At 42.6% G+C, this 60,948-nt stretch overlaps 1 protein-coding gene across 2 annotated transcripts; it reads right to left on the bottom strand.

The window, feature by feature from the left end:
* Positions 1 to 317: 317 nt before the first annotated feature.
* Positions 318 to 56,650, bottom strand: plekhg5a (pleckstrin homology domain containing, family G (with RhoGef domain) member 5a). Of its 2 annotated transcripts, none has more exons than XM_066671216.1 (20): positions 55,892 to 56,650; positions 44,884 to 44,963; positions 25,052 to 25,193; positions 24,703 to 24,805; positions 24,311 to 24,371; positions 24,074 to 24,165; positions 23,518 to 23,654; positions 22,816 to 22,976; positions 14,893 to 15,084; positions 13,261 to 13,422; positions 9,790 to 9,885; positions 9,392 to 9,592; positions 8,810 to 8,920; positions 8,035 to 8,184; positions 7,690 to 7,827; positions 7,464 to 7,583; positions 5,910 to 6,158; positions 4,999 to 5,129; positions 3,835 to 4,872; positions 318 to 1,544 (listed from the first exon to the last, which is right to left on the bottom strand). In XM_066671216.1, the coding sequence occupies exons 1-20, from the start codon at positions 55,944 to 55,946 to the stop codon at positions 1,535 to 1,537; spliced, it is 3,429 nt and encodes a 1,142-aa protein (XP_066527313.1). In that variant the 5' UTR covers positions 55,947 to 56,650; the 3' UTR covers positions 318 to 1,534. The 2 variants fall into 2 exon arrangements, with proteins under 2 accessions (XP_066527313.1, XP_066527314.1); XM_066671217.1 differs by having other exon boundaries at positions 24,703 to 24,802.
* Positions 56,651 to 60,948: the final 4,298 nt, after the last annotated feature.

The raw sequence follows: 60,948 nt of genomic DNA, 5'->3' as shown, positions 1-60,948 counted from the left end.
TATCTTACAGCACTGTACTGAAATCAAGGGGAAGGGAGATGGTGTTCTACCCTCCTCTAAAAGTTACATAGTGCAGTTTCCGCAGTGCTGAGCACAGAATAGGAATAACCGATTTCATATTCTCCATATTACAGCTCAGTGGAGCATCACAGTGATTTTAAAGGTAATTACATAGTGTTCCTTTATTATATACAGTGCTGTGTTCTCTGTAGGAAGTGTCCACTTGTTTTTATTTACATCTTTCATTGAGTGGTGCCCAAACTTGCATTCGACATGATTCTGGTTCAAAGAACACAGTACGACTTTTGGCATCTTAATCATTTTATTCAGAAGACACTGCAGCAGGAGGCAGAGGGACATGGATTCAGCCCTTTTCAGAACGTTTTCAAAACGTGAACACTGCTACCATTCGATACTTCAAGCAATAACGAAAAAACAGAGTTAACAACAGGGAGTTTTTATATAAAACAATGAAGCCTCAATAAATATTAAATTTATAGTACATTGGACAAAAAATAAACCCAAAGATGTTGATAAATGCAGCTTCAGATCAAAAGGTGGGCCACAAAAATATATTTTGAATATCTTATGTTTTTATTACCAATCATTTCATGTATTTTCCCCTGGTGTGTACTTTCCTTACGTCTGAAATGGCTTTTGTTTATTTGATAAAGATTTTGGATGATTATTCTCTTATTCTTAGGGTGAATAAGCTTTTAAGATGATTAGACTCCCACAGGGGGCAGTATAACACAAGAACTTCAACATATTAACCCCATCATTTGATCTTGTGTGATTTTTTTCAAGTGCTCTGGAGTCGGAAGGAAAGAAGAAAAAGCTTTGTCCTCACAGATCAAACCTGTGCACTCTGGCCCTGTCCTCACTGATCAAACCTGTGCACAGGCCTCCGTTACCTGCTCGTACTTCTGCAGCTCACAATGGAACAGAAGTTTTCACCGAGGTACAAATCTCAACAAAACCACATTCTTTAAGTAAATTAAGTGATTACAGCAAGCTACACAATGCAGTTTCGTCATGAAAACTCACACTAACGGCTGTTTTTTTAATGAATTATTTATTAATCTTTGGATGTAAAGCCGTGAAACAGAAAACACAATACTGTCATCTTAAAGGCTGTGAGGGATTGCTTGATTCTGAGGGTACAGCAGGCTGCAAACCGCATCGGGACACAAAGTATTCGCCTTAGCCCTTCAATAGTATTAGTGCTACAAAATAAGACGTATTGTTTTCCTCTTTTCCGATGCGTGGTCAATTCTTTTCCGTGAAGAGGCCTTATCTTTAGAAAAAAACTGTGTCTGTGCAAAAGTCTTTGGAAGTACGTTATCATTGATGTGTCAAGTTAGAGTCAATGGACTTTCAGTGATGCATTGCTGAGAATATTCCGCTGAGATAATTAAGCCTTTATCCTCTTGGAACGCTGTGGAGATTCTTGCTGTTGACGAAGAAGATGTCACTTTAACTGTACAGACCACCAATAGACCAGCTATGGCATTTCCTTAAGATCCCGTGGACACTACACCTCACTAGAAAAGAGCAGAAAAATATGGATTAGCACACCATGCTAAAGAAGAAGCACAGCACTCAAAATAAAAAGCACACCACGCTAAAGAAGAAACACACCATGCTAAATACTTACTTGTATTGAAGGAAACTGGATTTTAAAACCACTATTGAATCTTTAAAGGTTTATTCACACTGATTATACCTTCAGTGACAATAATGTAATTGTACCATAGAGTTACTGACTGAGCCATGTTTGGATGATACCAGGATAAAGCATAAAGCTACTGTAACGAAGACCCACGAGGAATTGAGTCCATATTCAAGCCATTCATGGCAGTGAAAGAACACACACAAACACATACACACACACACACACACATACATACACCCACACACACACATACATACACCCACACACACATACACACACACACACACACAAATACACACATACACACACACACACACACACATTCATACACCCACACACAAATACACACACACATACACTCACAAACACATACATACACCCACACACAAATACACCCACACACACACACACAAACACATACGTACACCCCCCCCCCCCCCCCCCCCCCCACACACACACACACACACACAAACAGACACAGACACAGAGGGGTGAGCAGCTGTTTTGACTGCAGTGCCAGGGGAGCAGTTTGTGGTTAGGTGCCTTGCTCTTTTCCCTTTTCCCTGTCCTCTACACGCCCCCTGGCTTTGGCCAGTGGAATCACCCACGTTTAACCAGCGTATCCCACTGGTCTGATTACATAAACGTTGTGTGGAAAAGTGGTTTTAAGAACAATCCTATAGCTGCATTGTGTCTGGTTTTTTTCAACCATTCGTCACAAGACTGCTCTGATACAAACACCTCTACACTGATACAATTTACACAGTGTTCAAGTTTAAATCAACAGCGTATCATCACTGCTTCCTACAGCTGACAACAACAGACTAAAAATACCACAGAGAACCAGTCGTTCTTTCTAATGGTCTACAAAGACCACACTGCGCTCCTCAGTGCTCCCGGGTGGAGACTCAGATCGTCAGATAAAAGACGGGCGAGACAAAGGCACGTTGAAATGCCAGCTTCCCACCGGCAGCTACACAATAGAGCGCCTACCTCAGGCCTCGCTGTTAGTAAAGGCTTAGGTCAATGTGTCTCGCTCGGACAGGCGTTGTGTAAAAATAGAAAACAATCTGTGATTTAGGCAAAACTCACAAAAACACTTTGAAATGATGAAAGGCCGTAATACAACAATCACAGTGCGACTGAGTTACTACTGTGGTGTTAACACGATTGTATAGGAACTCAGCTGAAGATTAAAAAGTAATAAGGTACAGAACTATGAAAATTTTAGGCGCTTGAGAAAATAATAATTAAAAAGTTATTTACCTTCACTAAGAGTTTTCTGCTTAAACAAATACGTTTTAAAATAAAAACAAATAACTTTATTACAGTAAGTGGTGATATTGTGTGTGTGTGTGAGAGAGAGAGAGAGAGAGTATGAGAGTGTGTGAGAGAGAGTGTGTGAATGTCAGAGTGTGAGAGTGTGTGAAAGAGAGAGTGAGAGACAGAGAGAGTGAGAGAGTGTGAGAGACAGAGAGAGCACGAGAGAGTGTGTGAGAGAGTGAGACAGAGAGAGAGAGAGAGAGAGAGAGAGAGAGAGAGAGAGAGAGAGACAGAGAGTGAGACAGAGAGAGAGAGTGAGTGAGTGAGTGCCGGTTTAACCCCTTCCAAACCTCTCCTCAGGGCAGTCTGGGATTATATGGAGGTTATTATCTAACACACAGTTTTAGTGGTAAACAAATACGTCATTGTGTTAAATGAAATGCGCAGTGGATTTAACAACTCCATACGATCAAGGAGCACATCTTTGCTCTTCACTCGCTCACAACACAGACTACCTTTTGGAATAAAACAAGTTCTTTTACATCACTGTATCTATGTTTCTGTGTTTATTGTAGTTATAATTGTATTATTATTATTAGTATTGTTATTATTGTAGGATTTGTAATATCATTATTCAAATTGAAATGATTATACAGTACTGTTAGAAGTACATGTGTTTAAATAATTAATTATGTTTCAATATATAAATATACATTTCAAATGAAGTACCATTTTATACAGTTCAGATTTTAACTATGAATCTTCACTATGTACGTCCATCACGACTTGAAAGAGGCAGAGGATTGCCACTGGATTTGAAACCAGTATGTGTTCCATTTCTAGTTAATTATCATAACACCAACAGATAATTAATAGATAACTGATAGGAAACTTACGAAGCCGTGAGTGTGGAGTTAAGCACCATTGTGGTGCGTATCCTTTGCAACTGAGCCCTGGTCAGCTTCCTGTGCTGGTGAGGCAGCTGGAATACCAGGTCATGCTTTTCCTCCACAGCAGCAGGGGGCAATGTTCTCTCGCTCTGGTCATGACCATCAGGAGCGCTGAGGGCCCTGTGCACAAGCCGGGTTTCCGCTCGCCTGAGTGTGTTCGTGACTTTGCCTGATAAAGCGGCAGGGCTCTGGTTTGGCTGATCCTCTTCTACCTGAAGGTGCTCGTTGCTGCTCAGCCCTTGTTTGGAGAGCTGCGACAGGCTTTTGCTGACGCTGCGGTCACTCCTGTTGTTCAAGGTTGGTCCCGAGTGTGGCAGGGCAGCGAACAGCTGGAGTAGATCATCCTCAGATCGAGACCTGAGGGCAAAGTGCTGTAAGTAGTCGGGGCGAGGCTGGACAGGAGAACGGCGCTGCAACGTCAGCCGGCAGCTTCCTGAAACCTGAGGGCTGTTCATCAAGTTTTTGGTCTCGTCTGCGTCCTCCGCCGGTTCCTCTTGGAGGTTGGAACGATCGTCCCAAAGGCTCGACTCGTTCACCGTTACCTGAGAGCCGTTCCAGGCCGTCGAGTCCTCGTCGTCTGCTTCGTCGTCGTCATCATCTGCATCATCGTCTTCCTCAAATGCCTCCTCTTCCTCGCCGGTGTCGGTCTCCTCTCCTTCACTCTGCTCCACTGCTCCTCCTTTCAACTCCAGTTCCGCAATCAGAGACTGAGGAGAAAGGGTTCCGTAGGCGCTGTCTATAGACAGAGAGCGGCTCTCCGGGTCGAGCTCAAGGGCGACGAGTTCACCCAGCCTTTCCAGAGCTTGGTTGTCGTTGGTGGAAAGTGAGTCTCTTGGACTTGATGAATCAGAGTGAAGCGAGCCTCCAAGAGACACCGGCTCTGACTCTAGGGGCAAAGAGTCTCTGACCTCCTCTTGCTCATCCATCGCGACTACGGAGAGGGTCTCAGTGGAGCCGTCGGAATGGCTCGCCGACAGGGAGTCGCTGTGGAGAACACAAAGAAAACCTGTTAGATTTGTGATGCTCAAATATGGCCCAATTATGAATGAAGGGGTTACTTTATAAAACATATTTAAGAGTGGTATTTTCTAGACAGGTTTTAATCTTTACCTCTTGCCTAGTGCTTCCTTGTGCTGCAGCGAAGGTGAACTGGATGTGGACATGCTGCTCTCCGTCTCGTCCCCCTCTTCTTCGTCTCTCTCACCCTTCCGTGATTCAGAGCGAAGCCTCTCAAGTTGATTCTTTAAAAATAAATAAACAAATAAATCTTGCATCTTACAGTTGAAAACTCACAGTGATCAAAAACTTCAATGTTTTGTTTCTTGACACCACACTATTATTAAAGATAAAAACAAAGTGAATACACTCTGAGATTATTATTATTCACTTCTAGTATTTTCAGCTTTCATTAAAACAATATATGGGTGAGGGGTGTATGGGTCTTTGAAAATATGTGAATTTCCTCCGGGTGACTGTCTGTGAGGAGTGTGGTGTGTTCTCCCTGTGTCTGCGTGGGTTTCCTCCGGGTGACTGTCTGTGAGGAGTGTGGTGTGTTCTCCCTGTGTCTGTGTGGGTTTCCTCCAGGTGACTGTCTGTGAGGAGTGTGGTGTGTTCTCCCTGTGTCTGCGTGGATTTCCTCCGGGTGTCTGTCTGTGAGGAGTGTGGTGTGTTCTCCCTGTGTCTGTGTGGGTTTCCTCCGGGTGACTGTCTGTGAGGAGTGTGGTGTGTTCTCCCCTGTGTCTGCGTGGATTTCCTCCGGGTGACTGTCTGTGAGGAGTGTGATGTGTTCTCCCTGTGTCTGCGTGGGTTTCCTCTGGGTGACTGTCTGTGAGAAGTGTGGTGTGTTCTCCCTGTGTCTGCGTGGGTTTCCACCGGGTGACTGTCTGTGAGGAGTGTGGGGTGTTCCCTCTGTGTCTGCTTTAAATCTTATTTGTATATGTCATGTATCCCCCCCAGGCCTGGTGTTTTAGTGACTCATTATGCACACATTACAGAACTGAGGTTGTGTGATGAGTAACTACCTGCGCATTGTAAATGGCTTCCACCCAGCTGCGGCCCTGTGTCGCGCTGTTAGCCTGAAAACAATAGGATGCCACAGCAGTGCGGAACTCGTTGAGGTAGATGAGAAGGAAGGCTCCTGGATCCTTCAGCTCCCTGCAGACCACATTCTGAATGACTAGCGGTTGCCGAATCACCTTCACCTTCTCTATGCGTTTAACCGGCTTGGTGATCAACAACACGTCCGTGAACAGGAAGCAGTACACATCCGTCTGGGAGAGGAAGATAAAGAAAAAGAAATAATGAGGGAGCTCCTAAAAAAATAGAGTCAGTAACTATGTGAAGGTGATGTTTAAAGTGTTTCACCTTAATTAATTATTATTAGTTTCCCATTTGAAGCCAGTTTTTATGTCTGCAGCTAGAACAAACTCTGCAACTGTGACATTTGTTTAATGAGAGCTGCAAAACTGTAATGTTATTAGGTGAATAAAGACGGGTTTATGGGTGGTGCACTCTCCCAGCCTTAAATGTTATGTCCCAGTTTCAAAATTCAGACTTTGTTAACATTATTTGGATAGTCCACATGACACTCTACAACCTGTCAGTCAACAGTCCCCAGATAGTGATGAATGTTTGGCCCAAATGTGGCTCATATCTGCAGTTCTCTTATGGCTTACATTTGGCCTTAAATGACACTCTTGTTTCAGGATGAGCCTGGCTGCCTCAACTCAGCTACATGTCCATATTTTATGGGCCAGAGGCCAGAATTGTTTTGGACTAAACCTGAGCCATTTGGCCCGAGTCTGACCACTCCTCACAGACAGTCACCCGGAGGAAACCCACACAGACACAGGGAGAACACACCACACTCCTCACAGACAGTCACCCGGAGGAAACCCAACAGACACAGGGAGAACACACCACACTCCTCACCCGGAGCGGGAATCGAACCCACAACCTCCAGGCCCCTGGAGCTGTGTGACTGCGACAACACCTGCTGCACCACCGTGCCACCTATTTATTAATATATTTATTACATTTCTGTTGTAACGTCAACTTCCTATACATAAGTGGTACACAGTGTCACACCTGATCATTTACTGCATTTACTCTTGTTGCTGATTTCACTTGTTGCTGTCCAATGAAACACTCTATCTCAATGTTTAGTTTGCTACATTATTTGAACACGGCAGCTGTCCTTCAAAGTTACAGGTAAAACTCTGACAGCACTTAACAGGTTTAGAGTCTATAGATTATCTCCTCCGTGTCTTAACGGCAGACAGAAAGGTTAAATGGCCAAGTTAGGGTTAGCAACAGCGTGTCTACTATCATCTACAACTTCAGACCGGACTCTCCACGTTAAGTGTAACCTAATCATGTATTGTTAAGCATCAGTTGAGAAGCTGGTTCATGGCTGCGAGCTGACAGGTGGCTGACAGTCTGCAGATTGTTGACTGTTTGGAGTGTGTCTACAAGCAGACCACCCACGTAAAGTGTTACCTGGACTTTTACTGAAGAAATTCTCATTGAAAAGTGCCACATGAGATGATTACATTGGTGTAATCAGGAGTACTCACCCTGCTCTCCTTTCCTTCCTTCATTCTCAGCGCTCCTTCCAGATAAAGTTGCCGTGTCTCCTCTGGTGAAGCCCCCATCACCGGAGCAGTCAGATCAAACTGGTTGTACTCTTTGAGGATCTATGTTTTGCAGAACAACAGGAGTGGTGATTAACTTTTGAACAATCAAGACGTTCAAGGGTTAAACAGGTGCTGGGGTCAATTGTTGAACTTCGAATCATCTCACCTTTTCTACCTCTTCACTAGCACCCTCAACAGCTTCGTAGGCCTCAACGCGGCTCGCGATCGCTGCCAATTTCTGTTTCTCTTCTCGCTGCTTCATCTGAGAGTCCACACTGTTGATAAAACCTTCCACTTCAGCAACCTAAAGTTAAACACACCACCAGCTTTAATCCTAACATCAAACTCAAGAAAATATAATACCATCAGACAAACACTGCAACTTTTTTACACGACATAGGCCATTTAATGTAGTTTTAAGGACAGATACTGGACATAAATTACTGAATAATAAACAATTAATAAATTCACTGCAATCTTAAGCATTAATCATGCCATTCACATTCTTTACCATTCTAGTGATGGCCTCTCGCGCTGCCTGGTCATCAGTCTTCTTCAGCACACTCTTCAGAAGTAGCGGGTACTTGGTAAGTCTCTGGTGAGGTTTCACTAGCATGTCCGTAAGCTTTAGTCTGCTACATTGCTTATGGGTTTCTGCCCACTGTAAAAGAAGAGACATCAGATGTGCTTTCAGACACTCAATCTCTCAAAAACTGTCTCTCGAAAAAGCTTCCAAATAGACTTCTTTTTCATGGGAGGAGCAACGCAAAAAGCTTCTACAATCACAGGGTGTTTGGCCCACAACAGTGAATATATAAACCACCTTAATGTAACTGTATTTATTGTTTTGTTCTGTTCTCATTCTGTGCAGCTGTGGTGTGTTCTCCCTGTGTCTGCGTGGGTTTCCTCCAGGTAACTGTGAGGAGTGTGGTGTGTTCTCTCTGTGTCTGCGTGGGTCTCCTCCAGGTGACTGTCTGTGAGAAGTGTGGTGTGTTCTCCCTGTGTCTGCGTGGGTCTCCTCCAGGTGCTCCGGTTTCCTCCCACAGCCCAAAAACACACATTGGTAGGTGACTCAAAAAGTGTCCGTAGGTGTGAGTGTGTAAGAGAATGTGTATGTGTTGTGTATGTGTAATCTTGAGTGAGCAAATAAATAATTAGCATTTGTTATGAGCTAAAATATTTTGGATTTGAAACCTCTGTTAATCTTATTTACAGAGTTAAATCATCATAGTCTTTATGCCGCACGTCGAAGAGAATGTTAGCAGTGCTAATGAAGAGACACTCACAGTCACGTAGATCCTGAAGAGTTCATTGTCCTTCAGTAAAGTGCGCATGTACTCCATACAGCTCTCCTCCTCCATGCAGTAACGGATATAGGGTTTGAATCTATAACTAAACTAAATGTAAACACACACCAAAGCATTGTTAGCTTTACAGCATTCGTCTTGTGAGACATGAGTTCTGCATGTTTAAATACTGTCTAACCTTGTTAAAGCATAAACACTAATATGATTTTGGGCCCCTCTTAGTGGCTATAAAATCCTCGACTCTTCTGTGAAGGCTTCTCACAAGATTTCAAAGTGTATACTAACCCTTTTCCTTCAAAAGCACTCTGGTCCTTGAACTGGTTCTGTTCAGGATTCTCATTTCCAGCAGTGTTGATGGAAACAAGGATACACTACCAACTAACTAACTCTGACATCCCTCAGTACAATGACATTACCCAGCTCCCCACATAAAACAGATCCCATCCGAGTAGGGCTTAAAGTTATTGGGGTATTTAGTGGGTTAATGCAGCGCATACTTTACAGCAATAAACTCCTTTACGTCAGTATGCGTAATGTGTCTGCGCTCACGTGTGCACCCACAGTGGTGAAGCCTTGATGTAGGTCCACAGGGTTGAGCCGGCTGCGGTTCTGTCTGGCTCGCTCAAGCGCAGGCATCAAGACCTCGGTCCACAGTGTAGTGTGCAGCAGTACAATTTCCTGAATGTTTCCAAAAAGACGAGCAGGCTCAACTTCACTCAGTAGCCCACTCTCTTGAAGATTCAACAGCCCACAGAGGAACAGCTGCACAGAAACACAACAGACAAGCAGTCATCAAAATGGTGGCTGTGTCCATAATTGCTAGAATTACTGCTGTGACTAAAGTTCAAATCATTAACTGAGCGGCTGAATTAATTATTAATCTGAGGCTGCTACTGCAGTTTAATGTGTAGCGTGACCTAATATTCCGCAGTCAGCATTTTCTCCATAGTTCAGCTTACGTCAGTGATGACATGCAGTTTCTTAATGTAGTCTGACTCCGTCTGCAGCAGCTCCCAAATGGCTTCCTGCTGGTGACACTGTCGTTTGGGTAACACCTGCAGGGGAAAAATAAATTAATATAAATTCTGACTGCATGAGGACTTACGCTCTGTTTAAACATGATTTTCTGAGGGTTTACTGTGTCAGAGAGGGCAAGCTGCTAGGGTTGAACATGCTGCTCATTGTTATTATATTCAGCAAAGACATGTGACTGCTGTCTGCTGATCCTCATCAATACTGTAGCCTTTCCAATTCCTGTCTGAATACACTTAAAAACTTTTTCCAAATGCTCTTTAAAGGATAAATATACTACAAGAAATAACTACGTTGTTATTTTATTATTATATTAGTGCCATAAAAATGGTCTTAAAGTGAAAATAATATCTTTTATTGCCACATCCAATTAATGTCACATTTTAAGTCATCCTCAGTAGATGAGCTAATATTCTATAACTGTTGTATGTCTCTACATTTGTGTGTGTGTGTGTATGTTTTCTTTGATAAAATTATTTCAAATAGCATCAAAAATAACAATTGAATAATAATTAACATGCATTTACATTTCATGATACAACATACAATGAAATGTTTCTTCTGTATTTAACCCATCCATGGCAGTGAACACACACACGCACACGCTAGTGCACTAGGGGCAGTGAACACACACATGCTAGCACACTAGGAGCAGTAAACATACACACGTGCTAGTGCACTAGGGGCAGTAAACACACATGCTAGTGCACTAGGGGCAGTAAACACACAGGCTAGTGCACTAGGGGCAGTTAACACACACACACGCTAGTGCACTAGGGGCAGTTAACACACACACACTAGTGCACTAGGGGCAGTGAACACACACACACTAGTGCACTAGGGGCAGTAAACACACACGCTAGTGCACTAGGGGCAGTAAACACACACACGCACGCTAGTGCACTAGGGGCAATAAACACACACACACACACACACACACACACGCTAGTGCACTAGAAGCAGTAAACACACACACACACGCTAGTGCACTAGGGGCAGTTAAAAAAAAAAAACACACACAGAAGTGCACTGGGGCAGTAAACACACACACACGCTAGTGCACTAGGGGCAGTTAAAAAAACACACACACATGCTAGTGCACTAGGGGCAGTAAACACATACACGCTAGTGCACTAGGGGCAGTAAACACACACGCTAGTGCACTAGGGGCAGTAAACACGCACTAGTGCACTAGGGGCAGTAAACACACACACGCGCTAGTGCACTAGGGGCAGTAAACACACACATGCGCTAGTGCACTAGGGGCAGTTAAAAAAACACACACACATGCTAGTGCACTAGCATTCTGTATTTAACCCATCCATGGCAGTGAACACACACACGCTAGTGCACTAGGGGCAGTGAACACACACATGCTAGCACACTAGGGGCAGTAAACATACACACGTGCTAGTGCACTAGGGGCAGTAAACACACATGCTAGTGCACTAGGGGCAGTTAACACACACACACGCTAGTGCACTAGGGGCAGTTAACACACACACACTAGTGCACTAGGGGCAGTGAACACACACGCTAGTGCACTAGGGGCAGTAAACACACACACGCACGCTAGTGCACTAGGGGCAATAAACACACACACACACACGCTAGTGCACTAGAAGCAGTAAACACACACACACGCTTGTGCACTAGGGGCAGTTAAAAAAAAAACACACACAGAAGTGCACTGGGGCAGTAAACACACACGCACGCTAGTGCACTAGGGGCAGTTAAAAAACACACACATGCTAGTGCACTAGGGGCAGTAAACACATACGCGCTAGTGCACTAGGGGCAGTAAACACACACGCTAGTGCACTAGGGGCAGTAAACACGCACTAGTGCACTAGGGGCAGTAAACACACACACACGCTAGTGCACTAAGGGCAGTAAACACACACACGCGCTAGTGCACTAGGGGCAGTAAACACACACATGCGCTAGTGCACTAGGGGCAGTTAAAAAAACACACACACATGCTAGTGCACTAGGGGCAGTAAACACATACGCGCTAGTGCACTAGGGGCAGTAAACACACACGCTAGTGCACTAGGGGCAGTAAACACGCACTAGTGCACTAGGGGCAGTAAACACACACACACGCTAGTGCACTAAGGGCAGTAAACACACACACGCGCTAGTGCACTAGGGGCAGTAAACACACACATGCGCTAGTGCACTAGGGGCAGTTAAAAAAAACACACACACATGCTAGTGCACTAGGGGCAGTAAACACATACGCGCTAGTGCACTAGGGGCAGTAAACACACACGCTAGTGCACTAGGGGCAGTAAACACACACGCGCTAGTGCACTAGGGGCAGTAAACACACACGCGCTAGTGCACTAGGGGCAGTAAACACACACATGCGCTAGTGCACTAGGGGCAGTGAACACACACATGCGCTAGTGCACTAGGGGCAGTTAAAAAAAACACACACACACAAGTGCACTGGGGCAGTAAACACACACACACGCTAGTGCACTAGAAGCAGTAAACACACGCTAGTGCACTAGAAGCAGTAAACACACGCTAGTGCACTAGGGGCAGTTAAAAAACACACACGCTAATGCACTAGGGGCAGTAAACACACACACACACTAGTGCATTGGGCAGTGAACACACACACTAGTGCACTAGGGGCAGTAAACACACACACACGCTAGTGCATTGGGCAGTGAACACACACGCTAGTGCACTAGGGGCAATAAACACACACACACACACGCTAGTGCACTAGGGGCAGTGAACACACACACACAACCCCATACATACACACACACACACGCTAATGCACTAGGGGCAGTGAACACACACACACACACACACACTCACACGCTAGTGCACTAGGGGCAATGAACACACCCCCAGGTTACAGACCATTTTCCCAGAATGTTTATATAGATTCTTATCACACAGCTGTGGATGTCCACCAAGCCCTAATTACTGTAGGTTTCTGTGTAGGGTGTAGGCAACTAACAGGAGCATTAAAACAAATCCATCTCTGTGATACAGCTGGAGCCAAACGTGTGAACAGCCCAATAAAGCAGTAACCATCAACCCTTACACTGGTTAGGCTCAATTTCTAAGAGAAACCTAAATGAGAATCTATTATTCATCGCAGGCCGTAATGTCAGAAACGCCTGACTGTGGATGTCCATGTCCTTCCCCACAGTTATTCCAGTAAACGTCATGTTTCTGAACACGAAAAAGAGAAGCCATATCTTCTCTAATTGGAGGGTTATAAATTTCCTTTTTATCTTGGTTTCTGTCAGTGTCAGCCACAGCACAAACAACACTCCATTTTGTCTGTGGTCCCAATGTTGTGCAAAGTTCAGTGTAGAACAAAGAGCGCCGCTTGTTGAACATTACCTTGTCTATTTGTGTGTGTTTACCTCAGGGTTCTCCAATAACTCTTTCCAACTCTCTTCTAGCTCCAGATTGGGCTCCTCCTCCCAAGAATCTCTGTGAAAGGACAGCTGCTGAGGCAGCTTGGGTAGTCCGAACACTGTGTAGGAGTGAAGTTTACTCTGTAACTGCTCTACACGATCACACTCCTGAAAAGAAAGAGATGGGTGAAAATGAGAGACAGTGAAATACCCATCCGATCCCCATTTTTAACCTGATCTCTCTCTATCTGCAACACCAATTACCATAAAAAACCAAATCTCCCTGCACTTGTAATGAAATAAATTTGCAAAATTTAAATATGGATAATACATGCAATTAACCATTACTTATTTAATACTAGGGGCAGCACAGTGGCGCAGCAGGTAGTGTCGCAGTCACACAGCTCCTGTCTGTGACTGTCTGTGAGGAGTGTGGTGTGTTCTCCCTGTGTCTGCGTGGGTTTCCTCCGGGTGACTGTCTGTGAGGAGCGTGGTGTGTTCTCCCTGTGTCTGCGTGGGTTTCCTCCGGGTGACTGTCTGTGAGGAGTGTGGTGTGTTCTCCCTGTGTCTGCGTGGGTTTCCTCCGGGTGACTGTCTGTGAGGAGTGTGGTGTGTTCTCCCTGTGTCTGCGTGGGTTTCCTCCGGGTGACTGTCTGTGAGGAGTGTGGTGTGTTCTCCCTGTGTCTGCGTGGGTTTCCTCCGGGTGAGTGTCTGTGAGGAGTGTGGTGTGTTCTCCCTGTGTCTGCATGGGTTTCCTCCGGGTGCTCCGGTTTCCTCCCACAGTCCAAAAACACACGTTGGTAGGTGGATTAGCGACACAAATGTGTCCGTAGGTGCGAATGTGTGTGCGTGTTGCCCTGTGAAGGACTGGCGCCCCCTCCAGGGTGTATCCCGCCTTGCGCCCAGTGATTCCAGGTAGGCTCTGGACCCACCGCAACCCTGAACTGGATAAGGGTTACAGACAATGAATGAATGAATATTTAATACTAACAAATTAATTGTAAGCACTTACTAATGTGTAAAATAAAATGTATTTATATAAAGCCTTTATAAGTTTCCTTAAATAGGTTATTACCTGTTTATTTACTAATGTTTACTAATTTCCTAAATATTAACGCATTGTACTATTTCAGTTGCAAGCAGACCTCAGGGCTCAGGGCACAATGACCCTAGAATATAAACAGGTTAAACATTCCACACTGATGTAATAATAAGGTGGCTATTGCTAGTAAATGAACTCATTTGTGGTACGTGTGCATGGTATGATTAATATATACTCTAATATTACTATATATTTCTAAGCATTAACAAACACTTCCTGAGGGTAAATGTAGGTTGTTCTTTATAAAGTTTTCCCACAAACAGAATGGGTATGTTCTGCTTTAGTTAAAAAATCAACAAGTCTTCTCTTCTTCTCTGTGGCCCGTGCACACCACAGAATGAAGGCTTCAAATCAAGAACCGGTGTATTTTTTAAGACGGGTCCAACCACGATGCTTTTTTTGACTTTTGAGTCCAGCAGACTAATGCTGGCATGACTCAGTAAACCATCGCACTCTGTACTCTGATGTTTACAGAATAAAGCCGAATACAGAATAAAGAGAGTGTTTTGGAAACTGCACATGTAAGATACACACACCTTGCCCATAGAGCCATTGCCCAAGCCAGAGCTGAAAAGGCCACTGAAGCGGATGGCTGCCCGGTTCTTCCAGCGGTCAGTCCCCGTCACAGAGTTTGGGAGGGAACCACTTAGCTGGGAGATGGTGTCTGAAGGAGGGATAGTGGCATCGCCCAAGAACTCCGTCATGTTCTTTCGCCGACGCGCTTGACTCTGAGGTAGAGAGAGAGAGAGAGAGAGAGAGAGAGAGAGAGAGAGTAATTGAACTCAAGTGCAGAAAATTGAGTGCCTGCAAATAAGCCGCTAATGTAAACAATCATACACAAAATACCTTTACAAATACAATATTTCTGACAGTATTCACTCAACTGGGTGCTTCTGCTTGAGGTGGTGAAACATATTAGTTGTTTTTCCATGTTTTGCTTTTACAGACTTCTTTCATTTATTAAAAGTTAATGTGGTTTGTTGTAGATCTCTACATGGCTGAAGATGCTCCTCTTTTTGGAACAAACTCTTCGACAGCAGAGGGTTTCCTGCGGGTGACTGTGTGTGAGGAGTGTGGTGTGTTCTCCCTGTGTCTGCGTGGGTTTCCTCCGGGTGACTGTCTGTGAGGAGTGTGGTGTCTTCTCCCTGTGTCTGCGTGGGTTTCCTCCAGGTGACTGTCTGTGAGGAGTGTGGTGTGTTCTCCCTATGTCTATTTCCTCCAGGTGACTCTCTGTGAGGAGTGTGATCTGTTCTCCCTGTGTCTGTGTGGGTTTCCTCCATGTGACTGTCTGTGAGGAGTGTGATCTGTTCTCCCTGTGTCTGTGTGGGTTTCCTCCAGGTGACTGTCTGTGAGGAGTGTGGTGTGTTCTCCCTATGTCTATTTCCTCCAGGTGACTCTCTGTGAGGAGTGTGATCTGTTCTCCCTGTGTCTGTGTGGGTTTCCTCCATGTGACTGTCTGTGAGGAGTGTGATCTGTTCTCCCTGTGTCTGTGTGGGTTTCCTCCGGGTGACTGTCTGTGAGGAGTGTGATGTGTTCTCCCTGTGTCCGCGTGTGTTTCCTCCGGGTGACTGTCTGTGAGGAGTGTACTTTTAAAGTACATTTAAAGTACTAAGGCTGGGCTCTGGCATTTTAAGTGCTCCAAACCCCGAATTAGACATCAACTTGACAGGTAGGAAACGCTAAGACAATACCCCTGACATTTGTAAATAAACAAAGCTGCCTTCATGAGCACGTTTCCCCTCAGACCTGACAAACACACCGCAAATGAACCTTCTGAAGCCCCAAAATCATTCTGCCGTCAGTAACATCATATTTGTTTTACCCTGCACTTTTACATTGGTTTGGAAAAAGAGGCTGTGACTTCAAGGCTAAGGGCAAGCGGAGAGCGTGAACCCTCTGCACCAGCAGTCCAGGAGGAACCTGTGAGTCACAACAGGAAACAAGGCAAGGCAGCGTTCAGAAAACACGGGAAAGGCTTTTCCCTCCTTGCGACAATGGAGAAAAGTTCAGGAAGGCATGAGCACACCGAGGGAAAGTTTCGTGAAGTCCCTAGGGTCTGATGACTTAAGTGTTTGGGATAATGTGTTTTTAGATTTTTGTGTGTGTGTGTGTGTGTGTGTGTGTGTGTGTGTGTGTGTGAGTGAAAAACACAATGGGTTAAAAATAACAGACCTTTTCTTCACCAAACAGGCCTTTAGCTGTGTACTTTGGAATGAGTTTTAATGGTGACTAAGTGTACTGAACACTTGACAAACAGCCTGTTTATGATCACAATCAGGACGTTTAAAAGCGACATTCAGACGATCTGTGGGTGAATATCTCTGCTGTGTTTTTGTGTGATGTTTTTAAACCAAATCCGAGGCCCCTTAGCTTCTAACTGAACTGGGCGTGTGAAAGTCAAATCAGCTTCTGGAATTAAAACCACATTCTAGAGATGTTTACACTGCAGTATACAATCAATCAATGTGCTTCTACACAAATGAGTGTCAAAATTAGCCCTGTGAATGACACTTTAGAAGCACGAGTGACAGCAGCGATAACAGCTCGTGTCTTCACTGTGTTATCACCTGTGGGGTACACTCCATAATCTCATTATCCGTGACTGTATTATAGACGACACAATAAAAGTGTATACATAATTATGTACATATATTCAGCTCTATACATAGAAAATTAGCCAGAAGCTCACCGTCGATGTTAGAGGCATTTCCAAAAATGCTGTTCACCATTGCACTACATCAGAAGAGAATCAGGCCCATAGTCAAACCCCTGAAAAGACAAAATTCCAGCAATCGCCGCCTCCTTTAAATCATTCAGTCATCTGCTGCCTCACCGAGCTGTCACACCGTTCCCAACACGCGAATGGAACCAGATACTCAAATCCACATCTCTCTGCCAGTGTGTGTGTGAGAGAGAGACAGTGTGTGAACCTTAAGGTGGAGATCTGAAGCAGGAGCTTGGTGCTGCATTGCTGAAGAGGGCTGGCCGGCTGTCATGGAAACGGCAGGATCCTGCCCTCCTATTGTTGGAACAGGAAGAGAGGGGACAGGAGCGGGGACAGGAAAAGACGGAGGTGGAGCTCTGCTCACTTTAACACCTTAAGCCTCTGCCCCCAAATCAGCTCTTAATTTTCCCTTCCTGAAAGCAAACGTTACAAAGAAATGACTTGAACTGACCAGAGTACAGTGTTTGGCATCCACTCACGTAGGAGGAAGACCCTGTGATGAGAGTCTGCTCGTATCCTGAAGAGACTCGATGAGGGCAGTGGTACTTTCTCTTGATCGCACCAGGAAAATCCCAGTGGCCGACAAATTAAAGGAGCCAAAGCCCTATGTGAACGCTGAATACACTACTAAATATACCATTTTTTACTATTTACAGACATTACTTCAGTTCAGTTTTTATATTATTACTTTTTTAAAATCTAAAATAATAATATAACAATAATAATTTATGTGCTAAATCGTGCTGGTTATAGTTCTTATAGTTCTATTGTTTTCTAGATTCTGTATCAACATTATAATAAATATCTAATACTCAGTACACAGCTTTGTAGGTTTTTAAGGTGTAAAGCAGGAAGAAATTCACTCAGAGCTAAAGCCAATTTACAGCTGAAGTTTAGGGCCACTGCATTTAAGAAGGGAAAAAAGATTCTGATAAGATTAAAATCAGAATAATTCTGAGATTAAAGTCAGAATATCTAGCTGCAGATAATGGGGCAGTTGAGGGACAGAAAGTTATCGTATAGGCTTCATTAATAAAAAAAAATACTCTGTCCTCTGGCGCATCAGCTCCTGAGTGTTGTTAGTATTTAACGCTGACACAGTTGCGCAGTCGGGGTCTGGCTCCTTATCCCAGGTAGGGGGCAAGAAACAAACACACTACCTTTTGTTCCTTTCGCTTTTCCCCAACTGTGTGTGGGTTAATGCATCACCTCAGAGTTCTAAACTCAGGCACAGATACTGCTTTAATAGAAAATGGGCAAACACAACCATAAACGGCAGCCATATTTACATTGTAAAATCTCTCTTGCTCAATTGTACGCCATATGGTTAGTCTTACGAACGTTCAGAAATAGGGCTAGCGTACACCTACAGGTCAGTAATGTACGGAAACTAATGTTGAAAAGAAAGATGATCAAAAATATGGAGACACAATAGAAACAGAAAGCTTGGTTTCTAAAGTTCAGCCGTTAATAGTTGAACATTAACGTGGGACAAAGCACTAATGTGTCGTACAGTACGATAACGAGAGGCTGCTCAGGCCATTTCCCAGCAATGGAAACCACAACCTATAACTTAAACCTTGGTCTGACACAACTCTGATGAGGATGCCTTGTTATGTGCATTTTTTACGGTAATAGACAGTTTATGCAGATTCTGAGTTCATAACTGGAGTTTCCTCTTTAAGATATGAAAGGACTGCAGTAATAAGAATCACCACTTCATGTCCAGGAAGTACACTGCACCTGCAACTGGCTGCTGCACTCATAGCCCCAACAAGGAACACATTTCCAGTGACGTTACTCTTAAGTTTATAAGCTTCATCGTCTTAACGTTTTTTCCACATAGGCTATGGTAGGTTTTGTAGGTCTGAGAAAGTACAGGGTTCCCTTTATCAGACATCAGAAAAGGCACGAGTACCTTGTTTCCTTGTTTAGTCTGTCCCTGTTGGTCCGAAGGGGAGCTGGTAGGGGAAGGAGAGCCTACAGACTTGGCGCTGGAAGGAGAGGTCATCCCGGTCTCGAAGCGTTGAACGCGGGCAGCCACGAGCCCCAGCGTCTGAGGCCTGAAGGTCTGTGACGTCTTTGTTCCTACTGTGAACTCCCCCAGAGGGCTATAGTAGGTCAGCATCCCCTCTGGCTTCTCTGGATAGGCTGAAAGGCTCGGCACATGCCAAGTTTTCTGTCGGAAATTCGGCATTTCCACGACACAGAAAAGTGATTTTGCACATACAAAAAACACGAGTAAATGAGCTTAAGGAAAAGTCCTCCTGTTAAAGACCATAGACACGGCAATGTCCAGGAAAGACAGAGGACTTAAGGGTTGTATTCCAGCGACCAAGCCGTCCTGGTAGCGTGTGATTACTTTGGTTGCCTCTACATTACAGTGCTGTAGAAATAAAGAAGCTTCAATCTTCCGCCGACAATTTTCTCAGTGGAAACAATGTATATCCACCTCAGCTGCGACTGCAATGGCAGGGTGAAAAACGATAGTAATTCAGTCTGCAAAGAACTTCTGAGCACTCCTCGTCGTTCTTCTCAACACCATCCGTGTCTCTCTTCCATCTCTTTGCAATCCTCCTCCACCCTTTGTCCTTTGACCTCTGTTCTAGCTTCTGGCACGCCTCCAACCCGCCCTGCTGCTCAGATCACCTGTTACCAGAGCGAATCCCAGCACTGCCCCATTGTTCTCACACTCTCTGGCACAGTGCATCTCTCCTAGCTTGGCTCTACATGCAGATTTATGGCAGCTTACATAAGCTCTTCCGTGTGCAGCATGGCAAGCAAACTTCTGACCTCCTTACTTTCACTGGTAAATCAACCAAAGCACTGACCTTACAACCTTACCCCAAAACAGTCAACACAGCACACACTTAACACAGCGGCGCCGACTGGAACTCCCGCTACTGATGAATTCATCGTCTCACACACGACAAACATCTTCATGGCAAAGAAACACAGGTGGCTGTTTTACTTTCTATAAAAGCCCACCCTCTGGGAAAGGATTGGAGTACAGTAGGACCAGGATGTAGAGCACTAGTCTCTGACTGAAGACGCTGATGTAGCAGATTGTACTTTTAGTGGGGTCATGAGGAAGTAAGAATATAAAAGTGTTTAACCTTTGAACACCTACAGTGCGTTCTCTGTAAATCAGCCACAGATCAGAAGAAAGTTCAAAATGATAAACATCCAGTAGATGTCTGATAACTATTAGTCATTTTTTAAATTTTTTTTTTGGAAATATTTAAATGATTATTAAAATAAAAAACAAATCAAGAAACATTATAAGGACATTATCTGGAGTTTGCCACCCACTAACTTTGAGTTTCATGGAGGTCATTGTTAAGCAGCTTCTTCAACCAAATAAACTTTCTTGATTTATGGGTTAAATTGTACATGAGAAACCAAGCAGAAGCCTGTGCCGAGTACTGGTTATTTTTGGGCATTATTTATCATTCACACAATTTAAAAAGGCTCTTTATGTTACATGTGGAAATAATGAATCATTGTAAATTCAAATTCAAACAATCTGTGGTAACTGTTGAGAATTAGTCTGAAAATGGCATGGGCGGCATCGTGGCGCAGCAGGAAGTTGGGCCTGGAGGTTGTGGGTTCGATTCCCACTCCGGGTGACTGTCTGTGAGGAGTGTGGTGTGTTCTCCCTGTGTCTGTGTGGGTTTCCTCCGGGTGACTGTCTGTGAGGAGTGTGATGTGTTCTCCATGTGTCTGCGTGGGTTTCCTCTGGGTGACTGTCTGTGAGGAGTGTGGTGTGTTCTCCCTGTGTCTGCATGGGTTTCCTCTGGGTGACTGTCTGTGAGGAGTTGGTGTGTTCTCCATGTGTCTGCGTGGGTTTCCTCCGGGTGACGGTCTGTGAGGAGTTGGTGTGTTTTCTCTGTGTCTACGTGGGTTTCTTCTGGGTGACTGTCTGTGAGGAGTGTGGTGTGTTCTCCCTGTGTCTGCGTGGGTTTCCTCTGGGTGATTGTCTGTGAGGAGTGTGGTGTGTTCTCCCTGTGTCTGCGTGGGTTTCCTCTGGGTGACTGTCTGTGAGGAGTGTGGTGTGTTCTCCCTGTGTCTGCATGGGTTTCCTCTGGGTGACTGTCTGTGAGGAGTGTGGTGTGTTCTCCCTGTGTCTGCATGGGTTTCCTCTGGGTGACTGTCTGTGAGGAGTTGGTGTGTTCTCCCTGTGTCACACTACCTTTTGTTCCATTTGCTTTTCCCCAACTGTGTGTGGGTTAATGCATCACCTCAGAGTTCTAAACTCAGGAACAGATACTGCTTTAATAGTAAATGGGCAAAACAACCATAAACGGAAGCCACATTTACATTGTAAAGTCTCTCTTGCTCAATTGTACTCTATATAGTTAGTGTGAATCATGTGACTTCCTCAATTTTGTTTTACCAACGTCCAGAAATAGGGCGAACGTACACCTACACCATTGGTTTCTAAAGTTCAGCCGTTAATAGTTGAACATTAACGTGGGACAAAGCACTAATGTGTCGTACAGTACGATAACGAGAGGCTGCTCAGGTAATTTTCCAGCAATGGAAACCACAACCTATAACTTAAACCTTGGTCTGACGCAACTCTGGTGAGGATGCCTTGTTACGTGCATATTCTACGGTAATAGATAATTTATCAACTGTAGACTCTGAGTTCATAACTGGAGTTTCCTCTTTAACATATGAAAGGACTGCAGTAATAAGAATTACTACTTCATGTCCAGGAAGTACACTCCCTGTGAACTCCCCTGTTCTCCCTGTGTCTGTGTGGGTTTCCTCCGGGTGACTGTCTGTGAGGAGTGTGGTGTGTGTTGTGTGTGTTGCCCTGTGAAGAACTGGCGCCCCCTCCAGGGTGTATTCCCGCCTTGCGCCCAATGATTCCAGGTAGGCTCTGGACCCACCGTGACCGGTTACAGATGAATGAATGAAAATGGCATGTGAGTAGAATGCATTTCTATGAAATTTCATGAGTTTCATGAAGAAAAAGAGCTGTAAAAGATTGTGCACTGGTTTGTTCTGTTCTTGGGGAGAATGTTGTGTCCAGAAGTAAATGTAAGTTGTGGTTTAGATGATTTGATGACCGTGATTTTGATGTTAAATTGTGAATGTATTTATAGTTAATTTTTTAATACTATAACAACACTGTGTTATAATTAAAACTACAGAAATGTACCGTTTTAACTTCAGTCCCATTAAAATGACAAAACAGCTGGAGAATGTTTGACATGTGGAAACCTAAAAGAACAAAAATCACGGTGAAGTACCTTTTAGCCGTGTTCAAAAGAATAGTTCAACCTTTGGGGCTCAACCTATAACCACTGCTTACGCTAAACTACCCTTGAATAACTTGGTTTTGAGGATGTAAGATTTAGCAGATGGTGACCTCCTCCGTTCGCTCTGACGGCATCTGCTTGGCAGCAATTATTTCCATGGAAGTTCCTGCTCCATCATATTTCTGAGGTCCTGGCAAAGCCAGAAGGACAGGATTTGTCAACACATGCAGTGAAATCCAATCCAAACCACAGACATTCATGGATCTTTCGGATTTTGAGGTTATGGCACTGGGGACGTTCTGTAAAGTCTTTAGGATCCTGCATATCACTCGTACCAGGAATGACAAAGCCCTGAGGGTTTCCGGTGCTGGTTTTGTCTTGTAAAAGATGGCCCTCGTGTAGAGAACAGATGACAGAAAAAGAGGGGGGGAAATGACAGTGGGGGGGGGGGGGGTACAACTTACCAAATTTACAAGAAGATCTGCTGCCTCTCGTCGTCCCAGAGACCCATGCTCAACACGGTCGGAGGAAGCACTGCGAGAGCTCGAAGGCCTCATGATGGGAAGACTGAGAGAGCGAGGGTCCTTCACCACCCTGTCTACTCTCAGCTCTTCTCCAGGACGCGCTAAACACAAAGGAAGCAATGAACGTAACGCTTCGAGTGTGCATTTTAAAATATGTGACTTAGTTATAATGGCTTTGTCAGTCTTAACTTTATCTGTATAGCATTCCCCATATTATTAACCACCGCTGTGTTTCTAAACAGGATTACTCTAAATGTTAGACCTATCAGATATAAACGTTTAAATAAATAAATACAAACGGAAATGTCTACTAATATATTTAACTGATGATGTCATAGAGGCCTTTGTTGGTTTCTTGACAGAGTCATTGACAAATTAGTTGTCAGTGTTGTACTGAACACTCTGAGCTTTGTGTGTAATTGTCTCTTAAAGCTGTGTTTTTCTCGGCACTGAACAATGAATAACTTGTGCTCTGTGGTTTCTGACAGGAAATTAAATGACCCAATGGAGAAGAACAGAGGTGTAAAATTACATTCACATTCTACTGGTAAAAAAACAACAAAACAAATGTGTTCTGTGCTTTGAGTGTGGCCTCGTCTGTTTCCTATTGATGTGTCAGAGAGAAGCCTGATGCTCTTTTACCTCGTGCTCTGAGGTAGTGGCCACCAAAGCGGTAGGCCTCAAAGCCTAGGGAAAGAGGAGTGTTGGACTGATCCAGAAACAGGTCAACACGCGAGAGTTCAATCCCTTTCCTCTCGAACACAGTGCCCAGAACCTCCCTGCAACACACGGCAGAAATGACACTAGTTACACGCTTATATTCAGTTACATCTGCACTTACTGTTTAAGAGCTAAGAACAATTAAATGTTCAGTGTTTAAAGGCTAAGCAGCAGCTCTATGAAAGTGTCAAACAAATAAATACAGTGGAATTTGAGTTCCTAACTTGTGTTTATTGATAGTCAGAAAACATGTTATTTCTTACTAATTGAAGGAATAAGGTTTAAAAGACCGATGGCCCCCCCCCAACGATGTTCGGAACCTCTAATAGGCGTCTTGCCTATGTCCTTCACAGTGATAACATTACAGTGAGCCCCTGGGATTTACCTGATGACCTCCCCCCTTGTGTATTTCACTTTACTACTACAGTTCCACCTTTTTACACCAGTTTATTGTGTCTGCTGAACTCTGTAGACTCACCTTAATGTTTTCTTTTTCATAGCGGGGACTACTTCCATCCCTGTGTCCACACTCAAGTCAAACTTTAGAGTGAAGCACTCTTTAGTGGGGTCCTGCAGAGGGCGTCAGAGGGAGAACATTTTCAGCTTGATTTCTGAGTCAAAAGACTTTTAAGTTGAAATATCAAGGAATATGATGTATATCTTAATATAGTATTGCTTCTTATTCTCGACTGAAACGCCAATGTTCTTGACTCACGTCTGTGTATCGCCTTCTTGTTTTCTTCTTCACTAATTTAATAGGGCCACTCTTGTGATCCCTGTGAAACATGAAACAGCATTCAGACATTACAGCACAAACAGACTCTTTTAATATCGATCATTTATTTATTATTATCAACAGGATGGAGTTAAAGGGAAAGTTAATTAAACACGACTGATCAGACGAGACGAGACAAAATTATTGAGGGCTGCACCTTTAGTTTTTCAGTGAACCATCCCTTTAAGAGGAAAACGCTCTTAAACCCTTAAATATTCTCTGATGACGCCACTGGAAAATGCAGGGACATCCTCTGATTCTGCACCAGAGAAGCCCAGAAGACTGCTAAATGGAAGACAGGAAGCTGAAAGGAATAAAAAAGGAGAACTTACCCCAAATCATAGCCCCTCTCTTCCCCCTCCTCCAGGTCAGATGGGGGCCCGGTGCGGGGGGGACAGGAGCGAGTGGACACGTTGCGGGCCAGGATGGAACCTGCTGATGGTACAGGAAGAGAGACAGATCAAGCTTCCGGCTACAAATGTTGCTTTATCCACCACATAAGCCCCCTCCCTACACACACACACACACCTGACATTTTGTACAAGTCAGTATAATTCATTCACTAATTTTATCCGAGCAAAAACCTTACAGTTTTACTGGTGTCACTGAAGAACTGTTGACTGACGGACCTCAGAACAGAGCGGTCCTTTACCTCTCTCATGGTCAAGAGGTTTTTCATACCTTGTGGTTGTATGTCAAAGCGTGGATGCCTGTCAACGTGCATGTTGCCACCAGCAGTGGGGTGGCAGCGGGAGTCACATGACTGACAGAGGTGCAGCGGGCGGCCGTCTCTCAGTTCCTGACACAGAGGATGGTGACACACCTGAGACACAGGGATACACACATGCACGTCAACACACACTTATCACACATTCACCTGCATTTTAACGACATATTAATGAAATCCTGTCCGAAATACAATAATCAAAAAAGACTGCTTTCATATTCAGTTCAGTTGTTTGAGTTATAACTACTATAATCTTAATAGGAAACTTTTAAACGGACAAGGTGTGCACAGCTGAACACTGTGGCTGTCGTTCTTGGAGAACCCTCATCAAATCCATCTTTAAATCAGCAGCGCATTCTGTATTCAGAACCTCACCACGTTCAGAGAGGGTTAAGGTCCAACATAAACTCCAATCAAACAAAAGTGCTTCATCATTTAGTGGTAGAGCTGGTCTTTGAACATGACGTGGACTAAAATACAGTTCAGTGCTTAAAAATCCATAAGGAAGGACTGCAGTAACAGTCACAATCTACGAGTAAAACAATTCACACACTGTTCCCTTCAAAGTTCAGCTGAAATGTACCATCCACTGGTTTCACAGCTTCCGTCAGTGTGTTCCACTTCTCTTATCAAGGTTTTTGAACCCAGTGGGAGCAGGAACTGAAAGAGCGGAAGAGAGAGAGAGAGAGAGAGAGAGAGAGAGAGAGAGACAGATAGAGAAAGAAAACCCTTTTAAAGCATTTCCTTCTATTGTTCATTTGATGAGCTGTGCATCTGTGGCACCTGATGCTCTCTTATTTAAACCCTCTTACAGTAACAGCTGCAGATACGGTGTTAGCACTCATGCTAATGGCAGGCATTTTTTACATTTATGCCAGGGATTATTTATGGTTATGGCAGGGATTATTTACAGTTATGGGAGGCATTATTTACGGTTATGCCAGGAATTATTTACAGTTATGGGAGGCAGTATTTACAGTTATGGCAGGCATTATTTAAAAAATGAATAATTAAATATTACACAAACATCACAAGTGAATAAAAATCACAGATTTACCCAGATTTTTATTATTACTTCACTGTCGGAGAAAATTAAGACACAATATGTTTATTTACAAACCCCACTTCCAGAAAAGTTGGGACTTTGGTAAAATGCTATAAAAACAAAAATTCATAATGTTTTAATTGAACTGATTTTATCTTTATTAAACTGACAAAAGCACAAAGATTGCCAATATTTTATAACCATAAATAATATACTTGTAAATATAGTAAACATTTTCAATTTCGTGCCTGCAACACACTGAAAAAACTTGGGGAAAGGGGCGAAGTAAGTTTGTAAATCAATGTCACACAATTCTGAAGAATTACTTTAGATGCAGGTGAATGGCGATTTTTAGGTGAATGTAAAACCTATAAAAGGAACATTCACCAAAGGCCCAGTTGTTTATGCTACGTTTTCCACGTTAATGTCAAAGACGGACCGTCCAGAGAGGTGCAAATTATCAGCTCCAGGGGGTGCATCATGTATAAAGGTGACATGTATGAGACGTTTCCACTGATGGCAAACATTTGTGTTTGTACAGAGACTTATGCTGCCATCAACACAGCTTTTCTTGGAAAGTCCAAGGTTATTTCAGCAAGGAAATTCCAAGCCTCATTCTGTATGTGCTACACCAGCATGGCTTTGTAGATATAGACTGTGCTTCACCAGCCTCCTCCAGCCCAGATCTGTAATAACGATCATGCACTCGTCTCCTAAGATGTAAGAACAGGCATAAATTCCACTTGCCAAACGTGATATGTATTGATGCATAGTTCCCTAATGATTAAACAGTGCAAGTAAAAATTAAGGTTTAACACAGTTGCCTCTGTCCCGACTTTTTTTGGAGGTGCTGCAGGCTTCAACTTCTAATGTGTTTAGATCAGAATCTTTGTCCTTGAAAGAAAAGGATCAGATGGAGGAAAATACAATGGGATGACAAACAAAAATAGGATGAATCAGGATGGCAAAGTCACAACTGAAATCTAATGCAGTCATCAACCTGCTTCGGCTGAAAACGTCTTCTCCAGGATCTCACACACACACACACTCGCACACCTCCTTCAGGAGCCAAAGTAAATGTATCTGCTGGACTCAACCCAAATGACGGTGCGACTGACTGGAGGCTTTGGGGGAGAAAAATAGCCCCTCACACAAGAAAAAAAGCAAAGGCTAGACAGCCCCAACAAACAATAGGAGAAAAGCAACTTGGAAAAAATGAGTGAATACCAGAGAGATTAGCTCATCCTCGCTGCCAAAAAAGAACATAGCAGGAAAAATAATCAGAATGATTGATTAATGGGTCTAACAGAGTAAACAGAATCTAAAATGTGGCCAATGGATATGATCCATTACTTTCAGCCAGAGCACATGTAGGACATCAGGAAAAAGACCAAAAAACAAAAGCCAATAAAGGAGCAGTCAAACCGTTACTCATTCGCACCTGTCGGTTTTACTTTGTCTTTTCCCTGAGTGAGAATTTGTGTTGTTTTACGTAAAGCTCAGTTTGACTTCAGATCTCTCTCTTCATTGAAAGGAAACTGACTGATTTCACAAATGAGATACACTTATTTTTAATGGCTATCTATTAGCGAACGGTTACATTCCTCCTCGAGGTGAATCAGACTGATCACGTTATTTTGCCTCAGATGGGTAGCAATGAACCCATAAGCGTTTCTAAATCACACAAGGCATTATTCAGTTGTGTATTTGACTGTGTGCTTCTAAAACCATACACGAGGCAGAACGTTTGATGACGATGCACCAGCTGCAAAACTCTCAACACCACACACAGAGTATGTTTCTCTATTATTCATTTTTGGTCTGGTTTTTCCACAAAATAAAAGTACAGTGTGTTTGAAATGAGTTATTTGTACCATATTTTGTGGTGGAAAAACCAGAGTGGTACAAAAAAAGCTGCTATAGCCTCATTTTCTTTGATAAAAAGTGTGAACAGACTGAGGTACAGTGGTGTTTTCTAATTGAATGTACAGGGTATGTTCTGACAGTAAATAGACATTAATAATCAGACGATGCTGACCAACCAACATCTACTTATATCAGTTTCTTCAGAGTCCTGGTTTCAGAAGCGTCTGTAAAACAAACATTTTCGATTCTTTGTAGTGTATGTCACTGATCAACACTAACTGTGGTTGTTAATTGCTTAGTGTCCTGGAAGTAGTAAAAATTCCACACTCGGAAAAAAGGAAATCTGCGGTACTTGTAAAATCTGATCAGAATTTATAAATACAAAACAAAGGGTGTTGATGTGGAGAATTGTAACTAGGTTACGGCAAGCAGAGGGACATGGAAATAACCGGGGTTCCTACCGAGTGTCACTGAGGTCAGACGTGAGAGTGGCCCATTGACTTAAAGTTATCTAAAAGGCCTAGTGAAGATTCAATTACTTCCACTGCCATAAATTCAGGTTAATCACTTCTTAGACACTCCACACAAACACAAATGGCCCAATAACCTATTAAAGTCTCCGCAGTGACAGATCTCGAGGAAGAGAGAGTGTTCAGAAAATTGTATCCTTCAAATTTAGGCTATCGCTATTGGAGATAATAACAACAACAACAGACTAAATTCATCCTCATCATTTGATGATATTCCAAGAACCTCGGATCCAGGGAAGTCAAGAGACACCAGGATAATGACCACAGAGGATGAAGTGTGGAGTGTAACTTAGAGGAGATTGAACCTGAAGTTCTGGACATTTGTATCAGTATCTAATAATAATTATTAAAAATAAGCATCACCATCCAGTGACGTGTTGATTATTTGACAAGTAACTGTCCCAAAAAGTGGTTTGTGATTAGCTTCTGCCTTCATTTACACTTCACTTCTGTCCAAGAGCGAGAAGAGAACGGGACAAAACAAAATAAACAAAAAAACCCACATCTATAAATGTGTCAGTCACCCTCTCCTCACATTTGAAAGACCAGAATATACACACAGCTGCTAGAAGAGATTTAAATGTCTGCTGAATTGTGAAAAAAGATACAGCAGAGTTCACTGAGGTTCTTCTGCAGTGAAGTAAAGCTCATAACCCTGAGACAGAGTGAGAAAGGAAGAGGGAATGAGACCAAAGAAGCAAAGCAAACTCTCTCATGTCTGTGGAAGAGAAGAGCATCTCAGCACAGCTTTTAGAACTGCATTCTGAACACGTCTGAGGTACACATCACAGTCAGGTCACTCACCTGCTGCCGCAGACACGACGGGGAGTGTGAGCGCTGGTTCTGATAAAGGACTTGTCTCTCTGCTGTCCATGTAAGTGCCATATACAGAATGGAGATGTGTTTGAGGACAGTTCAACTCCCTGAATAGTCTCCCCACTCTCTCTCTCCCTTTCTCTCTCTCTCACACACACCCCCGCCGTTGCTCTCTGGCTCCCTCCCTCCCTCCCTTCCTCTTCCCTTGTTTCCTTTCTTTTTAACAGCAGGCTGCTTCAGGATGTGTGCGCGCATGTTTGGGTGTTTGATTTCAAAATTTTTTTTAAGACAAAAACTGTCCCATTTTGGTGTGTATCAGAGAAAACAGATAAATCTACACAGGACTCAGCTTTGGGAGTGGAACCACTGTTAAAATGTCTATAGGCACCCAGTCAAGTGATGCACAAGGGGAACAAAGGTTAGTCCGTCTGCTCCCAGCACATGAAGGAACTACCGCAGCACGACTTGTGATTTACTGTGTACTCAGTCAAGGCCAGCATTAGAGTTTTCAGCACTTTGTGCTACAGTTTAATGTTCCACTTTTGGAAAATATCGACAACTGCATTCTATATATAGACCTCATAAACCCGCAGTTTTGGAGAAATATAATCCTCAGGATTGGACCCATGTCTAAATTAATCAGATCCATGTGCAGGCCCTTCTCACTTGCGGTTATTAAACTTTATTCACATCACCTCCCAGGGACTTTTATTGTGTGGCTGGGACCTGGAGGTTTTGGGTTTCCTCCGGGTGACTATCTGTGAGGAGTGTGTTGTGTTCTCTCTGTGTCTGCGTGGGTTTCCTCCGGGTTACTGTCTGTGAGGAGTGTGGTGTGTTCTCCCTGTGTCTGCGTGGGTTTCCTCCGGGTGACTGTCTGTGAGGAGTGTGGTATGATGTGGGCAGTGGATCATTCTCAGCGCTCAGAGTATTAAGAACACAGATTATAAATGTATTTAAATATAAATAAACAAACAAACCTAAAAATGAAGTATTAACACACTAGGTTCATGACTGCTGTCATTGTCATTAAACCGTCTCAAGCTGTGCTCCTCAGTCCTGCTCCTGGAGCACCACTGCCCTGAAGTATTTTAGAGAATCCCTCGCTTCACAGAGCTGAGGCACCTCATAAACTAATGACCAATCCCTTTCTGAGCCGAACTGTGCTTTTTAGAGCAGGGAGAACATTAAAACCTTCAGGTCAGTGGTACCTCAGGACCAGGACTACTGGTCTACACCAAAACTCACACCTACTTTTAGATAAAATATAATTCCCAAGAACAAAACTAATCAATGCACATGTTTTTCCAGCAAGTGCCTCTTGATTGAACTCATAACGAACTCAGTGTTGAATTAATTCTTCCATTCTTGCCATTTTCAACATAAAAAAAAAATGTAGTATTGGTTTAAAATACTAGCAGAACAATGTTTAAATTCTGAACTACATTTACACGTTCACATCTATTAATGACAATATCCCAGGGGGGCCTTCACCTCTGACACTTTCTGGTGTTGCTTTATTAGTTTCACTGTTTGAATTAGAACTGCTTCAGCTACAATCTGCATTCTGTTCCTTGTTGTTTCCGGTCGTTCAGATAAAATATCAGAACTGACCATTTGGGTCTCTGGTAACAACTGCGTACTTTCTGACCTGGGAGTTGCCCCCTGACTGTCATCACTGCTTGCTCACTTGGGGATAGGACCCGGAATTGCGTAATGTTGCTATAAATAAATACATTGAAGGAGTTCACCAGGTGGAGAACAACATCTGTGAGGGGTTAACGAACCTTTACAATAGTGTGCTGAGTCACACTCTTCTCTGGTTTACACTGAATGGATACATGAGTGAATCTCCGGTCACACACATGCATCTATTTCCACTCCTCTGCTGCACTCTCTTTAACACCATTATACTGAGTTTTAGCAAATAAAAGGACACAGCTATATTACGGTATGCGCCCACTGAACACAAACACACGCACACCCTCAGAACATATGAGTCACTCCTTCAGCAGACGTGTGATTTACAAGAATGTCCTGCTCCTCTGGCTTCCACCAAATGTGCCTCCGTCCACCTGCTGCACGTACTAAACCACTCTCTCCTGTAGGATTTACAGCCATTGTTATGCTTTACTGCTCAGGAGGCCTACAGATACAGTGTGATACGGACTGCGGCATTTCTGGCTGTGTTTTAATGTATGATGGCACAACTTAAAAGGAAATGATGAGGTTCAGCTATAATTCACACAAAGGCCTGCAGCAACATAAAAACAGCATGTGATCGTTAGTCCTACAATGCAGCCTTATTAGTGGTTTAAGAACTTTTAAACCCTTTGCTGGATTTTCAAATAATTTTCTCAATGTTTACAGTGAGTCCTGAAAGGCCAAGTTCATGTTTGTAATCAAACAAAACACTTTTTATAAAATTGAATGTGTTTACGAAGACCCAGTGTCTGTAAAGGAGTTAAATAATAACACTGCCTCTCTCTGGTATGCTAGTCTCTCGCTCACTCTCTCACATATCTGGGGGTTTTTAGACAATGGAGAGACTCCAGACCCTGAAAAGCATCAACAGAGATGAGGATGTTGCTCTATTCCTGCTCCATAGGGGGGTAAAACTGACTTATTTTTGCTGTTACAGTTACATTACTTAAGGTGGAACTGACTCTAAATTCAGGAGAGCGCTAATTGCATGAAAGTAAATGCAGACGGAAAGTGCTACGAAACTAAACAGCTCGAGTTACACGAGTTTCTGTGGGAATTCATATTACACTTCAAACACAGTACAAACAACAGTCATTTTCCCTCAAAGATACTGTTCCGCCTTAAAATACGCAGAGCTTAGAACTGAGGTACCCCACAATCGTAGACGTTCCCTTGAAGTTTGGGGATTTAGAGACACAACAACCTGTAGATTCACAATTATAAGTTTAAGCTGAACTTTTAAAGCTGAATAATGTAAATTTATTGGCAGATGATATATTTTTTCATGAGTTTGAGAGTATTGTTTTGTTCATCGTCTTGAGGTTCAGTGGCAATAAAAAGTTTAGATTCAGCACAGATCCAAAGCAAATATTTAAAGCTTATTTTAAAGCCGTTATTTTATATCAATATAAAAATAAAACATACAAAAACACTTCTTGGAACGACAAACTTTTAATAGCTTTAAAAGAAATTACAAATCACTCAGAAATGATTATGTATTACAGAAAGGAAATTTAAATAAACATACTAAATATTAATAAACAAATATAAACATGATTCATGTGTGCAATTTTTCACAAAAACTAATAAAAGGCGATCAAGCTTAATTTGACTGAAGGATAACTTCACCCTCTTCATGTTGTGTGTTAAGACGATGAGTTCATTTTCTGTTAATATGGAGCATCTGGTCTTTTTCACCATGGAGCCAGCCTTGGAAAAAAGCACTTGGATGAAGCTGAAGTGGCTGGAACACAAAGGCAGTGTTTGGCTGCAAATGCCAGTTTCGGGTAGCCCTCAATGTCTGTTTCCACCGTGTCAGCGGACCAGGCTGGACTTCAGTCGGTCTGTCAAATACTGTTCCTTCTCCTTCTTCAGGGTTGTTCCATGCTGGTGTTCTACCTCTTCACTGAAATCTCCTGATGAGTGTGTGTGGTGGCACCATATTCTGCTTGTGCTTCCTCCCTCCGAACTGTCGCTAGTAAATAGCATTTTATTAGACAAATCTGCATTGTGCACAAGATAGTGTGGCATGGTAATAGAATAGTAAATATAACTTAACTCTTTACAGTTAATAATACAGGAGGTCCTCAGGTTACGTCAGTCCCGAGTTACGATGTTTCGTGGTTACGACACATCTCCCATTTACAGTATAAAGATTGTTTCGACTTAAGTGGTTTTGCGTCGTAAACGTCGTAATGTGAACTTCGTGTTTGGTGTGTGCGGTGCGACGGAAGAATACACGGTTACGCTGCTCGGGACCGAGGAGGATAGGTGTTAGGATAGGATAAGTGCTTACAGTATGTTATTTATGTACAGTATGTACGTATGTTCCGACTTACATCGAAAATCGGTTTACGATGTGACGTAGGAACGGATCAACGTCGTAAGTCGAGGACCCCCTGTATACATTTATAGAATGCTAAATATAAAATAATACCCTAACCTCGGTGTAGATTCTTCTTCTCTTTGTGGAGGAAACTCCAGGTGCTTGAAACACTGGTCCAGAGCTGAATAACGGAGGTAGACGCAGCTGAGCTCCAACAACTGTGATACTTTCTACTTATATTCATCTCTCAGATGGTCGTGCTGTCATCGTACTCCAGCGACAAGTGGGATTTCTTCAGGTTGACGAGCAACGGCGCTGCTGAAGGCCGTGTCCTGGGATTGCGGCTGTGATGGTGTTTATCGGCCTTAGCTCCTCTATTGATTCTTGTCCACTGTGAAACTTAAGTTCAGTTTTCAGAGAAAGTTAAAATGTGATGTTGCAGATCAGAGTGTAGTTCAGAGACAAGGCGTGTGAAATAATGCGTTTGCAGATAACGTAGTCCGGCTCCATCCATCCATTTCATTAACTGTTTGAAGCCTTTGCCTTCAACTGTGTTATAGAGTATCATATATAGACATGAACTCATCTACCACATCTCAGCTCGCTCTCCTTCTCCATCACTGGTCTTTTAAATTGTAGAGTCTGCTGTGTAATTTAGGGTTTGGCTGTGGATGTAAACGTTGACTAAGCCTGGAGGTACAGCGATGGGCAGGGGAACTTGTGGGTCTTTTATTTTAATAAAAAAAACAAAAACACAGCTTTTACCCCAGGTGCTCCCACATTACATTTTGTTTATTTAAATCAGTTGCAAAGTGTGTGCAAGGTTTGTATCATGTGTAACAACACTTTTAATTGTGAATAAAAGCAGCTTAATCACAGCCATTTAGAGAACAGACAAGCTACGCTAATGTTGCTAGCTGGAATAGTCTTGTTTATACACAGTCAAATACTGATATTTGCAACACACTAATGACACCACAGCGCTGAGGATGATCCACCACCACATCACACCTGCTCTGTGGAGGTCCTGAGAACTGAGGAAAAGGGGGGTTGAAGGGGGGGAGAAAGTATGCAGAGCAACAGATGCACCACAGTCTGTAATTGTAGAACTACAAAGTGCTCCTTTTACGGTGAGTGAAGATGAATGTTATCACAAGGTAGGAGTTCCTAATCCAGTCATAATTCTGAAAATATCTACGGTTTATCCTTTTTTTGTCGTAATATAATCTAGTGTTTATTCTCCATTTCCTAATCAAACGTTCATTTAATCAGTAGCAGTGTAGAGGTGTGTCAGGGCTGACAGCTGGAGTCAGGAAATCCTCAGTGAACAAACGCTTTGAAGTAGGAGCACTGACTATTTGCCAAATCCAGTACATTACACTATTCCAAGCCCTTATTCTCTCACTCCTTCCATCTTCCTGCGCTTCCTCTCTCTGGACATTTAGGGAAAGCTGATCTGAGCTATTGATACTAAAGTTTTTGATGCTAAAGATCCACCAAGTTAAATCTGAGAGTGTGTTTTTCATGCTACTTCACACTGGAAACGTTATTCCTCACAAGCAGAACATATCAATGTTGATGTAGCTTTCTGCTGCCCATTGTGAAGGTCAACAAAGAGAACTTCACAACAGAACTCCTCGAACTATACAAGCTTCTGAAAATTATTTAGATAGAAGAAATTAAACCAAATTTACAACAAACACAAAACAACTGCGTGTAATTTCTCACACAATACGTCACACCTTTAAAACGATGGAAATATGTATGGAGTCCAATGTTGTACCTGAATGTCAGCTCTTCTATTGGGTTAAGGGTTTTTCTCCATTAGAAAGTTATTTGGGAAAACAAAGAGATTAAAATATTATTTGAATTTTGCCCAGCATTTGTCCTAGACGTACTGTCTGTTTTTATTTTTGTGCACTGCCACATTACACCCCTCAGAGTTTAGTTCAGTTCAAAAACAACATCTTGTTCTTTAACTGTGGTGCAACCTACTGCCCAAGAGAATGAGCGCCAGAGAAACAATGTAACAAAATACACCAAAGATCAGCTAAAACATGCCCCAGAGGAAGGCCATTCTAAGCCACTCAAAAGACAGGACAGCCTCAGCATCCTGTGAGGGACATTTCCAGCAGCATGGCGTCAGTCATATGCTGGTTTCCTGTTTTTTTCCCCTTCTCTACACTATGACAACTTCCTCTAGCCATGCCCAGGGGCTTCCCTGCAATGTCTGATGTTTTGTGTGTCAAGGGACCAAGAGCTTATTGTTTGAACTCAGATAAAGACGTATCGACCTGATGATGGAATGGACACAAATATTCATCTGTGAAAAATGTCCTGTTCCAGAAAGATCAGACGTGAGGGTTGTATCATACCTTTTCAGTAAGTTCTTGGAAACACATGGCCATAAAACTGCCAAGGTGTCATAAATTCTACAGTGGTTTTGGACAGGAATAACAAAGACATAAAGACTTAAATCAGACAGTGTCAAAACACAATCAAGGATTCAGGGACTTCATTCCTGGAAAGTTAAAGCATGAACTTTTTTTCCAGTCAAAGATGTGAATGATGTGAATTGTAAATCAAAACAAGCAAAGCACACACCACTTCATGGCTGCATCAGTTATATTACCTTCTGAGTGAGCTATGATTATTAGCTGTTCTCTCTGGTTTGTTTACATTCAGAAGGTCAGCGTCTTTTAAAGGCTAAGCACCAGCGATATGAAAGTGTCAAACAAATAAATATAGTGGAATTTGAGTTCCTAACTTGTGTTTATTGATAGTCAGAAAACATGTTATTTCTTACTAATTGAAGGAATAAGGTTTAAAAGAGCGTTGGTCCCCCCCCCCCAACGGTGTTCGGAAACTCTAATAGGTGTCTTGCCTGTGACATAGATGGTGGACAACAACTCTAGAATTCGCACTTAATTTAATGCAAAATGCCAAAAAGGTGCGTTGTTTTTGGCTGCAATCATTCAATGTACAGTGGGACATCTGTGCACAAATGGCCCAAAGATCCCAAAATATCCAGAAAATGGACTAAATTTGTCAACTTTAAACGGCCACTTTGGAAAGGACCATCCGCTCACTCCGTTATCTGTAGCTCATTTCACTGGCGCTTTTCCAACAATATGGGCATGTAAGGAAACCAACGAATGGTGTTCAACAGCCTCTGTAACATGGAGGTAAACAGGGTAAGGACACTCACTTCGCCTGTTTTAGTTGGTATTAGTTAACATTAGCTTGACTTGCTAAACTCGGTGGCTCAGATTATACTCGGCTACGTAGCTGCATTACGGAGGTTTATAGTGTCGGATGAATTTGAGTTCAAATTCGATCACATTTACAAGAATAACGGTACCTCTAAATTTGAGTTTAGCTTATTGCTAGGCTACTGTCATGAATAATGTTGGTTATTTAGCTAGATACTGTCATAACAGTCAGTCATAACGGTGTTTTACCGCGGCGTTGTTCAGCTGTTGTCCACCAGTGACGTCACGGTTGCGTTCAAGAATTTCCATAGCGAGCTCGGGTTTTTCCGTCAATTTAATAAAATTTCATTTTAACTCATACTTATATATGTCAGTAACTAAAATAATGTGAAATATTCATGGAGGTCCTTTAAGTGGGGCTTAGCCTTTAATGTGGAATGAGATATTTGAAGAAAAACAAATGATTATTTATTCACTGTTTGAATTCCCACAGAAATTCATTTGTAACTCGAGCTGTTTACTGAGAGTGTTTTTTTTTTTTTAAACATCACTGGAGACCTGGCAAATGGTGAGGAAATTTTATACAAAGTGTTTTCATGGTGATAGTATTTTTCAACAGCATTTTCTGGAGTACATACTTTTTAAAGCTGTAGGTTTAAGGTAAAAATACTGTACAGTGTTCCTTTAAAGTATTGTATACAGTAACATTCAAAATTTGTCCATGATATATACAATAGAGTACAATAAATTAAATATTACAGTTTACACTGAGCATTACACAGCTTTATTATTCATCAGCGATGATTGTAATTACCCTCCTGATCAAGTGAAATAATAACTGAAGTACACTTCCTGCTTTGAAGATGCTACACGATTCTAATTAGAATAATTTGATACAATGTCATGATCAGGATAGTTTTATTTGAATCTAGAAATAAACCACAGGTTTAACACTGAAAACACACAGCATCTCTATCTTTACACGTAGAAACATGACCACATTTTTGTAGCTCTCAGGGGACAGAGATGTTGAGCTGTGCAGGGCTGAGAGCGATTGTAACATTACACTTCCTGGGGTCACGTGTCAAGCACCCTTTGTTCATCCCCCTGGGTCTTAATTCCAGCTTGGTGACATCACGGTACTCCTTTAAAGGAAAACGTCAAAGTGAAAAGAGCTGTATTTGGACATGTGGAGATAACCAAGAAGGAGAGGGAAGGACAGAGAGTGAAGCAAGTGTTCTATGTTGATATCTTGATTATAGTAATTGCTTATTGCAGGGAAACACTGACAGAGAGGCCAAACTGAGCACAGAAAATCCAATGAATGTTTATTCTGAGGCCTCCAACGCAGAGAACTTTATATAATAACACAATTCCTCAAACAATTGACATACCTCAGATACTTCAGTGTCTACATACATTCAGACAATTCACATTTTTTTCAATAAACTGTTTCTGACATGTGACTACATTGCATAAGCAAACTGGCAATGCACAATCCTCCTGGTAGTTTATGAAGACACTTACTATCTCCACTGTTTGTGTTGCTAAGTCACTTGCCAATAACACATCTCCGCGTCCACAGCTCTGAGCTCTGGAGCCAGCTCTGAAATCACAGAGCTACTGTGAACAAACACGTCAGTGTCTTCTCCTTGACCCGACACAAACACAGTAGTGTCCTCTCTCAACGTCACACAAACTCCCCTGTGACGGCTCTCGCTGAATATCAAAGCCGCCGAGTCCCTGGGACATCATTCAAAGCTCCAGATTTGATGTTTCCTGGAGAAATTGAAGATTAAGATTCTGTAACATATACAACTTTATCCGATCACCAATTCAGTGATCTGCTTCTTTTGAGAAACATGAAGCCAGCCATCACTCCTTTGAAGTGCTGCGAATGACACCATAGGTCACACTAAGTAATGAGGGAAGAGAGGGCCATCATACCCTCCCAGAGAGAACAAGAGTGAACTTCTGATACCTTTAAAGGAACAACAGTGTGTTCAAGTCCAGTTGCACTGAAGGAGAGGGGAGTATTTCTAAAGATTTCCCTGTAGAACTGTGTACGGGGCTCGTGAAATAATCACAAACTTAAAATCTATAATTAATATTGAATGTGGCACAGTACTGTTCCCCAACTAAAGGCACTGAACATGTTCCTTTGAGGGTACACCACAGTTACAGCAGAAGATACCACCCCTGTGACGTTCTTCAGAGATCATTGGGCTGGAGAATGTAAAGCTGTTATGTTCTTGTAGACCTCTCATATACAAACTGAGGACAGCAGCAGCAAAGAAAACCCTTGAATAAGAGGCCACCACTCTAGATAAAATAAAAAGACCCAATAATGAGCTGAAATGATTCAATATTCTCACTGCAATCTGCTGCCACCTTGTGGTGCCTCTCAAATGTTACCTTTATTTCTATATTCTTTGACTTTAAACAGCAAAACCCTTGAAAAACAAGTCTGAACCAGGGCTACTCTGTTGCTCTAGGCCAGCGTTCTACTAAAGTCTCACTCTGAAGTCTCACTCTGTCTGTTCTCACACAGCGCTGTCAAGCAGCAAACAGTGATTTATGTGGGTAATAATGGAGGTGCAGACACAACACAGACCCAGAGTGCAGTTAGCTCCTGACCTCAGCTCAGATTTTATACTGTATTCTACAAACAAAGATTAACCCTGGATAAGGCAGTCAGACGTCTTAATACTATCATAATGCCACGTGCGATATAACGAACCAAGAGGTATTTCACCACTACCAGCCGAGTCTAAACCCGATATCTTACTTAAGCCAAAGTGTCGTGCTTTTACAGCATATAAATAATGCAGGATCCACTTTGGACAGAACCGTTAATTGATTATACATTGGTGAGGTCTTTTATTTTGTTAATGAATGCCGTTTTTAAGTGGAAATTTTTTTCTCTTTTCAAAGTTCAATATGCCATTTTGTTCTTTTTGTTATTTATGTTTTATTCCCCCAACATTTCACTCCTGTAACTGAAATCTCAGTGGTTATTCAGTTCTTAAAGAGGCCTGTGGTCAATAATGAGATGTTTTTATGGTGAACTTCATGGCAGCTCTGTATTGCAGCCCTCTCAAAAGTTCTACTTTGGAAGGAAAAGCTGTTCCAAAAGGATGCCAGGTTAACCCAAAGCCACCAGATTAAATGTCCCTCTGAGCACTGAAAAGCAGTTAACCTACTTTAAAATCCAAAAGCAAGGCAGAAAGTCCAAGACATTGGCACATTTTCAGGGCAAAATTCTGGCCTCTTCAGATAACAAGCATGCAACTCCGGTGCCACCTTTTCCCAAAGTGGCAACAGGTAATTCCACAAGCATTATGTGAGTTAAGACATGATGAATAAACAGAGTATGAATCACAGCCTAAATTACAGCCTGTTCCTAATACCACTGTTTATCATAAAGAAATGGGAGTAGAGTCTGTGTGTCGCTGATGGAATGAGACAGACTCAGTCTCTTTTATCTTCTGTCACTGACATGTTCACATAAATGTCGTTAAGCACACACACGGGCAGAAAAACAGCACAGCACATGATCTGGAAAAGTGCCACTGAAAACAGATTGGTGGCCCTTGTTTAATTCCCTCCATTGTCTATGTACAGAACAAAGCCTTTATACAGTTTCACATGGTTCTGAGCAAGGACTAGTGCACTATCAGTCTTTCCCCTAATTCCGGCCACTGCCTTATATGGTGCAATTCCGCTCTCTCTCTTATCCGATCGCATTGGGTAAAACAATAAAACGTAACTAGTAGGGCATTTAAACATCAGTCTTGCAAGAAATCACATATCTAAACAATATTTAAGTATCTCTAACAGTGTTGTAATTCTTTGTGTGCAAAACTGCATGTGAAACACAACACATTACCATTTCGTGACAGATATTTCCCTCAGTGTAAAAGTTAGATTAGCGGTTAGCTTCCTTTTCTCTGAGGGGAAAATTTTACCACCATTTTAATCCTTACATGTAGAGTACGGATACCAACACAGGACAAACATAATCTCATAGTGAACCTCTCAAAACCACTGAATGTGGTAGCAACTGTCTCGTTTGACTGTCACAAGCAGGGGAGGTGGCCGAAGTTAGGGGGCGCTAATAATCTTAACAGTATTGTCACCTACTTAAACAAAAGCGTTTTTATCTTAAAACATATTTTCTTTCAAAGTCAAGCAAGTCTTGGACATTAATCTACACACATGACTCCTGAAAAATGTTGATTTGAGTGAGTAAATTACTTCTATTTATTTACAGTTAGCTAAGATTTCCAATATTTTAATTAAAGTGGCCGGAACTACGCTACATACGTCTGAAAATACTGGCTCCTGCACTGAAGATATTCTAAATCATGTAATGTGTGCAACTATGTAGTGAACGGGAGTGATTTGGAACACAGTCTGAGCCTGAGAAACTATACTTAGCCGACAGTTAACAGGCTACGCTAGCGCAACAGACACGCTCTCCGAAATGTTCCTCATTGCTGTATAAAAACAGAGCTGCTGATTCCCAGTTTGAATTAAAAGCTATAGGCAGTAAACGGTGTAAGGTGATACATAGGAGCCAGCAAACACAAGAGTAGATTAAAGGCAAGGTTCACCATCAAGTGTTTGTGTCAGACATGCTAGGCTCCCTCTCTCTGCTCTGCAAAGAACCCTCCAAATGTTGAAAATGATGAAGAAAGATGAGAATATTGCTTTATTCCTGCTCTATAGGTGGGTAATATGGAGATAACTTTGATGTTTCAGATTATTTAGGTAGGAACACACTCTAAATTCAGGACAGCGCTAACTGTATTAATGTAAACACAGAGCGAAAGTGCTACAAAACTAAACTCGAGCTCGAGTTACAAATGAGTTTCAAACAGTGAATAAAAATATTCACAGAATTCAGCCACATACAAACAACAGTAATTTTTCTCCTCAAACATAGTATTCCACTTTAAAAGATGCAGAGATTCGGAACGTAAACAAACCAGAGAGAACTACAGTTCACCACAGTCTTAGATGTTGCCTTTAAATAAACAATTTTATTCGATGAAAAAGCTATCAATCAAGTCCACAGTATACTCACAGAAACACATAAAACTTCTTTTTAAATGCCCTTTTTGCTGAAAATCAGTTTCAGTTCACATGAATACATTATAAAACATAGGTTATGGTTTAATATAGAAATAGTGTCAACTGAGACATAACAGATTATGACTGAAGGAATGCTAACATACAATTACAAGTCAGAGGGGAAAATAGTGGGGTGTGTAGTTTAAATTTTCCTAAACAATATTAAAAGAGCCATTAAAAAAGAGCCCTTCATCATCAGAGGTGGGTAGTAACACACTACATTTACACTCTGTGATAAATACAGCAACAGGGGCTCAGCAGTGATTCAGAAAACCATTGTCACTTAACACAGTCCACTGCTGCATCAAAGAATTCAACCTGAAAGTCTATGACTCAGTGTTGTTTTGAAAGACACTTTGCTGGGCTATTACTCTCTCAACACATGCTACATTTTTAACCTGTTCCAGGGCATGTTCATTCCAGAACTGCATTAGAAAAGCTCGCTAATCTCTAAGGGTGACTACTTTGCAATTGTGGTCAAATCTAATAGTCATTTTCAGGTCATTTATTTCTCTGTGATGTTGGTGGCGCTAATAGGGGAAAACTCTTGGGTTTTTGTGTAGTTAAAGTAGCTTAGCTGTGACAGGCTTTAGACGCTCAGACGTTATTTTAGTCGAGTAGTAGCATTCAAGACGCATTTGTTGATTAACTTCAATAATACAAACCTTAACATTACCCAGAGCCATTATTACTTTTCAACTCCTGACAGAGACAGGAAGCACAAGCCTAACAATAGCATGCTGCTAAAGCCCACAGCTTCCCAGTGATCAGTACATGGCCCCATACAAATATAAACAGACACTTGCTCACATTCGTACAGACTCTCAGGCACAGACACACACTTTGAAGTCCCCTCTGTGTCCCTCTTGCATTGTCTGCAGCAAACTTTTTCAAGTAAACAGGAGTCCTCACAGACACTTGTCTTTCCATATTGCGAGGATAAGAGCATATGTGCAGAGCACGGCTGATGAAAACACTGGTACATTAACTCATGTCTGGCTTCAATCAAGGCCCCACCAGAAACAGAACTGTTTACCCCAGGAGTCTCTCGCTAAAAACTAAAGCAAAGTTCAATGAACGCAAACAAAGCCAAGTTAAAGAGAATTATGGACTCTTATCAAGAAGAGCAGCCATTAATGAAATGTACTGTCATACTCCAGTGAAACACAGCTCAGTACATCCACATTCTACAAGAGTAACCCTGGCCTCATGATCATGTGCCTTATTAGGAACGGGTAATGTCCTCATTCAGAGTCTCGAGACACGAACACCTGCTAAAACATAAAAGCTGAAATACATTGCTAACGAAAGGACTTCATGTCTGTCAGGCTGCAGAGAGAAGAAACAGCGAGTTACTCGGTGGATGATGGAGGCTGGCAGGAAAAATTTATTCATTTGGCTCTGAGGCTGGGGCAGTAAAGCTACATTTTGTATCATCAAATAGATAATACGTATTTAAAATATTTCTTATTTCAGAGGTCCAAACAGAACGCTCCAGCAACACTATAGTACTACACTGACAAACCTTCAGAACAAAAGGCGATCTGTGGGTATTGCTCTATTCCTGCTTTACTGTTGGGTACTATTGACATATTTTAGCTGTTTCCGATTTACTTAAGGTAGAACTGACCCTACAGGGTGGGTCATTTATATGGATACATCTTAATAAAATGGGAATGGTTGGTGATATTAACTTCCTGTTTGGGGCACATTAGTAAATGGGGGGGGGGGGATTTTCAAGATGGGTGGTGATCATGGTGGCCATTTTGAAGTCGACCATTTTGGATACAACTTTTGTTTTTTCAATGGGAAGAGGGTCATGTGACACATCAAACTTATTGGGAATTTCACAAGAAAAACAATGGTGTGCTTGGTTTTAACGTTTAACTTTATTTTTTCATGAGTTATTTACATTGATGAAGAATGGCCCCACTATCTTTGTACCCCATATACCACACCATACCATCAAGATGTGCAGCACCCGAAACTACGGATACTGGAAGCTTGTGCTAGCTGCGGTGTTGCTATCAGTGTGTGAAGAGGATTGCATTGACAATCCAACACAGTGGGCAGCACTTTGAACACATTTTATAAGTGGTCAGGAACTTGTAAATAACTCAAAGAATAAAGTTACATTAAAACCAAGCACACCATGGTTTTTCTTGTGACATTCCCAATAAGTTTGACGTGTCACATGACCCTCTTCCCATTGAAAAAACAAAAGTTGTATCCAAAATTGACGATTTCAAAATGGTCACCACCCATCTTGAAAATTTCCCCCCTCCCATATACTAAATGTGCCACAAACAGGAAGTTAATATCACCAACTATTCCCATTTTATTAAGGTGTATCCATATAAATGGCCAAACCTGTACATTCAGTAGACCACTAACTGCATGAAAGCAAACACAGACCAAAAGCATAAGAAACTAAACTCCAAAAGAGTTTCAGTGGTAAAATCAAACAATAAATACAAACTTACAGACAAGATCAACTTCTTTCGCCCACAATTTGTTTCCTTAAACACACTTCTTAAAAGATGTAGCCCTTCTGAATGTAAACAAACCAAAGAGAACAGCACTTCCCCAGAATCGCTGATGTTACTTTAAGTACTGACGATTTTTACAAAACACTAGAGCAGTTGTTAACAAAGTGTTCAGTGGACCCTCAGATGATCCATATTTTTGCTCCATCTTAATGTTTTGGAAAGTGTGATATAGAAAAAGTTGGAATGAAGGCTGGAACGAGCACTAGTCATCAACAACACAGTGGGGTATCCTCCCGATTTAAAGAATATTAGTAGTAACTTAAACCTAGCGTTTAGCAACAGAGGGGGAGCATAGAAGAAATATTTGGTGCATTTCAATAGAGGTCTGTGGAACTCCTGATACATTCTGTGCCCTAAATATCACCAGATATATTGAGAAATCTTATGAAATATTAACTAATTAAATATTAATAATTAATATTAAGTCAGACAAGTGTTTTCCTGTCTGTTTCCCAGTGGTGGGGTTGATGAACAAATATTATCCTGAAAATGCAGCAAGCAAACTTCACACTGTTGTCCATAAACACACACAGATATCAAGATTTGCAATGACGCCAGTTTGAGTCGCCCCTAGAAGGGCCATGTAGAAGGCACTGAAACCCTACCTTGGCAGCAAGGCAGCGTTCTAAACAGTTGGGATGTTGGCACAAAACACCACTCTTCTCCTCTTGGACTGGCTTTTCACCTGCAACAAGAACCAGTAACAATTAAACAGATTAAACAGAACACAAACGAATGTTTGATCAAGGCCAGATGAAAATATCACAGACTGACGCTCATGAACACAATGGAGCTACAGGGGTTATGTCCTTGGTCTTGTGCCAAAATACATAAAAGCATTATTACTGAGAAACAGGGAGGGGCTAGAAGGAGGAATATAGAGAGGGGGGGGGGGGAGAAGAGCAGTGAAAGAAGATGGCAAAGCAAAAACTCAGAAGGGTAAGAAAAAAATTACATATACATACACTGGAGAAAATGGAGATTAGTTACAAACATCAAACCACACTACTTTAATCATCTTATTTATGCGTCACGATAATACACTATGCTACTAAATGACACTCAAACAGCCAATCACCTGTGGAGTTCTGCTGCATCTACAGCACAGAGAGTGTGACAGAGAAGGAACTCAGAATTTAAAAAAAAGTCTTTAAAAAAGACTTGTCATCTCATCAGTTTTTAATCAGAACCTACACAGTTCAGACCAAGAGCAGGAAAATAGTGCTTCATTGGTAATTTGTGGTGAATAAAATGTGGATAACAGGCGGCATGGTGGCGCAGCAGGTAGTGTTGCAGTCACACAGCTCCAGAGACCTGGAGGTTGTGGGTTCGATTCCCGCTCCAGGTGACTGTCTGTGAGGATTGTGGTGTGTTCTGCCCGTGTCTGCGTGGGTTTCCTCCGGGTGACTGTCTGTGAGGAGTGTGGTGTGTTCTCCCTGTGTCTGCGTGGGTTTCCTCCGGGTGACTGTCTGTGAGGAGTGTGGTGTGTTCTCCCTGTGTCTGCGTGGGTTTCCTCCGGGTGACTGTCTGTGAGGAGTGTGGTGTGTTCTCCCTGTGTCTGCGTGGGTTTCCTCCGGGTGACTGTCTGTGAGGAGTGTGGTGTGTTCTCCCTGTGTCGGTGTGGGTTTCCTCCGGGTGACTGTCTGTGAGGAGTGTGGTGTGTTCTCCCTGTGTCTGCGTGGGTTTCCTCTGGGTGACTGTCTGTGAGGAGTGTGGTGTGTTCTCCCTGTGTCTGTGTGGGTTTCCTCCGGGTGCTCCGGTTTCCTCCCACAGTCCAAAAACACATGTTGGTAGGTGGACTGGCGACTCAAACGTGTCTGTAGGTGTGAGTGAATGTGTGTGTGTTGCCCTGTGAAGGACTGGCGCCCCCTCCAGGGTGTATTCCTGCCTTGCTCTGGTAGGCTCTGGACCCACTGCGACCCTGAACTGGATAAGAGCTTACAGACAATGAATGAAAGAAAGTGTAGATATCTGCTCAGCTGTGGATGGTTCTGTGAAATAAAAATAAATAAATAAATAAATAAAATAAACACCTGATAGAGGACACGATGAAATACTCTAAATAACATCAAATGTTTGTAATTAGCGAAAGCTGAGCACAGCGGAGTGCGTTTAGCATCAACAGCAAACACTGACATTAGCTGATGATTAGATGATGATAATAAACAATAAACACAAATTACAGTCATTACTTTAGTCTCCAGACAGAATGCTTTAACATGATGTTGTTGGTTGCTCTTGTTTTTGGACGCTGTTAAACGCAGTGGCTTTAATTCAGAGCAGAGTCTGCAGTAAACTGTGGAGATGTGTTGAAAATGTTTTCATGACATTTATTATTAGTGTTATATTTTTATTTTATGGTTTTACTGTATTTCAGTGAACCTGCTTTGTTTTTTCTGGGCAGAATAATTATAATGTAAATGTACATGGGTTTAGTGAAATCCGTTGTTGTAGACACGGCACAGATTATGTACTTATCTGAATCTGAACAATGTAACATTAGAGTGGGCCTTTAACACAGTTGTAGGAGTGTGGTGACAGGACAGGGGGAAATAATCAAAGTTACCAGGCCAGAAGACACACAATTACAATCAAATACACTTAAGTGAAAAGAGAAAAACTGAGAAAATGATGAAAGAAGACAGAGAAACGAGTACAAAACACCACTGCCGTTAAAAAGGTTCTGGAGAGTAAGGTGTTTTTTTTCTTCTTAAAGCTAGTGCCATGATAATAACTAATGCATGAGGGTTTCATTTGTGTTTTGTAATTGCTTCATCCTTTTCAGTGTCACAGTGGGTCCTCTCTGGAATCACTGAACACAAGGCAGGACAACACACAGGAGACAGGGCACCAGTCCTAAATCCAACTGATCTAATTGTCAGACTGTAACCTACAGAAATATGACCATCTCTCAGTGTCCAAAACAGATGGAAAACTACTTTATCCAAAAGGTGATCTTATCCGTTCACAAATAATACACCACGAACGTTCAGATCAAAGTCTTAGGAGCCACATCATTCCACATTCTTGATCAATGTCCACTGAAGCACATGATGCTCCATGTCACACACGATAACCATCAAACGTACCATTCTACGAGTCGGGCATGTTGTAGGAGCTGCTATATCGGAACGTCTGGATGAAAGCTGATCTGATTGAATAGGCGCAGTGCTGACAGAAGCTTGTAGGGACTTATCACCTGTGTTTACAGGGCCTCACCCTTGTTTTGTTCTTCATGGGAGAGACACTTTTTACTAGTCCCAACCTCTACAACACGCCATACATTCCACTACTCTTCCTACCAGCCCTCCATTTCAGAATCCTTCACTTCTCCTTGTTTAGGCAGAGAGACGAGGGGGGACCTCCAGATCATGATCCATGTGAGGAATGTGCAGAATGCCAGGGACTGTTTTTCATGCTCCTCTGTTTATCCATGCTCCTTCTGAGCCTCTGAGGAGGTGAGTGTACGGCACATCCACCATCTGTGTCTGAGCCGGAAATACCTTTATGTAACACACGTCTGCGTTGAGTCTACGGGAGGAACACCAGGCTAATGCCAGCACCGCCAGCAGAAGATGTCGGAGGACAGAGGGTATTGAGAATGTCAAAATACAATCAGCAGGGGGTCTTAAGTTGCCTTAGTTGTAGGAAGCTTTGTCTCCAGGATTATCACTCCCAGACTGCTTGGGATTTACTGAATTAGCCGTATTAATCAGTACGATTTTTCCACTACAACCAAATTTTTTCAGGCTTTACTGACGTGAGTGAACTTACAACTGCTTTAAATCAAGATCCCAGTCAGAAAAGACGAGTCTTTGAGGAAAGATGAAGAAAAGATCTATGGCAGAACTAGCAGCACACTTCTTTGTTGTGGTTCGAAGGTCATCATTAGAGAGAACAAACTGCATCATGAGCCAGGACATCAAAGAACAGAGGCATGTCCTTGTCTCATCATTTCCTCTTTATAGCACAATGTCACTTTCTGCAAACCAGCAGGTCTTCAACCCAAAACAGAGCCCACAGACTGAATAAAGACATTCTAAATTCAATAATCCTGACCCTCAGCTAACTTCTTTCCAACTGGGACCTCAGATCAAGGGCACGCAGATGGGAGCTGAACCTGTAGCCCTCTGGTTGTGAATCTGTAATTCTCCAAAAGTCTTAAGAGGTCAGAGGTCTTAGCCACTTCAAATAATGACCAGATAACAAACCTGAGCTGGCCGTTCAAATAAATACATTCTAATTTTAAAATTAGCTTCCAACGATAAGAAGGAATGGAGATACAATAATGTGATGTATTTAGGGCTGGACAATAAACTCATATCAATACATATATTGCAATATATTTCAGGAGACGGCTAACTGCATTAGCGACAGTGCTACAAAACTAAACAGCTCGAGTTACACAAGTGTTCAAGCAGTGAATAAACACAGACAAGTTACACTTCAGACACTTAAATACAGTCGTTATTTTCACTCAAACACACCATTCCACTTTAAAAGATTAGGGCTGCGTTTCTCCACAATCGTACACTTCTTTTTTTAAAGTGGTTTCTAAAATATAAACAATGACAAAAGCAAGAGGTTCATGTTTGACAGTGATGTCATGTTTCTTGTGAGTTCTTGGCAGTTTTTCCGTGGCTTTTATTTGTTCATATCGATATCGGAACGGTCAAAAATAAGAAATACATCAGGATATAAATAGTGTCCATATCGTCCAGCCATTACTGTGTTCTATTATAAACCAGTTCACTCCTTAGCTCTGCAGTGGTGCACTTTTGGCCCTCTCTTAAAGCCAAAACCTCACACTCAGCCACAAAGACAGGAAAAATGCATGATGTATCCAAAGTCAAAGTGTAATCCAGCTCTAAAATGAACCCTACCTTAATGTCTCATTCAAACCAGCTTTTCTGTACTAACTAATGCTAACATAGTCTTCGCTAAACCTGTGGATTCAAAGATCACAAACCCAAGAAGTTCCACTCGATATAAACAGGTCCTCCATCACGCACCACTCGGCCCAAAATAAAACAACTTACCACTGGGAACTCTGGCGATCTTTGTGAGTGAAATCCAGGTGTACCTCTCTGCCTCCAGCTCACTCTGAGAGCACAGAATAGTCTCCAGCTCATAGGAATCATGTCGTCTCCAGTGGAACATTGCGGTTCTAAATCCAATCTCCTGTAATCTCAGCTCAACACAGCAGCCCGAAATTCATCTTCCTCAGAAAACTGCTTTAATGACTTCTCTCTCTCTGTTTGCTTTGTGAAGGTAAGATCATAGACATCAAGGTAAATAAAGCCATCACAACTATCACTATCCTGCTCCGGGTTCAGACACATCAATCCGAACCTCAGGAAGCAGACCTGTCTTAAATGAGAGCTCCTGCAGTATGTGCTTCTCAGATGTTTCTGTGCGTTCTGTTAGTCAGTGCTTCTGTGTGTCTGTGTGTGTGTGTGTGTGTGTGTGTGTGTGTGTGGGGGGGGGGGGGGGTTATCTTGACCCACACAGCAACACAGACAAGCACTGTATTCATTCAAATTGTGAAGTGCATGCTGGGAAGAGCGGGAGACCTGTGACTTTTTAGAACGTTGGGAGATACAAAGCCCCCTTTTAGACGTAGGGTAAGCCCACAAACTTTATACATCTTTATGAACAGTCTGCCATGGAAATAACGTGTTGGAAAAACCTGGCTGCACTTTGGATGTTGGGTGTATCTAGGGTTCCAGCGGAAGACAGAATGAGAGTGCCAGAGGAGGAGGAGGACGGCTCATTTCCTGCTCCTTTGTCGGAGGTGTGAAAGGGTTAAGAATAAAACGGCAAGCGAGTGACTACAGGGGCACGCCAGGCCTCCAGCACCCCCACATATCTAATTTTGCTCTGACAAATTAGAGACTAGGCTGGGAGCTTCTTAGCCACAGGGAAGTAGCCTTTCTCAGGCATATGGTAGTGATTTGGAGCGGCCTGATGTGCAGGGTTCAGTTATAATGACAAGGCTCGAGTGGTAGTCAAAGCCTGCAAAACGCACCCTCTCTCTGTGAATGAACACGGACACTTCTGCAAAGAGAAGATCTCAGAACTCTTTCTGTGAATTTCCTCTGTCACTGCAGGTCCATCAGGGTGTAAACAGAACCGGGTTAGGGCTTCATACCCACATCAACTGTGATCATAAGGGAGGTCCTCATATGATGTGGATTATATAATGACACCTGCACCAATAATTAGCTGCTCATTTTATAATTATTATTCATTCATTCATTATCTGTAAGCGCTTATCCAGTTAAGGGTCACGGTGGGTCCAGAGCCTACTTGGAATCATTGGGCGCAAGGCGGGAATACACCCTGGAGGGGGCACCAGTCCTTCACAGAGCAACACAGACACACACACACATTCACTCACACCTACGGACACTTTAGAGTCGCCAATCCACCTACCAACGTGTGTTTTTGGACTGTGGGAGGAAACCGGAGCACCCAGAGGAAACCCACGGAGACACAGGGAGAACACACCACACTCCTCACAGACAGTCACCCGGAGGAAACCCACGCAGACACAGAGAGAACACACCACACTCCTCACAGACAGTCACCCGGAAGATACCCACGCAGACACAGAGAGAACACACCACACTCCTCACAGACAGTCACCCGGAAGATACCCACGCAGACACAGAGAGAACACACCACACTCCTCACAGACAGTCACCCGGAGGATACCCACGCAGACACAGAGAGAACACACCACACTCCTCACAGACAGTCACCCGGAGGATACCCACGCAGACACAGAGAGAATACCCATAACCCATAACCTCCAGGCCCCTGGAGCTGTGTATCTTTAGAATAATGATTATAAAATGGCGGCACGGTGGTGACTGCAATATATATATATATATATATATATATATATATATATATATATATAGACAGAGCATCTTTTGTGTTCAGCCCAAAAGCTAAAGGTGCTTTGTGGAGTTCATATTTTGCCCATAGTTTTTAAACAAAGTAAATGCTGCAATCAAATTTCTAAGAATCAAAGGGAAGTAGTATGTTTTCTAAAACTCATTATAGAAAATAAACCGATAGGAAATAGTTCCACATTGAGGGTAGGCTCCAGACCCACCGCCAGACAATGAATGAATGAATGAATGAATGATAGAACAAATAGTTTTAAAAGATGCATTGTGACGATTATTCTTTGAAGTTATTTGATCCTGATTTTTGTTTGCTTCCTGCTTGTCTTTGCCACGTTTCTTTGTGGACTTTGCTGATACAGTAATTGCCTTCTGAAATCTCTCATTAGCTTCTGTTTGTTTCAGATTTAGAATTTTGGCACATTCTTCACAGGTGGGAAGATCAAAGAAGGGGGTAAATTGAATATCTAGGGGGTAATGGCTTGAATTAAGCCTTGATTTAAGGTGCCCAAGCCTCACCTCATCTGATACCTGTATCAAGTTTATAATACAAAAATTCAGTATATCTGCTGTGTATATGAACCATATTGCTCCAGCAATGTTGGTGGGGTGGGCGTGGCTCAGCTTCAGCCGAGGTTTCACCTGTCAGTCCACACCTGTCAGTTAACCAATGGATATTCCAGGTGAATGCCACCTTCTAGCTTCCACCCACCCATGTGCGCCAAACCTCAGTGGGTCAAAAGAAGCAGGAGCCGTGGCAAAATACATAGTAAAGATATGATTTATGTTATTCATCATCCATCTCCTTCTGCAGGATTCCACAAGCCGAGGGGCATCATACACCTCTTTGGATGTTTATTTCAGCAACATGTCGTTTGAAATACTGCACTTCTTCATAAAGATGATCTGATAATGAACACATATACAATTCTATAGCCATGAGATTAGAGTAATAATCAGAACATTAATAATGACCTGAGGCTCCAAAGATTTAATATATCTATACTTTCAATAAAACTTAATTTAAGATTTAAATTGCATTGTTTAGAAACACCTGTGGCATTCAGACAAAACAGAGCTGATCATTTGACAGTGCACTGGTTGGAGTTTGAGATTTGGAGACTGGATGGGAGTTAGTCGGCCAAGTGACAGGCCGCTGTGCCAAATTCCACTCAGTAAACAAGACTCTACTAGCACTGCTGATTACAAAGCTGCGCACGCTAGGACTGGGCGGCATAACATTTTATCATTCTGTTGCTAAGCATTATACACAGTATACTGTAATACCACAGGGTGGTGGGGGCATGGAGGGTAAACGGAGCTGGGTTTAATTGCTCTGTGTAGTAACTCACGAAGAGAAGTTGAGCAGCGTCCAGCGTAGCTCAGAGAGCGGAGTTTAATTGTCTTGCACTGCTTGCGGAGTAAGGTTTGAACTTGGGCCCATCAAAATCACAGGAAAAACTGAGCAGAGATATGCTGCATGCAAATGAATCCAGCCAAATCAATGTATATTTATTCATGAATGTAATTTCTGTAACCTCTGTGGAGGAGTATACCTGGAATCATTGGGTGCAGGGCACCACACACTGATACTCGAGTCAACCCATGCAAACACAGGGAGAACACACCATGTCCCAAGCTGGGCCTCAAACACACAACCCCTGCACCCTGGCATTGTGTGACAGTGACACTATCTCTTGCGCCACAATGACACCCTTCAAAGCAGTGTGTGTCTCTGCAATTAGAAGCTAGCTGGTGTTAGCCCCATTACTGTGCACAATGCAGTATATGAAATATTCATTCATTTTCCAGTAGAATATGGAGGAAAAGCATAGTATATCTGGTGAAATCCAAAGAGAGACCAAGTGTGTTTTCATCTATATGACTGCTTGAGCCTGACATATTGTGTGAACCCTAGAACCGGGTGCTTTTTTAGTACCTGCACATTTGTGGTTCCAAATGAGCCGATTAGGGACTAAACTGTAAACGCTGCAGAGTGCTGACTGGCCGGAGAGACTTGCCAATCACAGCCCTCCAGCACAAACTAGTCATCTGTAAAACCTCCAAGTTACAGCAGTGATAGCATATGGTTTTATCTGACTCGTAAAATCAGCTTGTAAAATTACCCCGTGGTCTTTGAAGAAGTTTAAATGCTGCGTGGATTGGTGGCCGACAAAAGAACCCAGCGAGAGCCAGACATGCAACAAGGAACCAAAACGTCTGATCTGTGAGAACTGGGGCATGAAGCTGTGTCCAGTTCCAGATAAAAACAACACACAAAAAACATGAAGAGTAAACTGTCCTTAACCTTACCGCCATTCTCAAAGCCTGTGATTCCCATTAGAGAGGGATTTGTGACACCACCACCTTCATTTTGTGGAGGAGCTGTGCTCATGGAAACACGACCATGCACCAGAGACTGAAAAGCGTGTAGAGCCGCGCAGAGCTGAGTCGAGTCGATACAATGGTAAAGCACCAATGTCTCTCCACCAGGTGTTTCTCATTGGAAGTGTGCCAACAGGTAAGCCTTATCATAGCCCAATCAAGTGAGGACTATCATGAGGTCACAACCCCAACTCCCATGTCCGAAATGGCTTCCTATTCACTATTCCCAATATTATACAGTGCACTATTAGGGTGAACTGAATTTAAGAGAGTAGTGAATGATTTGGACACTACCACATGCAGGTTGTTTACAAAAACGGAACAGTGCATTATGGGTATACGCAATCCACAAATGTCATCTAGTGTGTATTGGATGTACACAACATTTTGTGGTGCATTGTGGGACTGTTTGAGTGTGTTTTATGCTACTATTACACAAAGGTGGAACTATACACTGAATGAGGCACAAATTCAGACAGCGTCAGTCTGTGGCGTCTGGGGCTCAGCTTGTAGCGAATGCCCTCTGTTCACCCTCTTGAGGCTTGTACCACATATGTCCACCACTCTTCAAAGAACAAAGTACAGACTCCCCTCACCTAAACATAAGGTCTATTTTCACCATATGGTTAGAGGATGACTCCATCACTTAACTAAGTAGAATAAAGTAAGGATTTGGCGACTAAGCCACAATTCCAAAAGCAATGATTATTTTCCTTATAGTAGAGCTGTCTGTACGAGTGTCCAGTCGGCTTTGTAATTGTGCTTGACCCTTTCATTGTTATTAGAAATATAAAATATATATCCAGGTAGTATTTTCAGCCAAACGTTACACAACTGGTAACTGAGCTGTAGATGTAAATGTAAATGAAATACAATGCTTTGTGTGAACACACCTCAAAAAGCTGTATCACTACCAACCTGTGACTAACAAACATTATTCTTTCCAAGGTTTTGATCAACATTACTTTTTTCCAAACATATTTTTCCTCCACCTGACTGGACGTAATCTCTCTGCAGCTGTTCGATTGTCAGCGCAGTGTCTAATGTTTCCTCACGATAGAAATCTCCGAGGTACATCCTGCAGCTCCCTGTCTGTGCAGTAAAAAATGTAGATATTCTCCATCACAACCTCCAGGGTCTTTACAAAGAGGAAAATATTTTTTTTTTAAATATTTGTTATTTACCCAGCAGCACTCATCACATTTAGAGAATATACATTTCCTAAAATTTACAATTTACATTTTTTATACAGAGAATAGAAGGAATATAGCAAATTAAATTGTAGCAAAATACATTTACGAATAAAACTGTCAATAGTAGGACCCTTGCTTTGAAGGATGTCCACAAATCTGACGCCCATCAGCTGGCTTTTGTTCTACTCTTTTACACAGTTCTGTAACTACAGGCATTTTTTGGACATAACATTGTCACCTGTGATCTTCCAGAGATTCTCAATCAACTTTAGAGGACTTTACGTCATTATTATCCATTCTGCAGTGAGACAAGGAGCAGATTGTCTCGTATAAAACTTGGGTAGCTTATTAGACGCTCGCAGACAACGGAACACCTGTTGCTTAAGGAGGATCTCATAGTTTTATATTCACTTTGCAATGTAGCTGTGTCCCTCACTTTACACAGTTTGATGCCAAATGATGTTTCCCCACAACACGCTCCTCCGAAATAGCTTGGTAAGTGAAGAGGTCACTCTTCACCTCTCTCTCTCTCTCTATGAAAGCCTGGATGACTCTAGTACACTCCAATATTTCTCAGTGACACCTGCCGCTCTGAGCCACAGCCCAGGCTCAAACACAGAAGCTAAGCTGATTAACCTTAGTTTAAATTAGAGCAGTAGGAAAGCCAAGTAAAACTAACAAACCAATGGGGAGTTCATGAAAATCAAAGTGTTCCAGCTCCTAGTTGGAGGACTGTGAAGGAAGGCGTAGCTGTAGAAGTGTATTCTGTTTCCAAACAGGAGCTGCTGGTGTTAGACACAGTTTCACAGCTGAAAGTCGGTGTAAACTCATACACATACGATTTATTTGCAAAACAATGACAGAAATGTTCAGAAGACAGAAAGCAGTCTGTTCAACGTCGAAATGGTGAAGGTGTGGACGGTTTCCAAAACGGAGACTGAGTCCAGGTTTAGACAGAAGTTTGATTTTCCACAGGGTTAGAGTTAAACAAGTTTTGATTTTACCTGCTGACCCCCTGGAAGCTCCATTCACGGTCAAGAAAATGAAAGGCAACACAATTAAAAATAAAAAGGACTAAGTGGAAGCAGGGAGTTTTAAAAAGCACACACAGAAGCACTCACCAAGTCGAATTCGGAGACCGAGCCAGCTCTTCGGTGGGGAACCGTAACGATGCATTATTTCCTCGAGAACATCTGTGTTACACTGCGCTTGGAAAAGTAGTAACGCACGCGAGCAGCTCCTGCATGGCGCTCAGAGCAGGGGACATTCGCCTCAAACTGGCAGCCTTCCACTCACTCGAATTAAGCTCCACACACTTCACTCACACCGACATTATTATCACCACTGTCCTTCCTGTGGTTCCTGTTTCCCTTCCAGCACCGCACGGTGAAAAAGACCAACCTGTAACCTGTCGTGTTTTCTACTTATCCTTCGACTAGAGCGGGGTTCATTGTCTGTTAAAACCCTGCCTCACTTCATCGTCTAAACACTCCTCACCGCTGCTGCACATTTCACCTTCTTCATTCAGCAGTTTGGGGGCTTTTCCCACAGTAAGAACTCTCTTCTGCGGACTCCGTGGGGTGTTTTTAAGCAGCAGTCTGCACCACACTGCGTTTTCCATTCATTCCCAGACAGCCATGTTCCAAAGTGACTGCTAACCCCTCGACTTCAGAGAGAGAGAGAAACAGCCCACAGCTGACCCGTTTCAGATTCTCGGTGTTTTACCTTTAGACGAGTCTCAGTTTAAAAACAGAGGCTCTTTCATGAAAATGTGTTTTGTACTGCTCTCTCAAACGACATGTTAATCTTTATTTACAATGTAAATCAGTCGCGTACCCGTCCTGAACACACAGCTGAACGTTTCAATCACTATCACTGATATAAATAAATAAAGACATTTATATACCCTCTATTGACCTTATAATGTGAACTGGGGAGTGTTTGACAAAGTCCACAAAGCAGGATTAGTTATGAGTTAAGGAATAAGGAAGGGGTGTGTTCCCGCCTTGCGCCCAGTGATTCCGGGTGGGCTCCGGACCCACCGCGACCCTGAACTGGAGAAGGGTTACAGATAATGAATGAATAATAGTATCTCAGCTTTTTTTCCTATTTAGAATTCAGTAAACAAGGAACGTCCCCGGACGTTCAAAATAGGTCTAAAAGTATTCTGCCCGTCAAGGACATATTTTAAACGTCAATGGACGTCCAAATTCTTAATAAGTTAGTTAAGTGGTGACCAATCGATAACGTCAATGGACGTCAAAAATACGCCTAATAGTTGTCTTTTCAGTGTCTGTTTTTGGACGTCTTTTCAACTTTCATTTTTAACCTTAAGAGAACGTTGATTAGACGGCGGTTTTTACGTTGTTTCAACGTTGAATCAACAGCTAAATGTTTACTGGGTAGGGTTTATTGTTGTTGTTTTTTTCTTCTGCAGCTCCCCTAGTGTATTTCATTTTTACAGCACAGTAGTTACACAGTGCACTTTCAGACAGAGGCTCTGTTCTCCTTATTACAGATCAGTGGAAATTCAAAATGATAGGTTAAAAATATGAGATAGTTATAAGATTTGATAATCCTTTATTTATATGAAAATCCCACAGTGGGGAAATTCAAAGTGTTACAGCCGCAAAAGGACAGTAAGGTACTCAGTAATAAAAAGAGGTAGCAAAGAAAAAAAATAGTAATTAATGTAAACATAATAACGGAATATAAAATATATTAAAAAAAATAAGAAATATCAAAAAGCTCTGTACCTGGAGGTTGTGGGTTCGATTCCCGCTCCGGGTGACTGTCTGTGAGGAGTGCGGTGTGTTCTCCCTGTGTCCGCATGGGTTTCCTCCGGGTGAATGTCTGTGAGGAGTGTGGTGTGTTCTCCCTGTGTCCGCGTGGGTTTCCTCCGGGTGACTGTGAGGAGTGTGGTGTGTTCTCCCTGTGTCCGCGTGGGTTTCTTCCGGGTGACTGTCTGTGAGGAGTGTGGTGTGTTCTTCCTGTGTCTGTGTGGGTTTCCTCCGGGTGACTGTGAGGAGTGTGGTGTGTTCTCCTGTGTCTGTGTGGGTTTCCTCCGGGTAACTGTCTGTGAGGAGTGTGGTGTGTTCTCCCTGTGTCTGCGTGGGTTTCCTCCGGGTGACTGTCTGTGAGGAGTGTGGTGTGTTCTCCCTGTGTCCGCATAGGTTTCCTCTGGGTGCTTCGGTTTCCTCCCACAGTCCAAAAACACACGTTGGTAGGTGGATTGACGACTCAAAAGTGTCCGTAGGTGTGAGTGAATGTGTGTGTGTGTTGCCCTGTGTAGGACTGGCGCCCCCTCCAGGGTGTATTCCCGCCTTGCGCCCAATGATTCCAAGTAGGCTCTGAACCCACCGTGACCCTGAATTGGATAAGCGGTCACAGATAATGAATGGATGAAAAAACTCTGAAGAATATAAAACTGTACTCTACAATACAGTTCTCCAGTATTGAATTAAATTGTAGTGTCTATAAAACAACATCTCTATACTTCACCTATTATTGACAGGGGAAATAACACATTAAACACAAAGCCGCTCTCGCAGCAAAACACACACACTCCCTGGTTTCCTTCAATCAGAAGCTCAGCATCTTTTAAAGTAAGAAGCAGACGGTTCCCTTTAATATTTGGAGGTATCTCCGCTGTTCAAATGCTATTTCTCTCCCGTGGCTGAAATTTAAATCATGAACATTGCCTTTAAAAGTTTCCTCATTAAACCAGTGCACGCTTGTGTATGATGTAATGTTAATGTCCACTACGTCACCTGGGCATGGCAATGATGCAGAACATTTATAGAAGATGTGTTATCAACGTTCTCTATTCATTTCTGCAATTAATAGCATGTGCAGTCAGTGGCTTAAACACATGGCTTTCCTAATCCACCCCTCTTTATTCTGACAGCAAAGTTACACTCATAATGTAATGTGCATACGGTGGGAGTGTGAACCCATTGTACAGGGGGCTCTTCACTATCTGTGTGTACAGATCTGACAGAGATATCTGACTTTAAATCTGACTGGTAAATTTAAAAGGTAAATAAAATGAATGTACTTTCGTATTAAGGTATACTATGACTTTACGTTTGCTTTACTGATTTACTCCTACACTTAAGACTTCTTCACATACGTGTATAACTTAAGTTGCCTCATGCCCTGCTCTGTTGACATGCTCATAAACAATGTAATAGGTGTTCATATACAGTACCCCACCCCTCCCCCACCCCTACTACCCCCTCCCTCTCTTCTGATCTCTTTTAAACACAGCCAGACCCACTGCTGGCCTGCCAGGCTGGCCATATGTGCAGCATTAAGTCTCTCTCCTGCTCTCCCACTTCCCTACCCCCACCTTTTCCCTGCCATCCTCAGCTACAGCCAAGAGGGAAAAAAAGCACCTTGTGTTGGAGAAGTCTGGGAATCTAGCACATTTGCCTCTACGCACCTTTTCCGAGCAGTCCACCCAACACAAGCATGCAGCGCCCAGCACGTCTAACCCCAACCCTGACTGTAGGTGTGGAAGTGACCTGCTGGAGGAGTCCATGGGGTGTCGTTCAGGGTCAAGGTTGAGAGGAGTGTTGAATCAGACCTCTGTATGTGGTGATTAGTTTAAGAGTAGAGCAAGACCAAGACTAAAGAGTGTCTGAACCAGAGTAAATCTGACTGAAGATACAGACACGTCATTAAGTTTCAGTCCACTCTGATTGACCAATCAAATCAAATCAATCAACGGGAAGGCAATTTTATTAAAGATGACATGTTATCAGTGCATTTTCACATTTATTTCTGTATTTGGAGCACCTTCCAACCTGCAAACTGTGAAACCAGACCACCCAGGGAGGTTTTTTATTTTTATTTATTTATTTATTTGTGGCCTGTCTAAGTCGGAAAACATGGGATAAATGAGCTATTCTGATTCTGCTCTGCTTCTGATTTCAGGTTAAGAATTTAGAATTATGGGCGGCGCGGTGGAGCAGCAGGTAGGTGTCGCAGTCACACAGCTCCAGGGGCCTGGAGGTTGTGGGTTTGATTCCCGCTCCGGGTGACTGTCTGTGAGGAGTGTGGTGTGTTCTCCCTGTGTCTGTGTGGGTTTCCTCCGGGTGACTGTCTGTGAGGAGTGTGGTGTGTTCTCCCTGTATCTGTGTGGGTTTCCTCCGGGTGACTGTCTGTGAGGAGTGTGGTGTGTTCTCGCTGTGTCTGCGTGGGTTTCCTCCGGGTGACTGTCTGTGAGGAGTGTGGTGTTTTCTCTCTGTGTCTGCGTGGGTTTCCTCTGGGTGCTTCGGTTTCCTCCCACAGTCCAAAAACACACGTTGGTAGGTGGATTGGCGACTCAAAATTGCATGTCTGTGTTGCCCTGTGAAGGACTGGTGCCCCCTCCAGGGTGTATTCCTGCCTTGCGCTCAATGATTCCAGGTAGGCTCTGGACCCACCACGACCCTGAACTGGATAAGGGTTACAGATAATGAATGAATGAATGAATTAATTAATTAATTAATTGTCCCACCACCCCCTCCTTACCTCACAGCTTTGGGCCCGTGTTTGTGTAAAAGCACAAAGACAAAAGGCACCAAGTAAAAATGACAAAAAAGGAGAGATTCTGCTCACTTCTCACTGCTGTGAACTCAGGTGGGTGTAAATAGTGACTCATTGTCGTTTAAATAAAGGCACTGAAAGCAGTTGTTCTGAACTTAAGTGTTTTGACAGGAGGAGAATGGTGCTACGGTGCTTGAACCTTGTGGTATTTTGACCAAAGCATTTCACAGATGTTTCATTAAGTCCCAGGAAGCTGTGGAAGGTTGTGGAAAAGGGGTATAATATATTCTCCTGAAAATGACTGTGACAAAATTATCGGTTCAGATTTACTTCGCTGGCAGTCAGTATCTAATCTTCATGATGATAATATTTATATAAAAATACTTGTCTGTCTTTGAATAAGAAGCTAATCCTGATGTTGTTATTGTCAGTGTGTGTCCATTTTTATTGTATAGCATTTTGCACTCGTACTGTTTAATGAATCAAAATATTTAATAGTATACGAGACTGCTGATGTAATTAGTGGCTACAAAAATAAAGAATACTCTTCAGGATTTAATTTAAACGGCTAGTTTTTCTAATCATCTCAAACCAAGAGGATTCTTATTTCCAGTTTCACCTCTGAATGCATCACATACTGAAAGCC

Source organism: Hoplias malabaricus, chromosome 5, assembly GCF_029633855.1.
Source record: "Hoplias malabaricus isolate fHopMal1 chromosome 5, fHopMal1.hap1, whole genome shotgun sequence".
Lineage (NCBI taxonomy): Eukaryota > Metazoa > Chordata > Actinopteri > Characiformes > Erythrinidae > Hoplias > Hoplias malabaricus.
The sequence above is the reverse complement of the archived record's forward strand: the minus strand, read 5'-3'. Positions and strand labels throughout refer to the sequence as shown.

What these genes read in the sequence shown, in the direction of transcription:
- plekhg5a (XM_066671216.1), bottom strand. Translation starts at nt 55,946, where the DNA reads ATGCATCGTTACGGTTCCCCACCGAAGAGCTGGCTCGGTCTCCGAATT. An exon ending in GCAATGGCTCTATGGGCAAG is followed by an intron (nt 13,423 to 14,892) that starts GTGTGTGTATCT and finishes CTTTCTTTTCAG; the next exon opens with GAGTGTGATCGTGTAGAGCA. An exon ending in AGGAAGGAAAGGAGAGCAGG is followed by an intron (nt 6,159 to 7,463) that starts GTGAGTACTCCT and finishes TTCCTCTCCCAG; the next exon opens with ACGGATGTGTACTGCTTCCT.